This window comes from Ammospiza caudacuta, chromosome 13 (assembly GCF_027887145.1).
Source record: "Ammospiza caudacuta isolate bAmmCau1 chromosome 13, bAmmCau1.pri, whole genome shotgun sequence".
Lineage (NCBI taxonomy): Eukaryota > Metazoa > Chordata > Aves > Passeriformes > Passerellidae > Ammospiza > Ammospiza caudacuta.
This window is the reverse complement of record NC_080605.1, coordinates 1,115,644-1,186,758: the sequence shown is the minus strand read 5'-3', so window position 1 is coordinate 1,186,758 and position 71,115 is coordinate 1,115,644. Positions and strand designations below refer to the sequence as shown.

Genomic DNA, 71,115 nt, shown 5'->3' with positions numbered 1-71,115 from the left:
AGGGCCCTTGCAGAGCCCCAGCCATGCTGTTTGCCCCCAGCCTGCCCACGGCCAGCCTGGGGCTGCTCACAGGTGTTTCTGTGCTGGGCATTGGCCTGGGTCTGTTAATGACAGAGCCTGGGCAAGGAGCCTGGAGCCCCCAGGGCCTGGCCTGAGGCGTCAGTGCTGCCCCAGCAGTGCCCATGGCCTGTGCCTGCTGCAGCCCCAGCACTGCCACCCCCAGGGCTGTGCCCGGCCCCGAGAGCACTCAGGCCCTGCAGCAACACCAGGGCCACCAGGGCAGCGGGGCAGGGCCACGGCAGCAGCACTGGCAACACCAAGTGCGGATGCTGCTGGGCACAGCTGCTGAGCCAGCACTGCTCTGCCCCCAGCTCTGCACACAAACATTGCTGCTGCAGCTCCAGAGAAGGCAACTAAAGGGCATCTCTGCAGAAAACTTTTCTGGGAGATCCTCTATTTCCTTTAAAGCCACGAAAATCACGGCCCTTCATTGACACAGTCTCTAGCCACAGGGAAAATGGAGAGAAACAAAATGAGAAATTGCACAATCAATGACATTTATTTGTGGAATATATTAAAAAAGTAAAACAAAAGAAACAAACTTCCAAAATGAAACTAACAAGAAGTATTAAGAATTACTTTTATTACAAGTGATTTGCAGCAATTGGCCAACAGTTTAGTGTTCCTGAAAGCATCCAGTCATCAGTCTTCACACTGCAGCTTGAGCCCTGGTTTCTCAGGCTGTGGATGAGGGGGTTCAGGGCTGGAGGCACCACTGAGTACAGAACTGACAAGGCCACATCCAGGGAAGATGTGGAGAAGAGATGGAGGGTGGCTTCAAGTCAGAAAATATGGCAGTGCTGAGGGACAGAGAGACCACGACCAGGTGAGGGAGGCAGGTGGAAAAGGCTTTGTGCCGTCCCTGTTCAGAGGGGATCCTCAGGACAGCCCTGAAGATCTGCACATAGGAGAAAACAATGAACACAAAACAATTGAATCCTAAACAGGCACTAACAGCAGTGAGCCCAAGTTCCCTGAGGTAGGATTTGGAGCAGGAGAGCTTGAGGATCTGTGGGATTTCACAGAAGAACTGGCCCAGGGCATTTCCACGGCACAGGGGCAGGAAAAATGTATTGGCCATATGCATGAGAGCATTGAGAAAGGCATTGGCCCAGGCAGCTGCTGCCATGTGGGCACAAGCTCTGCTACTCAGCAGGGTCCCATAGTGCAGGGATTTGCAGATGGACATGTAGCGGTCGTAGCACGTGACAGTCAGGAGGGAAACCTCTGCTGAGAAGAAAAACAAAAACAGAAACAGCTGTGCAGCACATCCTTTGTAGGAGATGTTCCTGGTGTCCCAGAGGGAATTGTGCATGGCTTTGAGGACAGTGGTGCAGATCATGCCCAGGTCACTGAGGGCCAGGTTGAGCAGGAAGAAGAACATGGGCGTGTGCAGGTGGTGGCCACAGGCTACGGCACTGATGATGAGGCCGTTGCCCAGGAGGGCAGCCAGGGAGATGCCCAGCAAGAGGCAGAAGTGCAGGAGCTGCAGCTGCCGCGTGTCTGCCAATGCCAGCAGGAGGAAGTGCCTGATGGAGCTGCTGTTGGACATTTGCTGTGTCTTGACCTTGGGTACTTCCCTGGAGAAAAGGACAATTAAGAGTTACTGATTTCTGTAACCAAAATCATAGCCATTTCTCATATGCCCAACTCTATAACACACGCGCACATTATTTCTGTGTTTAAGAGTTCTGAGGTTTTCTTTTTAGGCTCCCCTGTATCTGTCCTGATGTTCTTGGATATTAGAAACTCTCAGCATTTCTCCTGCCCTCAGGGAGAGCAGAGGGGCTCATGTTGCCTTCCCTGAGGCAGCATGAACAGTGGAGCCTGGGAGGAGGTGTTCTGTCCCATCATTCTGTTTGGAGTTTATCTGGGCTCTCACTCTTCTTAAGTGGAGGGTGTTCACATGTCCAGATTTTCCTTAAAGACCAACAGATATTCCTGAGGGCAGATAGATGCACCACAGCTAAGCCCCATGTTTTTAGCCAAGGACTCACGTTGTTCATTTCACCAACCCAGCAGCATTTTCCTGTCAGAACACGTCTGCCTTTCCCCATCAATCTTATAACTCAGAGATGCTTTAGGACAGGTTTGCACCCTGGATTGAAGCTCCCAGCTTGAACTGAAATCTCAGGGAGACTTCCAAGTGTCCTTCTGATGCTGTGATAAATAGGTATGATTCGTGCTGATAAAAATTGAAACAGTAATCAATATTGATACAGTAATTAATATTTGGGAATAGTAAATTAGTTAATAGTTAAAAAGTTGTATTGCCAAAGAAGAGAGGGAGAGGAGGGGCTCCACCCCCCCTTCCCAGAAGATGTTCTCAAGGACCACAGGAAAGAAGTTGAAGATACAGTTGCTTAAAACGGAGCAAGAACCTGGTTCGGTCCCAACAAATGCTAATTATAAGGGATTTATTGCCTTGATATATAGATACAGTGATATGTTAGTCTTGGCTTACATTGTACTGGCTTGGTGCGCATGTGTAACCCAAAGGTGAATTAAAGGACAAAGAGGAAGAGGAGAGGTCTTCATCCAAAACAACCCCCAAAGACTTGTGCAACCACCAAACCGAGTGGTGGTGCATGCATGATAAGGGTGGTAATGAAGGTGGAGATGGAGAGATGACGAACCAAAAATGGGAGGAGATGGTATTGACACATGGCATATAAGGGGTGACTTTCACTTGGCAAGCTTGTATGTGAAGGGGCAAGGGTCAAGAACCCTGCACTCCGTAGCCCGCGGTATCTTTTGCTTATGCGCTATTATTGGAACCAAATTATCCCTTATTTTAATCAAATTATATTGTATCCAGTTTTATATTTTTTTATTTTAATTATTCAATTAAAATTGTTACTACTTTTAATATTGTTTGGTTTTTTTATGATGGGATAATTGGGCAAACATAACCATGGCATTGGATTGAGGGAGATGCATCTCCTTCCCTGGCTGCACTGACAGCATTGCCCAGAGCCGGGCACTGGGGACAGCCTCACCCTGAGCCAGCTGTGCCCCCTGCCAGAGGCCCCAGGGCCGGGCACCTGCTCCCAGCCCTGTGCTCTGCAGAGGGAACTGGGCCCAGGGCTGCAGAGCTGCCCCACGGCTCTGCTGCAGCTCTGCCTGCACTGGAGGGGCTGCATGTTTTGGAGCCCCGGCCCTGAGGGCAGAGGCTTGGCTGGGGCACAGGAGGGAGGGGGCTTGTTCAGAGGGAGGGGCTGCACTGGAGGGGATCCTGTGGGCATCTCTAAACTCTTCCTACCACAGCATTGCTGGATTTTGTTTTCTCTTATTGCCTGATCTTCTCTCTGGTTCCTGGAGATTTTCCTCCTGCAGGTGTTTCCCTGTGCCTGCTCTCTCCCTGCCAGCACTCACAGACCCCAAATCTCTGTGCCCTCTCCTTGGCCCTACAGAACCCTGCCTGCTTGCAGGGCACTGGCTGGGAGCAGGTTCTGTTTGCAACTTGGAGAAAGGACAGCTCAGACTGAGCCTGATGGCTCCAGCAAATGTGATACTGGTGCTGTCTCTGGGCAGAGGAGGGGCAGAAAGCTCATTAGGGATCTCCTGTGAACATATTGATCACTAAATTTACCAGGTCATATATTACAGGCAATTTTCAGAATTTATAATCATCCTTTAATATTTACCTCCCATCCCTGCCATTCTCCAATAGTAGGAAACTGAGTGCAAAGTCTAAGAAATTTCTTATATTTCATGAAAATCCTTGACTTGGAAATATTCTATGACTGATCAGAACCCCTTGCCATGTAAGAGCTTCATGAGCATTTCACCTCCCCTGCACCAGAAATACTCAGAATTGCACTCACAGAGTCTGTAGGCATTGGGATGTTCCAGCTTTAGGAGATGGCTCCAGGAGCTGCAGCTGCATTGTCCTGCAGCCAGAGGTTCCTGTGCCAAGGGCTGACAGTGATTCTTCCCCAGGCATCTCTCAGCCCCTTCCCAGCCCTGATTGACTGAAGCTCTCTGTGCCTCTGTGCTGTGCCCAGAGTGGCTGCAGGCAGTGCCACAGCCCTGCTGGGCTGGCAGAAGGGCTGCTCATCAAGAGAAATATGCTTTTGAAGCTCTTCTTGGTTACCAGGATCTTCCTCTGTGCCAGGAGCCCACTCCAGCTCAGCAGCACAAACACAGCACAGAGACTTTAATGAGCCTCTGGGGCTTTGTGCTCAGGCCCTGAATTTCAGTCTCTGAGAGGGAGCTGAAGAAACCTCTCCAGAACTCCAAGTCCAAAGTTTCTTGGACTTTTAATGGGTCCCACTGAGGGACATGACTGACAAAGTGTCCCCAGGCTCCAGGCAGAGCAGAGAACTGGAGGCAGTGATGACAGGTGGTGCAAAGGGAAGCCAAGTCTTGGTGCCCTGGGGCACAGCAGTAGGTTCTGTGCCACTGAGGGCTGTGAGGAGACACCTTGTCCTGAGGCCCTGGGGCCTCCTGGCACAGCCCCAGCCAGGCTGGGCACTGTCAGCCCCTTGTGCTGCCCTCAGCATCCCTCCCTAGCCCACATCCCAGTGGCCTCAAGGATCTGCTGGAAGGAGTCCCTGGGGAGCCTTGCTCAGGAATGGCCCTGGGGACTCCTGAATGCTCCCAGGGACTGCAGGTTTTTCAAAGGACTTTGGATTTGGCTTTTGCCTTGGACTTTCTTAGAGGTTTATGCAATCATGGTCTCCAATTATCTGCTGTAGTTAGTGTCTGGAGAGGCTTTGTCAGTAGCAACATTCAGTGGGACTCCTTAATGTTTCAGGGTACTCAGTTATTTTAAGGTACTTGCTGTTTCCCTTTTGATAAAGACCCTGTGAGAGATTTGTGCAATCACAGCCCCAATTATCTATTTTAATGAGTCCCTTGAGAGCTTTGTACTGACACTCAGTGGGGCTCATTAATACTTTGAGATATTAAAGTTTTTTAAGGTACATTGGATTTTTCTTTCCAGACTCAGTGTCCGAGCAGCTTTTTGTGCCATCCTGGCCTCCAGTTCTCTCTTCCAAGGAGTCCATGAGGAGCCTTTGTTGGGGATGGACCTCAGTGGGACCCATTCATTCCTCGAGACACTTTGGGATTTTCTTCTGACTTTGACTCCTGGAAAGGTTTGTGCAATCTCCTCTCAGGCCCTGAGGTTTCAGGGCTCAGCTCCAAAGGCACCACAGGGCTCATTAGGATCAAGCAAGTCCTGACAAACCATGGCTCTGAATTGATTTCCCTCTTGTCGAGTCCAGTTCAGCAGGAAGATTTCCTTATACAGTTATGGAGAAATATTTCAAAGAGCTTCTAAGAAATATGAATTCCTATTCTAAAGACTGTATTTTATTACTGTTCTCTTTAGAGAAGATATGATTGCAGCATTCTGTTCTTGATATTGATGTAGGGCCGGTCCTAAGGTGTTCTGGCCGGGTCAGAGAAGTTATACCTTGAGAGCTGATCCACTGTTGACAACCTTGCCCCACATTCCCCAGCGCCATGTGAGAAACTATTTTACTTTCAAAAATTTAAATGCCTTATTAAGACCTTATCATAATACAACAGAAGACTGAATAAATAAAAGGATACAATGCCAGGAGCAAAAATTCATTCACTGCGTGCTCATCTACAACATTAATATTCTGTCTTTTACACCTCTAGCCCCTCCCAAAGTCTTGTCAATCGACTTCTTCTTCACTATCCAGTGGTGGAGATCACTGTCTTAAACCTTTATCGGAGGTCAGGTGCTGCCATAGTAACAAGCCAACCCTCCCAAATGCCCCAACTACTGAGGCCATCCTGTGAGAACAATGCAAGGGGGAGGGGAAGGATAACTATACATCTACAAAACTTCTCTTAACATTTATTCAATATTCACCCCTTAATTGTGAGAGTCAACCATAGGATTGCTCATCTATAACAAACTCCTCTTTTTTTTTTTTATAAGTTATTTTGTTCAAACAATTCAGTCAAACATTTTCTCTCTCTTTTGAATGAGTCATACCAGCATCTGTTGATGTGGGCAAGGACAATGGGAACAGGAGAAAAAAATCTCAGGTTTTCCTTGGACACAGTTTTTTGGAATGGACAAAAGGACATCCCAGAGGTCCAGTATGGCTTTGACTCCCATCTACCGTGCCTATGTGGCTGCTACCCATAGTCAGTGTATCTTAGGGGTCAGTACAGAGGCCAACTCGGTCCTGCCCTCCAGTCCCTGTTGAATTAAAAGACAACTGAGGAATTATAGAGGTCTGGTATGGCCTTTTGTCCCTACCTTACCATGCCTATGATGTTGCTACCCACAGCAGGGCTAAGGAGCCTTCTTGGTAGCAAACAAATAGGCTAACCTGGTCTTTCCCTCTTTCCTTTGTCTTTTTTTCTGGAAGAAGCTGTCCCATTATCTTTTACTTTTACCACCCCTTGTGTACTTCCCCTCAACAGATGCTGGTAATTCTCACCCATTAAAACAGGAAGACAGTTCTCGAGCTGGATGTTTGACTCTACTTTTTGGACATCTTGGTGTATTTCTGGTTGCCTTTCAGTCTCTGCTTGAGAGTCACCAAGCAGAGCTTGTTTCACCCAGCCTGGATGTTATAGTCCACTCTTTGGGTTCTTCAACTGGGCCTTTGACTTTGTTGGCATGAGTCCATCCCCGCTCTGCAACTTGCACAGCCAATTCAGTGGTGAGCAGAACCTGAAAGGGACCTTCCCACTGAGGAGTTAGAGGCTGATCTCTCCATGACTTAATCATCACCCCAGGATTAATAATATGGACTCTGAAATCCAGGGTGGTCGTTTGAGGAATTGCCCCTTTATGTCTTAGCCCTTCTAAGGTTTGTGCTATAGACATAAGTTATTTCTTGGCTTTGGCTTCCCCTTCCTCATTGGTGGCAACCTTCTGGCATGAGGTCAGGAAGGGTAACCCAAACATCATTTCATGGGGTGAGACCCCCAGATCTGACTGGGGTTGGGTTCTAATTCTTAGTAAGGCCAAAGGGAGACATTTTATCCATGACATTTGGGTTTCAATCATTAGCTTCACTAGAGCTCTTTTTAGAGTTTAATTCATTCTTTCCACCCAACTGAAATTCTGTGGATGCCATGGAGTGTAATTCCCATTTTACTCCCAGAGCCTGAACAACTTTCTGCAATATCTTTGATGTGAAATGAGTTCTCTAGTTTGAATCAATCTTGTTTACCATCCCATATTGGGGAATGATTGATTCTAGAAGTGTTTTACTCACAACATTGGCATTGGCTTTCACAGTGGGTACCACCTCTACCCAATGAGTCATGTGATCTACTATCACTGGCAAAAATTTCCACTGTTGTACATGGGGAAGCTCCGTAAAGTCTACTTGGATGTTTTGGAAGGGCCCTAAGGCTAGTTCTTGCCCTCCTCTGTGTGTTTTCATCATGATTTTCTTAATAACTTTTTGACATATCACACACCCTTCAGTTACTTGCTTATCTATTCCAGAAATTCCTATGCAGGCCCATTCCCTTGGAAATTGATCACTTAGCACTTCTGTACCCCAATGTGTTGTTCCATGTATGCCTTCTAGCATTTTCTTGGCAAGGGGTTTATTCAACATTTGCTTCCCATCTGCCAATCTCCACTTTCCTTCGTTGTTTTTCTTGGCTCCTATTTTGAGGAGTTCTTCCTCTTTCCTACAGAATCCAGTGATTTTTTCCATTTCTCTCATGGGTGTTGGTATTATTATTAGTTTTTCTGTCTCTGATTCAGTTGCATTTTTAAATTCTAAATTTTCTAAATTGTTCTGTCGCCCCTTTTTATGTCCTTTAACATATATCACCCCTACTTCCTCTGGTAATTGCAATGTTTCTAGCACTTCTAAAATAAGTTTTTTGTGAATTAGTCCCTTTCCCTTTGAATTTAATAGCCCCCTCTCTTCCCAAATATTTCCAAATTTATGCACTACTCCAAAAGCATATTTTCAGTCTGTATATATTGTTCCCCTTTTCTCTGCTAATGTTTCCAGAGCTCGTTTTAGGGCATACAGCTCACATGCTTGGGCTGACCAGCTGGAAGGTAACTTTCCCTTTTCTATGGCTACCAACCCTTCATGCACTATAGTGTACCCTGACACCTTATGCCCCTTTATTACCTGTGAAGATCCATTGATGTACAATCATTTTCCAACTTCGAGTGGTTTATCTGTTAGGTCCTCTCTTACTTTTGTTTGATAGTTTATAACCTCTAGGCAATTATGTAATAATTCCTCATCTGGTTCTCCATACAAGAACTGGGCGGGTTGAGTTGGTTACTCACGATTAGCTCTAAACCATTTTCTATTAAGATCCCTTCATAAGTTAACATACAGGGATCTTTGAGCCATTTCTCAGCCTTTTCACCTAGAATACTTCTAACTGAGTGTGGGGTACATATTTTCAATTTTCCCCTAAAGGTTATTGTCTTGGTTTGAAAAGACAGGTGTCCACTATGGAATGCAGGAGTCTCCCTTGAAGTGGAAAATGTAAGCCCCTCTCCTCCGAATTGTTATAATTTTGGAATTAAGGGGGCTTTCAGGCAAAGATATGGGAGCAGGAATAACAGTTCTTTATTAGGGAAGAAAATTAAATAAATAAACAATGCAGTAATACAAAACAGCACTGACAGAGTCAGAATATGACCTGACACCCTGTTGGTCAGGGTGTTGGTAGCAGTCCAATTGAAATGGTGACTGCAATCCTCCTAAAGTGGCAGGTGTGGTTCTGTTGAAGCAGTGATGCTGTAGAACGGTGTAGTCTTCCTCTGAAGATCCAGTGGTGGTGTAGATAGGCCTGGTCTTCTCTAGGAATCCAGTGGAAAAGGCTGCTGCTCCTCTGGGAATCCAGTGGAAAACTTGTTCTGGTGTCCCAAAATCTCAGATTATATCCAGTTAGGAATACTTGGCTCCTCCCTCTGGGTGGAGCATCTCACAATGGGATGATGTAATTTTGATTAGTCATGCAGTGACACTCAATGGCCCATTAACAGCAGATGTCTTCCCAGAGGGAGGATTGGTTTGTGGAAGAGATATAAAAACTGTCCAATTAACTGATGATAACTGCCACACCTCTAACAGATAGCAAATAGAATACACATATTTCCTTGCAATCTATTTCCATCTGCACCCCAATAAAACCTTACACACAGTTCTCACTTATGACTAGGTTTCCCTATGGTACACATTGGCTTTCTCCATCTTTCTGCATTACCCACCAAATGTAACGAGGTCCTTGAAGAAAAACAATTCCACCGATGGTTTTGTCTTTGCCTGAGGTGGGATTAATCCAAACAGTCTTTCCTAAAATACCTCTCATATGAACCACAGGGAGTTTATCTCCATCCACTGTATGCAAGGGTTCAGACTGGGCAGGACCAGCTCGATGGATGGACCCTTGGGTGATGACCATCCAGGTGGCTTTTGCTAAGTTCATTTCCCAATTTCTAAAAGATCCCCCACTAAGTGCCTTCAGGGTAATCTTAAGTAGACTGTTGCACCGTTCAACTATCCTGGCAGCTGATGCATGGTAAGGGATATGATAAATCCATTCAATACCATGTTCTCTGGACCAGGTGTTGATAAGGCTGTTCTTGAAATGAGTCCGGTTGTCTGACTCAGTTCTCTCAGGGGTGCCATGTCTCCACAGAACTTGCTTTTCCAAGCCCAGGATGGTGTTCCAGGCCATAGCATGAGACACAGGGTTGGTTTCCAACCATCCAGTGGTGGCTTCCACCATGGTCAGCACATAGCGCTTGCCTTGGCGTGTCTGGGGCAGTGTGATGGAGTCAATCTGCCAGGCCTCCCCATACTTGTACTTGGACCACCGCCCACCGTACCACAGGGGCTTCACTCGCTTGGCCTGCTTGATGGCAGCACACGTCTCGCAGTCATGGATAACCTGTGAGATGCTATCCATAGTAAGGTCCACTCCTCGGTCATGGGCCTATCAGTATGTTGGATCTCTCGCCTGATGACCAGAGGCATCATGGGCCCAATGAGCTAGGAATGATTCTCCCTTGTCCTGCCAGTCTAGATCCACCTGTGATCCTTTCACCTTGGCAGCTCGGTCCACCTTCTCGTTGTTGTGATGCTCTTCATTAGCCCAATTCTTGGGTATGTGCACATCCACATGTTGAATCTTTACAGTCAGCCTCTCTATTTGGGTGGCAATGTCTTGCCAAGTCTTGGTGGTACAGATGGGTTTCTCTCTGTGCTGCCAGTTGGTCTTTTTCCAACTATTCAGCCATCCCCACAGACCATTAGCTACCATCCATGAGTCGGTGTAGAGATAGAGCCTCGGCCACTTCTCTCGTTCGGCAATATCCAAAGCCAGCTGGACAGCTTTAAGCTTTGCAACCTGACTCGATACACCCTGTCCCTCAGTAGCTTGTGCAACTTGTCATGTGGGGCTCCACACTGCAGCTTTCCATTTCCAGTTAGTGCCAAAAATTCGACAGGAACCATCAGTGAAGAGGGCATACTGTCTTTTAGTCTCCAATAGCTCATTATATGATGGGGCTTCCTCAGCACGTGCCACTTGCTCCTCCTTTTCTTCAGAAGATATTCCAAAAGTCTCCACTTCAGGCTAGCTTGTTATAATTTCCAGAATCACAGGATGATTTGGATTCCCAATACGGGTGCACTGGGTGATGAGGGCAATCCATTTGCTCCAAGTGGTGTCGGTGGCATGATGTGTGGAAGGAACCTTTCCTCTAAACATCCACCCCAGTACTGGTAGCCAGGGTGTCAGAAGCAGCTGCATTTTGGTGCCAATTACTTCTGAGGCAGCTTGGACTCCTTCATAGGCAGCCAAGATTTCCTTCTCTGTGGGAGTGTAGTTTGCTTCAGAGCTTCTGCAGCTCCGGCTCCAAAATCCTAGTGGTTGGCCTCAAGTCTCACCTGGCACCTTCTGCCAAAGGTTCCAGGACAAACCATGGTTCCTGGCTGCAGAGTAGAGCACATTCTTCACTCTGGTCCTGTTCTGATCAGGCCAAGGGCTAGTGCATGAATGATCTCCTGCTTAATCTAGACAAAGGCTTGTTGCTGTTCAGGGCCCCAATGGAAATCATTCTTCTTGCGGGTGTCCAGGTAGAGAGGGCTCACGATCTGACTGTACTTGGGAATGTGCATTCTCCAAAAGCCTATGGCACCTGGGAAAGCTGGTGTTTCCTCCTTGCTGATAGGTGGAGACATAGCTGTGATCTTGTTGATTACCTCTGTCAGTATCTGACAATGTCCATGTTGACACTTGACTCCTTGAAACTGAATTTCTTGAGCTGGTCCCTTAACATTGCTTAGTGCTGTGGAGGAATGGCTACATGACAGAGGTCACGTAGACATTCGCTTGTTAGCCGACCAAAGGCTGGGAAAGTACTGAACTCAGCTAGTCTGAGTCCAGCACCTGCAAGATATCGTGTCCTTGGGCATAGCTGGGTATGATAACAAGTAGACAGAGAGACGTGGGAAAAGGGAATGTGGGCCCGAAAGAATGAGGAAGAATAGATGGTATGGCATAACCAACAGGTTGCTTGGCTTGCAGAATATTCATGAGCTTATTACTTGTTGTGTATAAAAATTTGATGCTCTTTGCAATAAATGAAGCCTGCTGATCTCATATTGAGCATCCAAGTTTTCCCTCACCGCGACACAGTGCAATGGCAAAACCAGCTTTCAGCAGAATCTGGATAATCTTCTCTCCTTTTTCAAAGATTCCCCTGCTGTGCTCCTTCATACAATGATGTCATCAATATACTGTGGATGTTTGAGGGGCTTGCCTTTTTTCCAGTGCAGTCTGGATCAGTCCATGGCAGATGGTGGGGCTGTGCTTCCACCCCTGGGGCAGTCAGTTTCCAGGTATACTGCATTCCCCTCTGGGTGAAGGCAAACGGAGGCCTGCAATCTGCTGCCAAAGGAATGGAGAAGAAGGCATTGGCAATATTGGTGGTGGTGTACCACTTTGCTGTCTTGGACTCCAGCTCATACTGAAGCTCCAACATGTCTGGCATGGCAGCACTCAGTGGTGGTGTGACCTCATTCAGTCCACAGTAATCTACCGTCAGTCTCCATTCTCCACTGGATTTACGCACTGGCCATATAGGGCTGTTGAAAGGTGAACGAGCCTTGCTGACCACCCCTTGGGTCTCCAGTTTACAAATCATCTCATGCATGGGAATCATAGAGTCTCTGTTGATTCAATATTGCCGATGGTGTACTGTTGCTGTTGGTACCTGTTGTTTTTCAACTGTTTGCAGTCCCACAGTAGAGGGGTTGTCTGAGAGACCAGGCAAGGTATTCAGTTTTCTGATGTCTCCTGTCTCTGCAGCAGCTATCCTGAAAGCCCAATGACGTCCTTTTGGATTTTTGAAATAAGCATTTCTGAGATAGTCTATGCCAAGGATGCATGGGGCCTCTGGGCCAGGCACAATGGGATCTTTCTGCCACCCATTCCCAGTTAAACTCCCTTCAACCTCCAATACAGTCAGCTGCTGGGATCTTCCTGTTACCCCAGAAATAGAATTGGATTCTGCTCCAATGTACCTTGATGGCATCAGGGTACATTGGGCACCAGTGTCAACCAAAGCCGTAAATTTTTGTGGGTCAGATGTGCCAGGCCATCGGATTCACAGTCCAATAGATCCGACTGTCCCTGTCCTCTACCTGGCTAAAGGCAGGGCCTCTGTCTTCCTGGTAGTGGTACATGTTGCTCTCTTCCTGTCAGTAGGTTCCTGAACTTCCTTCAAGAGGATCAGTCATATCACCATTCCTAGATTGTCTGGAATTCTGTGTGCAAGAGACTGGAGCAGCATTGACACCAGATGAGCTTCTTGTGATAGGTGTTCCTCTTTTCAGCTCATGTACTCAGGCTGCTAAGGAGGAGGGGGGTTTTCCACCCCACTTTCTCATGTCTTCTCCATGCTCCTGAAGGAAAAAACCAGACGTTACCCTGTGGAGTGTAACCTCTCTCCTTGGCTGGGGGATGCTGGCTCCTAATGGCAGAGACTTTTGTTGGTTCTGGCGAGATATGGTAGACTTCTTCCTTAAGTTCCTTTTTTAGTTTCTGATGGCTCTCTTCAACCACGCTCTGGACTTGCCCAGTCAGCCTTGTTTACACAGGCGAGACATGGGTATGAAATAGGGTGGTGAGTGTCCTCGTAAATTCTTAGCTTATTGGCCAAGGCACCCAACCTGTCCTTGCCTTCCCTCCATTGTAGTGGTGCCAGGTAGCAGTACATCTCTGGTCCAAGCCGCGCAAATCTCAATCACATTTGCCATGTGTACTGGACACAATCTGGGCTTTTATGAAATCTCTCGTCTCCTGAGAAAATTATCTCCAGCACAGCCAATTCCCTCAGGCATCAGATACCTTGTTCCATTTTTCATGGTCCACCTAGAAATCTTCTTTACAAAGGCATCTGTCCCTCACACTCACCGGCAGTCGCTGCCAGAGGCTGAGTGTTTCTTGGGTTCTCCCTATGTCTTGGTCAATGACCACATCCCAGGACAGCAATCCCAGTTGCCTGGCCTCACTTCCATCCAGAATGGTGTTGTTGGCTGCAGCATCCCAGATGTGGAGCAGCCAGGTCAGGATAGACTCATTCATCTGGCGGGTGAATTCCCTCCGCAGGTCACACAGCTCACCCAGGGATAGAGAGCGAGTGATAGCTTCTGGCTCTGTCTCTTCTGCTGGGTGCGAGGATCCTGCCACATCCTCCTCAGTCACTATGTGGACTGATTTGCTGTTCGATTTCTTCTTCTGAATGGGGGCAACTGCTACTGGTTCAGGCTGTTCTGGTTTGGTGATGGTGTGTGTGGTGATGCTGACGGCACTTTTGGTTTCTTCCTCCTCTGCTAGAGTCTGTGTAGACACAGACACTGTTGCTATGCTTTTGGTTTCTTCCTCTTCTGTGACAGTTTATATAGACACAGATGCAGTTTTGCTTTTGGTTTCTTCCTCCTCTGTGGCATTCTGTGCACACACAGATGCTATTGCTTTGCTTCTCTTTTCCCCTTCCTCAAGAAAATGCTGCACCACACCACGTAGTGGGTTTTTTTCTAAGCATGTTGCAGGCTTAGAAAAGACAAAGCAGAACTAACAACACTATGCTGTCCTTGTCATCCAGAGAGAACTTAGCATTTCCAAAACTGCTGTGTCAAGCCTGAGAGGCTGGAAAAAGTACTTCTTTACCCCTTCCCCCAGGAGCTGGATGTGATTGGTGAGGCCCCAGACATAGCAGCCTAGATTAGGACAAGAAAACAAAATTGAGTACTGTCATGGTTTGACACTGGCACAATGCCAGTGCCCACATGAGGATACCCTCTCCCTGGTGTCTGCTGTGAGATGTGACCAGGAAAAAGCAAAGCGGGCTCCTACTTAGAAATAAAGAAAACTTTATTAACTAAACTACAAGAAAATAGCTAAAATACAAGGAAAGAAAAAGAACACACAAGAAAAATTAAAACCTTACTAAAAGCATTTTCCTCCTCCTCCCACCAAATTTCCCAATACAATACATTCCCCCAAATCACCAACTCTCAGTCCAGCACCACCCTTTAGAATACTCAATCTTCAGTACATCAAGAGTGAGGAGTCTCTGCTTTCCTGAATCTGTGCTCCCACTTTTCCCTGGCTCAGCTTGGTGACAATGTGTTGTGGTGTGCTGTAATGTCCCATTTTGGACTTCCAGGTCACTTCCCCACGTGTGCCTATACCTCTCTCCCTTCCCCCTTGCCCCCATGCTGAGTGAGTCCTGTCAATCAGGCTTAAATTCCAGCAAGGCGTTGTGTGGTTTGTCAAGTTCAAAGGATGCCCCTCAGGCCCAGGGGTCATTGGCCTGTCTGGGTGTCATCTTCCCCTGAGACCCTGCCCCTCTCACTTGGTTGGTGGCTCACCTGTACCTCCCCTCCCCCTGTCCCTGAGCTTAAAAGGTGAATCAGACCATGCAGTCGGGATTCTGTTGGAGCAGTTGCTCACGTTCAGACCTCTGTAACCATGGAATAAACCTCTGGATATAACCCTCCAGCAAAATCCATCTCCTTTTTCTCTTCACCATCGCCTGAAGCCATTCCTCCTGAGGTAAACGGAGTTCCTAACAAGCCTGGACTTGTTCAGTGCCCAGCTGCAATCTCTAGCAAGCCAAGGTATCTCTGGGGTGATACACCGCAATTGCTGCCTTTGGCCCAGCAGCGAGGGTCAGACTGGCCCAGGCACAATCTAACTGGTAATATTGGGATTCGTATTCCAATATTTGGCGTCCCTGGGTGGGCAAAGTGACTCTGCAGCCCGAGAATGGACTCTCACTACCTCGGAGAAGCTTCTGGCAGCCGTGCACCCAGCTGGAAGGGCTTTAGTTGCAATGCCCTCAGCTAGAGACTTTGGGAATATTCCCAGAAGAAGTTTCGTGGACTGTTCGGTGCCTCTGGAAAGCCCAGCTCCTTTGTGGTGAGCAGATTTTCCAGAGGGAGGACAGGGTAGCCTCTCTTGCCCATAAAGAGGTCCTGTTCCGGTGAGGAGACCTGCCTAAGACCCTAGCCAGCTAAAGCTTCCATTTTGGGTGAGTATCTCTGCTCTCGGTGGAGCAGAAGCTCAAAAAACAGACTCTGCCGTGAGTTCTGTTCCTTTTTTGCCTTTGCATTTTTGGCTGTGCAGCCCCACAGTCGGGAATTCATTGTGTTCTAGCTTTTAGCTTTCTGCCCCGTGTTTCGCTGTCTTTTGGAATTCACGCCAGAGCGGGAGTGCTCTCTGCCCTTCCCCCCGGTTCTGCAGCGCAGGGTGGTCGGCTCTCTCCACGTGGTCAAGGGATATCTCTCTCTCTCTCTCTGTGCGGGGGAGGGGGGTTCTCTGCACACGCGGCGCGGGGGGGAGGGCCCGGTTTCAGCTTGCCACATGGCATGGCTGCTCTCTCTGCTCCGCAGGGGGGCTGCATTCCACAGCGGGGGAGGCTTTGTTTCTGCCTCAGCTCGGCAGGGTGTGCCCTGCTGCTGCTGCCCGGGAATTTTAAAAGCAGTATATACAGCTGCATTGTAAAGCTTTTGTCTGTTCGTTATTGCTTTTCTATCTGTGGTTTTTTTAGAAATTGGTAGCTGATTTTAGCTTTGTTTTTGGTCAGCCATGATTTAGTACTTTGCTTTTTTACATCTAACATGGGTTCAAACCTCAGCATTGTACAAAAAGGGATGTATTATAATATTTTTAGCATTTTAGACAGTGGTAATGTTAAGTTCTCAAAGGGAAAATTGAAACAGTTTATAAGATGGCTTTTCCTCCACTTCCCAAAAATCTCCCCTGAAGAAATCCACAATATTCAATCCTGGGATAAAATTGGGAATGAATTGATAACCTTAGGATAATCTGGCAATGCACCCTCAGCTAAATTTGTGTTTGGGAGTTTACAAATTCGAACAGCATTGCTCAAACAAAAGGAAATGGAGAAAAAGCCAGATGTAAAGCCATGTACCTCTGCTCTCCCTGTTTCTCCCTCTCCTAGCTCTAAAACCCCTAAACCTCTTACCCCAAAACTTGGTATTTTAAAGAGAGCACACTCATTGGGAAGTCAACTCCCAGAGTCTCTTGAAATGCCTGAGTTGCCCTGTCCACAAGGCCCTGGCCAGGCTGCGTGGAACCTTCCCCAATCCCTTGTGCCCCCTCCTCTGAAACCCACAGCACGTGTTAGCTTTCCAGAGAGCAGTGATGCCCAAAATGGCCCCCAGTCCCTAGGGGGTCCACAGGATGGTGGATGCCACGTGGCATCTTCCCAAACCTGTTCTTCTTCTTCCCAAAATCCTCTTAAGCATCCCAAAACTCCAGCCCCATCCCCCTCTCCTCCTGTTCCTCATGATACCTTCCCCCCTCCCCCTCCCTTTCCCGCAATAGCCTCAGCTCCACCCCTCTACTCCTCCCAGGGGGCGTCTGCTGACGTGATGTCACCAGGTGTCCCCGCCCCCTGCCTGCCCCTTGACCCCGCCCCTGTTCCCACAGTTTCCCCGCCCCTTGCTGGCCCCCTGTCCCCGCCCCCTCCCTGGGTTTCCACGGTGGGGACACACCCACTGCCTTTCCCCAAACCTGTGTCTGTGATCTCAATGCTTCCAATTCAAGGGATACAGAGCAGGGAACAGCAAATTCAATGCATAGTCCCATGTTGTCACTGGCTCCTGTTACCTTTCAGCCTGGTGCTCAGGGGGAAGCAGCTCCAACTGCTAATTGGAGTTCTTTTGGATGACAATTGTTTTGCGGAGAAAAGAAGAAACTTCGCAACTTTATAAAAGTTGTAAAGCTCGGTATGTTTATTTACGACACGCGCCGGACGCAAGTCCCCCAATAAGGCATGCGTGCCTCTGAAGAGCTCGGGTCTTCTTTTATCTCCCTTCCAAATGCATATGCATACAGTTTCACAGTAAGTTCATACATATTCATTCTGTGTGACATTTAGCACCAGTTCTTCTTTATCAAAGGAATTTCTACGTCGGGGGCAAATTGACCTTGTGGTCTTTTCTGTTTTTCTTTCTCTGTCTCCTTGCTGTCTCGGCATGCAAGTTCTTCTTTCAGCTTTGGCCTACAGACTTTTCACCTCTCTTAGACACTTCACTTAATTCAGAATGGATCTTTACTCTGTCTCATTCTCTTCTTTCTTAGGAAATAAGTAAATTCTTTTACTTAATGAAAATTTTCACAACAGTAAGTGTCTTTTAGTGCTTCACTATGTGCTTTTGACAAAGATGTTAGTACACTTATTCGTTGTAGCATACAGCAGCACAAGCAGTTTTCAAGCATACTCTCTTTTCTAGTATATATGAGCACAGTTTTTTGGTCAGTGACTGGATGAATTTTAAAGTGACAAATACTCTGCTCAGTGTCTAAACACACATCTTGAGTATTAATAGTATTGCTTTCACAAATGAATCTCATCTGTTCTCTAGCAGTGCAGGATTCTAAGCTTACTGTTTGCCACTTCTCATTCATCTTTCGTGCTTACACTCTATGTTTTGAAGGATAGAGTATTGTTTTTTCATGGTTTGATCTTAGAGCAATGATGGGATGGATAACATAAACAGTGGCATTATGTATGGTAAGCACAAAGGCAGTTGCCACATTAGAAACAGGATCATAGGTGAAATTCACTATAGTCTGCCAGGATTGAAACTTCTTTTCAATATCAATTGCATTATCTCACACAATTTTTTGAATTTTAGCTGGAAAATTACTTTCACTCCTTTCTCATATGATCAGAGCTGCTGTTGCTTGTATCTATAATTGTGCTTGTATACAACTGAAAGCTAAAGACACATTATTTTGTATTATACTAAATGTTTCTATTATCAACTTGTGGTCTTGGTCCCTGGCCTTTTCATACTTCTTTACTTTGGCAGTAGATATGTTTAAATCTTTTATCTCAGAAGGTTTTCTTAAGGATTCAGTATACTGATTAAATGCCAGGGACCAAGGCCATTTAGCATTACTTTGAACAGAGGTACTCTCAAGTTTTGAAACTTCAGTTATGATTACACATAATACAATTCTACAACTTAAAATATGAGCTACTCTTGACTGCAATATATTCATTTTGCTCGAGTAAGTTTTAATCTCAGTTCATTGTCTCTTGGTGTCACTCCTTAAGGGGTTTCTGGGCTTTCTTCACTTGAGAGTGATGGATCTAGGCATTCTGCTCTTTGATTTTGATTGCAGTGAAGGTGGTGAGAAGTACTCGCAGTCTCACTGTGGTTCTGAAGTCTTCTCTGTAAGAGACTTAACATATACATCATCTTCAGGCTATCTAACTCTCTGCTCTGAGTTCTAGCTACATGTTTCTCAATTACTCTGAGCTGTTTGCTTAATGCTACTATGTAGGTGGACATTCTGGACATTCTCTTTGTATTCTATATGGTCTTCTATAAGGCATTCTAAAAGGACTCAGCATTCTTTTAGCTCAAGGTTTAGTTTGGATTTGCAATAGTGCTAGTGGAAGAGATTGGGCTAGGGTAGATTAACCTTTTGCCCCAGTCTTATGATTTGCTGCTTCATCAAATGATTCATTCTCTCCACTTGGCTGCTTGATTGGGGGTGGTATGGGGTGTGAAGTTCTTAATCTGTGCCTAGATGGCTACTAATCTGTTGCACTATTTTGGAAATGAAATGTGATTTTTTATCTGAGGATATTGTGGCTGGAACTCTGAAGCGTGGTATTATTCTTCATAAAAATAATCTGGTCACTTCTTGAGCTTTGACAGTTCTGGTGGGGAATGTTTCTGGCTACTCTGAAAATGTATCTATCAATACTAGTAAATACTGATACTCTCTTTTCTTTGGGATTCTGAAAAGTTAATTTGCTACTGCTGTACAGGCTCATGGCCTCTCTCAGTCTGACTGAGTTTTGGCCGGGGGGTATTTTGGGGTTAGTCTGGAGGCAAGGATCTTATTGTCGTCTTACTTGAGTGATAGTGGCATATAAATCTTTGACAACGATACAACGATTGTTTCAATCAGATGTGTGTTCTAGAAAGCTTGTGGAAATTACTGCTTTAAAGTCAACACTTCATTTCAATGCACTCTGTATCACTCGCAGCTTTGGTCATTTTGAGAAAGGAGCCACACTCTATAAAAGGTTTTTAAGTAGTTAGGCTTTGGTGTGTTTTCTAGTGCTTTTGTTTCACTAGTAACTACGAAAATGGGAAGGGATTACTAGCTCTCTTTTAATAGGAGCCCACCCCTTGCAGTTGTACATCTCTTTTGGTTAGTATTATTGTATTATGGCTTACTTTCGAGGAAAATCTGTACTTCACTTTTTGCTGCTTTTTTTGCCTCTCTATCTACTAGCTCATTTCTTTCTTCTAATTTTAAGCTCACTCTTTAGTGTGCCTTAATATGCTTTTTCAGGTAGCTGAACTGCTTCTAGCAGCTGGATTGTCTCTTCTTTCTCTGTGAGGTCAGCAGTCCCCTCTCTTTCCAGATGGCTCCATGTGCATGTGTGACTCTAAATGCATTCTTTGCGTGTCTTTGCAAATTGACCTTGTGGTCTTTTCTGTTTTTCTTTCTCTGTCTCCTTGCTGTCTCGGCATGCAAGTTCTTCTTTCAACTTTGGCCTACAGACTTTTCACCTCTCTTAGACACTTCACTTAATTCAGAATAAATCTTTACTCTGTCTCACAATTGATTAAACATATCTGTAAATCTCATAAAGAATATGATCCACACGGTCCATATTTCCGTGGCCTTTTAAATTCTGAACTGAGTAGGACTGTGGTGATTCCACATGATTTAAAACAGCTTTTTTCCTGTCTCATGACCTCCATGGAATTTAAATTATGGGAAATAGCATGGAAACAAATGCTGAATGATACTCTCGCAGGCTTGCATGCTGATCCGAACACAGCCAAAGACAACAGTGGTAACCCTATCACCATTGAGCATCTCTGTGGTGAGGGCCAGCAGTCTTCTCCCTCAATCCAAGCTACTGCAATTCCTGCAGAAACACTCGAGAAAGTAAAAGAAGCAGCTTAAAAAGCGTTCTTTTCCCTACAACCTGAGGGGCCTTTTGAGCCCTATAGTAAAATAAACAGCTACCATCAGAGACTTTTTTGAAATTTGTAGAAAGGCTAACTAGAGCCATTGAAGTACAAGTTAAAAAAGAGAATGCTAGAGAAGCGATTTTAGAGGAAATGGCATTTACAAATGAAAATAAACAGTGTCAAGCGGCAATCAAGAGCCTTCCTATAGAACCTACCCCTACGTTAAAAGATATGCTTCTAGTCTGTAACAGGAAAGTGCCTCTGATGAGTGGGGCTGAAGACACCAGACCAAGGCTGCTGCCAAGACCACCTCAGCGTGTCGCCGTTGCCAGCCCTGCACCTTTTCCCTCAGCACATCAGCACCCTGGGCAGCAGCGGAGAACAGCAATGGCTGAGCCCACAAAACCATGCCTGCTTTGTAACAACCTAGGGCACTGGAGTAACCAGTGCCCCCTGAAAAGGGAATTTGATGAATTTAGAAATGGCAGGGGAGGAGAACTACAAGCCTTCCCTGGGGGTCAACAACAACAAAAAAACTGAAAAGGGAGCGCCGGCCTGCCAGGCATGCAGACACAAAAAGAGCAGGCCAAGGGAATAAGGGTAGAAAAACAAACCAAGCGCGCGATAATATTAATATTTGTGTAAGTGAAGCAGGTGCTTCAAAGACTGTGTATGATTTAGGTGATCCTGTGTTAACCACATCTTCTGTCAATGAGCCTTACAGGTTGCAGCTGACAGAGTCACTCCACCTGAAGGACACTGACTTGCATTTTGTCTCTGTCAACCCTGAACAGAAGGGTACTTGGAACTGAATTCGTTGTAAGTACATCGTCATTGGGGACACCAAACACACACCACAAGAGATCAAAATTGCTCCAGGAATGACAACATCAGATCCTGAGCAATTCGTTCTCGGCCTGCATTGTTTCCACCCACCCCTGTTTCTTCCCAAGGGACAAATTGTTGCACAAGCTATCCCTGTGCCGCCTTTACCTGAAAATATCGAAAAACAAGGGCCCACAGTCGCCTGAGTAAAAGTTATTGGGAAAGACAAACCCAAATTATGGTGTAATGTCAGTGGGGGTGGGGAGTCAAAATGCATTGAGATGCTTGTAGACACCGGTGCAGACTGCACAGTGATTCCAGTACAAGACTGGCCAGCACATTGGCCTTTGCAAGATGTTGCAGGTCATCTTCAAGGTGTAGGAGGTCTACAATTGGCAAGACAATCCAAAAGCATTATTCAATTTGAGGGACCAAACGGACAATTGGCAAATATCCGTCCATTTGTGTTAGATTATTCGGAACCTTTGTTAGGCAGAGATTTAATGGCCCAGTGGGGTGTCACAATTGATATTCCAGACACTCCACAGCATTTTTGTGCAGCAGTCATTGAACAACAGCGCCCCACCCAAAAACTGAAATGGAAAACAGACAAACCAGTTGATGTAAAACAGTGGCCGCTCAGTAAACAAAAAATAAAGGTGCTTGAAGAACTAGTGGAAGAGCAACTAAAAAAGGGCCACATTGTGGAGACCATGTCCCCATGGAACTCTCCAGTGTTTGTCATCCAAAAACCTGACAAAAAGAGATGGCGACTTCTTCACGACCTCTGACAAATTAATAATGTAATTGAAGATATGGGTTCTCCCCAACCTGGTATGCCATCCCCAACAATGCTTCCCCAAGATTGGAAATTAGCTGTTATTGATATTAAAGATTGTTTTCTCCAAATCCCCTTGCACCCTGACGATGCACCGCATTTTGCATTCTCTGTACCTTCCATTAATTTAGAAGAGCCTATGAAAAGGTACCATTGGACTGTTCTTCCTCAGGGATTAAAGGTATCTCCAGCTATCTGCCAGTCGTATGTCTCTTCCCTGCTTTCCCCAGTACGTGCAGCCGCAGAGAAGGCCATCATCTATCATTATATAGATGATATCCTTGTGTGTGCCCCCAATGATGATTTACTCACACATGCACTTAACCTAACGATCGATGCATTGATTGTTGCAGGGTTTGAGCTCCAAGAAAAGAAAATTCAAAAGATGCCACCTTGGAAGTATTTGGGCTTAGAAATTGGAAATAGGACCATTGTTCCTCAAAAACTAGAAATCAATCCGAGGATCAAGACCCTTGCGGATGTCCAACGTTGTGTGGGTCCTTGAATTGGGTAAGACCATGGCTCAGTCTGACTAACGAAGACCTTGCCCCTCTTTTCAATTTATTGAAAGGGGGAGAGGACCCAGGTGCTCCTAGGTCTATTACCCCAGAGGCACGGAAAGCTCTAGAAAAGGTTCAGATTGCAATGTCCACAAGACAGGCCAACCGATGCCGGCCTGACCTGCCATTCAAATTTATCATCCTAGGTAAGTTGCCACACCTCCATGGAATTATTTTCCAGTGGGAGGAAAAACAAACACCTAAGGCAAAGGACACACCAAAAAAGGATTGGGACCAGAGGGACCCTCTCTTGATCATAGAATGGGTTTTCCTCAGTCACAAAAGGTCCAAGAGACTGACAAAGCCTCAGGAGCTGGTAGCGGAACTGATCCGGAAAGCAAGGACCCGGATCAGGGAGTTAACAGGATGTGATTTTAAGTGCATTCACATTCCAGTTGAGTTAAAATCAGGTCAAAATACTATGAAAATACTGGAACAATTGTTTCAAGAAAATGAAGTGTTGCAGTTTGCTCTGGATTCCTACTCAGGACAAATTTCGGTAGCACAGCCCGCTCACAAATTGTTCAAACAAGATGTTCAATTTACCTTAAAATTGAGAAGTGCTCTAAGTAGGAGATCTTTAAAAAAGGGCTCTAACTGTCTTCACAGATGCATCCGGGAGGTCCCACAAGTCCGTTATGACTTGGAAGGATCCTCAAACCCAGCAGTGGGAGACGGACGTTGCTGAGGTGGAAGGTTCACCTCAGGTTGCTGAATTGGCTGCGGCTGTTAGAGCCTTTGAAAGGTTATCAGAACTATTTAATCTGATTACAGACTCTGCATATGTGGCAGGAATAGTATCCAGGGCAGATCAAGCAATACTGCAAAATGTGTCTAACATTGCACTTTTCAAATTGCTCTCAAAACTGGTAAAGTTAGTCACTCACCGAGAGCAACCTTTTTATGTGATGCATGCCAGGTCACACACTGACTTGCCAGGGTTTATTGCTGAAGGCAACAGAAGGGCAGATGCTCTTGCTGCACCTGCAGTGATGGCCACTCTCCCAAATGTTTTTGAACAGGCAAAAATCAGCCACCAGCTTTTCCACCAAAATGCACCTGGCCTGGTTCGTCAGTTTAACATCACTTGAGAACAGGCCAAAGCGATTGTGGCCACATGCCCAAATTGCCAACAACATGCACTCCCTACAGTGAGTACGGGAGCAAACCCAAGGGGACTGAACAGTTGTGAACTGTGGCAAACAGATGTAACACACATACAGTCTTTTGGACGGCAGAAATATGGTCATGTTAGTGTAGATACCTTTTCTGGGGCGGTCTATGCTTCTGCCCACACAGGAGAATCATCTATCGATGCTATTAAGCACCTCTTACAGGCTTTTTCTTTCATGGGCATCCTCAAGGAGCTGAAAACTGATAATGGGCCTGCTTATAAATCCAAGGAATTCGGGAGCTTCCTGCAGCAATGGGGAGTAGAGCACAAAACTGGCATCCCCTACTCCCCTACTCAAGCCATTGTAGAAAGAACTCACCGTGATATTAAAAGGGTCCTGGACCAGCAACAACAGGTTCTGAAGGTGGAACCTCCCCACATCCGGTTATCCAGGGCGCTATTCACAATCAATTTTCTGAATTGTTCTTTTGACAGCCTGAACCCACCCACCCTACGCCACTTTGGGGGGAGCAATCATAGCTTAATGAAAGAAAAACCTCCAGTTTTAGTAAAGGACCCTGAGACTTGGAAAATGGTGGGACCCTACAAATTGGTTACTTGGGGACGTGGATACGCCTGTGTGTCCACCCCCTCTGGTTTAAGGTGGGTTCCTTCCAAATGGGTAAAGCCCTATGTTCCCAAGGTCTCAGAGAAATCTACAGAAGCACCCCAGGTTGCTCATGCTGCCTGGAGAAGAAAACGCTGGAGGAAATTCCATTTAAGCCTCCTATCTGGAATAGTTTATAATATATGTTTGTTTCAAGTTTTTGTACCAGTTTAGATCCCACTGTTCGTCTGTAGCCTCGAGATGCCATGAGACCGAGCCTGCTTCTCGTCCTACTCGTGATCATTCCACCTGCGATCTCCTGCATAGTGCCGCAGCCCAAGCCACATATGGACTACCTTGACAAAGGCTCTCGGACATCAACAGAGAAACTGACAACTGGTTGAATGGACTGTTCAAAGGCTGGGGACTCTCGGGCTGGTTGGGATCTATTCTGAAAACTGTGTTTTTGGTGCTGTTTATTTTAGTTATAGTTATTGTAGTTTTTAGCATTGTTTTTGGACTAATCAAATGCATGGTGCTCAAGTTAATTTCAAGCTCATCTCCCCCTCCTGAAGTCTACCATTTAGAAGCCCTCAGTGCTCCAATGGATGACCTGGAAACCTCAGTGGAAAACACTGACCCTCCTGTAGAGGAAGAACTGATTTACCAACCATGGTTTGGCAATTATTCTGCACCACAAACAAAGTCCTCTTCTTTTTAAACAAAACTAGGGGGAGATGTTGTGGTGTGCTGTAATGTCCCATTTTGGACTTCCAGGTCACTTCCCCACGTGTGCCTATACCTCTCTCCCTTCCCCCTTGCCCCCATGCTGAGTGAGTCCTGTCAATCAGGCTTAACATTCCAGCAAGGCGTTGTGTGGTTTGTCAAGTTCAAAGGATGCCCCTATGCCCAGAGGTCATTGGCCTATCTGGGTGTCATCTTCCCCTGAGACCCTGCCCCTCTCACCTGGTTGGTGGCTCACCTGTACCTCCCCTCCCCCTGTCCCTGAGCTTAAAAGGTGAATGAGACCATGCGGTCGGCATTCTGTTGGAGCAGTTGCTCACGTTCAGACCTCTGTAACCATGGAATAAACCTCTGGGCATTAAACCCTCCTGCAGAATCCATCCTTTTTCTCTTCACCATCACCTGAAGCTATTCCTCCTGAGGTAAACGGGGTTCCTAACAAGCCTGGACTTGTTCAGTGCCCAGCTGCAACCACCAGCAAGCCAAGGTATCTCTGGGGTGATACACCGCAGTTGCTGCCTTTGGCCCAGCAGCGAGGGTCAGACTGGCCCAGGCACAATCTAACTGGTAATATTGGGAACCTTATTCCAATACTCAAGAAAGACTATTTTGATTGGGTGATGCAACAATCGAAAGACTTGTTAATTGCGTTGTTATCTTTTCCAGGAACTTGCACAATCCATTTTCCACAGCATAGAGTACTGCGATCACAAATATGTTACAGAGTGAAACCAAGAATAAGTGAAGAACCTTTGGACAGGATCACAGTGTTCAGTGATGGCTCAGGGAAGACACACAAGACGGTGATCACATGGAGAAACTCAACGACAGGGGATTGGGATTCAGATGTAAAGACGGTTCAGGGCTTTCCACAAATCATGGAGTTGGTGGCTGTTGTCCGAGCATTTCAGTTGTTCGAACAACCTCTCAATCTGGTCACAGACTCCGCATATGTTGCGGGTGTGGTCAAACGATTGGAAGGTTCGCTCTTGAAAGAAGTCAGTAATGAGGTTTTATATCTGGTGAGCTTGAAAACGTTGCTAGAGAGCAGGGAAAGAGAATATTTTATCACGCACATTAGAGCGCACACAACACTTCCGGGGTTTTTAGCGGAAGCGAATGCTCGTGCAGACAGGTTGACAATGCCTATTTCGCAAACACTTTTGGACATTTTTGAGCAGGCAAGATTGAGTCATGCGTTCATCAGAATGCACAAGCACTGATGGAATCCTTTCGCCTCACAAAGAGTCAGACAAGGGAGATCATTAGTGCTTGTCCAGACTGTCAGCTTGTGCAGCCACCTTCTTCTACAGGAGCAGTCAATCCACGGGGACTGCAAAGTCTTCAGGTTTGGCAAGCTGATGTCACAAAGTATCCATCATTTGGGAGGCTCAAAAATGTTCATGTTTCAGTAGATACATTCTCAGGTGCAGTCTTTGCTTCAGCACAAGCAGGGGAAACAGCAGACCATGCTTGTAGACATTTTCTGCAAGCATTTGCATCATTAGGTGTGCCTCAGGAAATAAAAACAGACAATGGTGCAACATATACAGGCAGGGTGCTTGACAAATTCCTGAAAAGATGGGGTGTCAAACATACATTTGGTATTCCACATTCACCCACAGGTCAAGCAATCATTGAAGGAACACATCACAGCCTGAAATCCCTTCTGGACAGACAGAGAAGGTGTGAGCCAGAGGCAACACCTCACATGAAATTAAATAAGGCATTGTATGTGTTGAATTTCTTTAATAGTTCATCCTCAGAAACTAATCCACCAATCGTGAGGCATTTTTTAAACAGCACACAGGCAAAGCTAAGGGAAAATCCTTTAGTTTTGATCAGAAACCCAGAGACGGGACAAATAGACGGCCCTTTCAAACTAATCACTTGGGGCAAGGGTTTCGCTTGTGTTTCTACAGATCGAGGTCTGAAGTGGGTTTCAGCGCAACATGTGAAGCCGTTTCGAACACGAGAGCAGGAGAACGCTGATCTGAGAAACAAAGAGTTGAGTACTCAGACAGAAATCGAGGCTCAGGCTGCATAAGACGACTCAGAAGAGAAATAAAAAGAACTAAAGACTTTGGGGATTTTTCCTTTGGGATCTTGAGTGAAAATATGACAGTGATTTCGCACGAGAGTGAAGTCATGATCTTCACAATGCTCATGTGCATCATTCTTTCATTCATTGCAATGAGCAATGGGGCAAGTTTACCCATTGATCAACCAAAACAAAATGTGTGGGAGGCTTTAGCTCTAGCAGCGAATTTGGATAGTATTTGTCTGACACATTCGAGGCCAGGGAGACCATTTTCAGCATGCATGGTTGGATTGCCAGTGGACAAATGGCAGATTCCAGCGCACCCTGCAGTTAACATCTTGCAGGTCATTAAAGATCCTGTGAAAGACTGGTGTGCTTGGACACATCTTCTTCCTGTGGCTTCTACAGAACCTCAGGAATTGGAGATTTTTGGGTCCATGACAATGGAACTCTGCATGCAGTTTGAAACTCCGAATGTCACAAAGACAAACAAAACTATTGATGTAACTCCCAATCATGAATTCTATAAAAACACATCAGCTTGGTGTAAATATACAGAAAAAAACTGCCAAAGGATCGATCCCAAGTCCCAGTGCAATTGCCACAGGATTTGTTTTTAATTTGTGGGGACAGAATTTGGCACGGCGTTCCTGCTAATGCCAGGGGAGGTCCATGCAGTATTGGGAAAATTTCAATGTTGTCACTAGATTTGAAATTGCCAAGGGAGAAAAAACACAAAGAAAAAAGATCATTACAACATTATGCGGCAGATTGCAATGACAAAATATATACTTGGGACAAGGCAAGGAGAATTGCTACAGCAATCTTCTCACCCCAAACAGCATCAGGGGTGGCCTTGACTCAACTCGACCGCATGGGTTGTTGGTTGAGCAAACATGCTCAATCCGTGTCTGTCGCATTGAGTGACATGTTAAAAAACATCAGTAGCGTAAGACAGGCGACTCTTCAAAACAGAGCGGCGATCGATTATCTATTGCTCACTCATGGACATGGGTGTGAAGAATTCGAGGGGATGTGCTGCATGAATCTCTCAGACCATTCAAGGTCAATTCATGAAAGTATTCAAAAAATAAAAGCATAAATAAACTTGGCAAGATCACAGGGTCTTGGATTGATGATCTGGCAGGATTTTTTGATCTCTCTCCTGTATGGAGAGGAATTTTAAAGATAGCATTCTATGTCTTAATAATTCTCTTAGTCCTCATGCTTGTTATGCCGTGCGTCTTTTTATGTATAAGGCATGTTATGAATCAGGTAGCGAAAGAAGTGCTTTTAGTGCAAACAAAAGGGGGAGATGTGGGAACTCCACACATCATTCCTGATGTCCAGAGTTGCTGAGACAACCCTTGGGGGGCTCGGAAGTCCTGGAACGTTGCCAGAAGTGCTTAGTGGCTAGACTTTGATCCTGCGCGGGATGCGGCACCTGTATGAGGATGAGAGGATCACATGGGGATAAATGGTGAAGGGATAGATTAATTATAGAGTGAAAACAGGTTTTAGAATCTCAGTACACGGGGGTTCTAGGAGACAAGATGGAGGAATTAGGGCGTGTCCTGTCCTCCTTCTTCTTCTTGTCATCCATATTTTTTGGTGATGGTGGTACTTTGAGATTGGTTCTTACTGAACTTGCACTTGTCAATAAGAGTGAAAGGTATTGGGAGGAAAAGGTAAATATCTTACACGTAGTTTTTGGTATAAAAATAAGCGTCCGCCCCGAGGGAGGTCAGTGTGCCCATGGCTGACTTGCTGTGCGGACCTCTTTCGGGCCAGGAGACAACACTGTAGATAAGAATTATTAAACAACACTGAAGAACTGAAAAACCTGAAGACTCCTTTCGTCCTTTCGAGCGCAGATTGCCTCAAGGCCATCCAGAGCCTTACCAGGCCATTTTAACAGCCAAGACAGGTCACCCTCCTGCACACAGAGATTCTCTACACTCCCCTCCAAACCCCCTCTTTCCCCTTCCGTGTCCCCAACCACTCCTAGGTCCCCAATTCTTCCTGTGTCCCCCTGCAGGGGTCCCGCTCTCGGGCATGTCCCTGTCAGTGCAGCCCCCTGGGGGACAGGTGACACTCAGCGACTGCCTGGTGCTGAATATCACGGTGGAAACGTGGACAGGTCCCCTGGCCTTCTCCTGGCACTGGGAGGACTCAGGGGCACTGCTGGGCACTGCCCCCCCCTGGAGCTGCCCCACATTCGGGCCAATGACAGCGGCCATCACTGGCACTGAGTCAGCAATGGGGACAGCGTGGCCAAGAATGACCCCCTGAATGTCACCATCCTGGGTGAGTGGGACCCTCGGGCTGGGGGCGACCCCACCCTCGGCACCCCCATCCCACCTTGCCCGGCACCACCCCTGTCTCTGTCCCCGCAGTGCCCGTGGCCAATGCCACCATCACCCCCGGTCCCCTGTCACACCAGGTGCATGCAGGTGACCCCTGTCCTGGGGTGAGGTTATGATGCTTGCATCCCAATTCATCTGTTCTATGCCTTTAAGACTGTCTCTGAGGGAATGAGGTTTTTCAGACTCTGCTTTCCTCCTTCTCCTATGAATCAGTTGCATCACGAGTGAAGGATGTTCAGTTTCCCCTCAATGTTAAAGAAGCCGTCTTTCTGGTATTTAATCTGGTAACCTTCCTCTATACAGCCTGCTGCTTCTCTAGAATGAGGGCTGAGATTTCTAGACGGGCTGATGAGACCCCTGACTCAGGAGTAAACACCCGTGTGGAAAATCCTAAGTGGTGTGAGAAAAGGGAGGATATGGGCCAAATCCTGAAGGAATTCTCTGACCCTATAGTCTGAGATTTTCCCCATGAACAAATTCAAAACCCACCTGAGGTGGGGAACTATTGGAAAGAGAAGTACCAGGATGAGCCTAAGGAGAGGAAGGTCATTGCAGTGAGCTGGGCCCTGGCATACGCTTATCGCACACTGCTGGATACTGTCAGACAGCAGACAGAGGCAGGGGGGCAGGGAGATAAATCAACAATATCCTGGTGACTCAGGCTGCAGCCAACAGCCCAGGACAACCCCGTAACCCTGCACTGCTGGGTGCGGGTGGGCTCAGCCCCTGTCACCTTCACCTGGCTGCACAATGGGCAAGAGGTGGCCCGGGGTCCCCTGCTGGATCTTGGGGCTGTTGATGTGGGACATTCGGGCACCTATCAGTGCGTGGCCACCAACCAGCTGGGACAGGACGGACACCACGTGTTCCGGGCACTGAGCCCTGAGCTGGCCCTGGAGGTGACACCTGGCTCACCCTCGGTCACAGGTGGGGTCACATGGGGTCGCCAGATAGTGCTGGTCCCATGGGCTAATGGGTGATCCTGATGTGTCCCCCTCTGTTTCTTGCAGTGGATGCAGGGGTCAGTGGGGCCATTTTTTTCCTGCTCCTGTTCGTGGGTGTCATTTTGGCCTGGTAAAAGTGTCACACTCAGGGAAGGTGGCAATGAGGGGATGGAGGTCCCAGTGCGCTGTAGAGGCCCCCAAAGTTAGGGAGCGATAGGGCAGCACCCCCAGCCCCAGAATTGTGACCTTGTGTGGGGGTCCTGTAGGGTTTGGGGTGGTGCTGGAGGGACATGCAGGGGTATTGGGGATTCTTTCAGGGGTGCTGGGGGTGTCTGGGAGTCAACAGCAACAACAACAAGGTTCAGTGTCCCAATAGTCACACAAAGAGAGATTTCCAGGGAAAGACAACAAAAAGGAACAAACCATAAACACACCTCCAAGCACATTTCGTCCACAAGAGGAACCTGGCAGGGCCCTGGACCTTCCTTGCTCTGATGGCCACAGCAGCCTTCAGGAGGCTCTGGATCCTCTTGTCCCCTGTCCCAAACCCCTCCTCTGCCCTGTTCCTCACAAGATGATGTCACAAAGGCCCTGAGGATTTTCCAGAGCCTCCCCCTTTTGCCAGGGCAGTTGGGTTCAAGTCATGGTACATGGTGGGGTGTCCGAGACAGGAAAAAGTTTCATGTCTGAAGACATTTTGAAACACCTGTGTGTGGCAGGGGTGGGTCAGGCCTTGCTTTTGGTGAGACAGGGCTCCATCTGTCCTTCAGTCTGTCAGCTGTGGCACACTGCGGACAGCTTGATGCTCTGCCAAAGCCAGCTCCAGAGTGGTCGGGTGACCAGAAGTGCCAGCTGGGGAGAGGGCCCTTGGTGGCCCAACTGGCTTAAAAGGCAGAGCATGAGGTGGCCAAGTCCCTGATCCTGTCTCTTCTTGGGGTGTCTGTCGCATCCACGCTGAAACCCAGGAAGTGGCAACTCATTTAAATGAGAAACATGTGCCAAGGAAATTAGGAACCTTCCTGGAATAAGAAGACCCATCTCTAAACCTCTTTTTTAATTTCAAAATATGGGGATACCAGGCAAAAGTGTAGGAAAAGGAATACCAGCTCTTCACAGGGAAATGTATAAACGAGAACAGAACAAACAACACAAACCCAGAACTTTCCCTCCTGCTCAGGGCTGTTGGTTTTTGCGGCAGTTATAACCGCAGCCAGCAGGGAGCACTGCAGGGAGCAGTCCCGGCCAGCAGGGGGCGCCCCGGTCCAGCTCCATCCCCTCAGGGGCCATGGCGGCCTCGGAAAGGAGGGAGGGGGGGAAATCGCTCCTTTTGCGAACTCACGGGCACCAACTGGTGCCGGCACCACCACCAGCAGCGGGCAGAAGCCGCCAAGGCAGCAGATTGGATCCCAGTGCCCACTGGCAGTGTAGCAGTGTCCTGGGGCCAGGCACACGCCCTGCACAACAGCCATGGCCGCTCTCCATGATTCTGAATGGAAGGAAGGCAGCGCCTGATCTCAGGCTCATCTCGGGTCCACAGCATCACCTCTGGTGGCTTTACACCACAATTCCTGCAATCCCTCAGCCTTTCACTAAGGTGAGGAGGGCAGGGATTGAGCAGCTTTGGGAAAGCCTGGAATCCAGAAAGGGTCACTCCCCACAGCCCCACCACAGCTGCAGCCGGAGACACAGCTCCATATTTTCACACTTTTCCCTCTTTTCTGGCAGCCACGGCCAAAAGCCAAACATTCTTCCCAGGCCATTCTAAAGGGCTGCAGGTTTGAAAGAGGATGGAGAGGGGACCCGGTCAGGTTGTTGTGCAGATTGTTGCAGAATATGCAAGGTTTTTGGGGCTATCTCAGACCCTTGATGCAAGGGACAAAATGATCAATTGCTGCATTTCCTGACTGGTTCTCACACAGCTGCCCCTGCAGGTGGTGATTTCCAGCCAGCTCTGCTCTGAAAACCATCAAAGGCCCTCACAGAGACACTGCTTGGGCTCCCTTTGGGTTTGAGGCTTCTTGCAGTGCTGAGCAAACCAAAGCAAGGCCTTTTTCCACCCACAGAATTCTCACCTCTGCAGCAGCTCTAAAGCTACCAGAATTAAAGCCAAGGGGGCAGGGGGGACCCTCAGGTGCTGGCTGCCACCTGGGGCTGGGCAGAGCAGGGCTGGGCAATGGCCATCCCTGTGCAGTGGGGCTGGGCCATGGCTGGGCCCCACCCTTGGATGGCCACCACAACAACATCAGCCACTCCACAATACTTTTCACTATCTGAACAACATCCCAATATTTAATCAACAGTATAATCAATAATGTAATATCTATTCATATAATATCCAGTAAAAGTCAACTTCCATTAACCTTTATCTGTCAATATATACCAGTAAAGAACTGTTATTCCTGTTCCCACATCTTTACCTAAAAGCCCTGTAATTGCAAAATTATAATCGTTCAGAGAGAAAGGGGTCGTATTTTCCATTCCAAGGGAGGTTCCCACCTTGTTCAGCTCCCTTGACAAAGCTGAACAAAGAAACACCATTTCTTCCAGTTTAACCAAAGAGCTGCATTTTTGTCACAGGAGCAGGGAACCAGGTCCTGTGCCCCCTTGGAACTGGGACGGGCACCAGTAAGCCACTTTAGTGGGAGCACTGGGAGGGGGATTGCAGAGCCACTAAGCACATGAGGGTTAAGAGGAACAAATCTGATTTGGATTTATGTCTCAACATATGCTACACATGACGTGAAAAATGACTCTGTGGGCTGTACATGTGCTGGGAACCCTGTCCCTCGCAAGGCTTCACACAACAGAGAATCAGGGGAGAGAAAGCTTCAGTGATCGCGCTGTGAGTGATCCCCACTGGCTGGTGGGACAGATGCCCGAGGCAAAATATCTATGAAAAAATGCCCGGGAAATCAGGCTGTGGGAGGAGACTCTGCAAATAAAAGCAGATAAGTATGACAAAACAGGAGTGTTTTGCTTTGGGTTTCTTGGAGGGATCAGGGTCTTGTTCGGCAGGTCAGCTTGGCCCTCCTCTCCTGTGGGATTCGCATTCTCTTAACCTGGGAGAAGCAGTGAGAGAAGCAAAGAATGATCCAAAAAATTGTTATCTCATTTTCTGCTCCTGTTTTTTTCAGAAGTGGAATGCATTTTGGATCATTGTTTACCTGAAGGGAATTGGGAATTGGATTCTGGTATGAGTGTTTTGATTCACTGACCAGTTGAATCCAGGTGTGTGTGTGTGTGTGGGGACTGTTGGCTGACAGTCATGAGATTGTGTGCTGTGGAGTGCAGTTGAGTGCTTGGCAGATTCAGTTTAGATGTAATGTAATATATTATGGAATAATATAGTATAATAAAGTAATTAATTAGCCTTCTGATAGGATGGAGTCAGATGCATCATTCCTCCCAGATGTCAGGAAAACTATCACTGGTACTCGCCCCCCTCACATTTTCCTCCAGGTGGTCCTTCTTCCCTGTCTGCGTCTGTTCTTCCCCTCTTCGCTACTTCTCCAAGGCAGCTCATTCCTGCTCATCCTGGACATTCCTTCATTGCTCCCCAATGGAGCGGATGCTGCCTGCACCCACCCGCCGCCTCTGCCGTGTTTCCCGTGCTGCCCACAGCACCGAGCCTGCTGCACCTGCCCACCGCAGCCCCGGCCCACGGCAGCCAGCCCAGAGCCACCAGTGCTGCAGCACCAGCCCGCAGCCAGCCCGCAGCAGCCAGCCTGCAGCCATCGCTCGCCCATGCCAGAGACACGCAGGTGCCGTCCTTGGAAATCACGCCCAGCCACTCACAAAAGCCATGTGGGCTCGCCCTGGCTTGCAGCACACACACTCCATCTGCCCAGCTGATGCTCACATTGCGCCCGGGCTCCTTGTGGTAATGCTGTCCCTGTCTTCTGTTTCTCTCTCTATCCTTTTCCCTTTCTACTCCCTTCTATCCCCCTTTGGTACGAACGCTTATCCTCCTTTATCAGTAAACAGTTCTCAGATATAATATTGCCAATTGTGAGCTTCATTTTCATCTGAGAAACCTTTTGGCAAGAATCCTCCCCGACTCCCCCTTTTACAGCGGGATGGGACAGGGGTACTGGGAGGGGGAATGGGGAGCACAGGGTGCCCTGTGTAGCCTTCCCCTGGCCCATAAGCACCTCCCTTGGAAGGATGGGCAATCACAGGAGCCATGGAGGGAGCACCCCCAGAGTCACCCAGTGCCTCCCGCTTCCCAGAGCATCACAACTTTTGGTGTAGATTGTCATAGATGTCACTGGGTTCCCATGGTTGCCTTTGCAGCTCCATGTACATCGCCTGAGGATCCTCCACTGGGGGTGCCAGGGGGTCTGGGGGGGGCCCTGTGGGAATAAGGGGCTGTGTAGAAGGGGATGGGAGGTGCTGGGCATTTGGGTAAAAGGTGTATCATGGCTGGAGGCTGCACTCACCCTTCCTGGTGCTTCCTGGCATCTGCAAAGGAAAACTGGAGGGGTGACTTTGGAGACCCAGGGGCCCCCATCCACCCTTGGCAGTGCTGAACCACCACCAGGCACACAATTCTCCCCAGGCTCCCTGCAGTATCCCTGATGCCCCGCCAGTATCCCTGACCCACCCCACTTGCACCAACACCCTGAGCCCCTAGAGCCCCGAGCCTGGCATGGAGGGGGACCCCTGATAGAACCCAAAACATCCCTGCAGGACCCTCCAACAGCTCCCAGGGCTCTGAGCAATGGTCACTGGGGGCTGAGCCCTGCCCAAGGGGCAGGGTGCTGTGGGTGCTGCCCTATGGCCCCCCCATCTCTGGGGTCCTTCCAACCTCTCTCCATGACCCCTGTCCCCCCATTGTCACCCACCCACACAGTGCCACCTGTGCCAGGCCACAATGACAGCCATGGGCAGGAGCAGGAACAAAAGGGCCCCACTGACCATTGCAGCCACTGCAACAAACAGAGTGGGGCACATCAGGATCACCCATCACTCCAAGGGTCCTGCACTCCCTGGTGACCACATATTATCTCACCTGTGACACAGGGTATGCGTGCTGTCACCTCCAGGGCCAGCTCTCGGCTGAGTGCCTGGAACACGCTGTGTCCATCCAGCTGATTGGTGACCATGCACTGGTAGGGGCCTGAATCTCTCACATCGACAGCCCTGAGCTCCAGAAGGGTACCCTGGGCCACCTCCTGCCCATTGTGCAGCCATGTGAAGGTGACAGGGGCTGAGCCCACGTGCATCGAGCAGTGCAGGGTCACAGGGTCACCAGCACGCACTTGATATGACAGGGGACTGAGGGTGATGGTGGCATTTGCCACGGGCACTGTGGGTACACAGACAGGGCTGGCGCCTTGGCGAGGTGGATGGGGGTGCATGGGTGGGCTCACTCCCAGTCTAAGGGTCCTGCTCACAAAAGACACTGACATTCAGGGGGACACTCTCAGCCGTGCTGTCCCCACACTGGCAGTGGCTGCTGCCATTGTCCCCTGTGTGGTGCAGCTCCAGGCGGGGCCAGTGCCAAGCTGTGCGCCCGAGCCCTCCCGGGTACCAGGAAATGGACAGGTGACCTCTCCCTGTGGCCACCGTGCAGCTCAGCACAAGGCTGCACTGACAGAGACACCCTCAAGGGCAGAACCCCTGAGGGAGGGGGTGACACCAGGGGACATTGAGGGACTTGGGGGAAGGTCAGGGAGGGGCAGGGAGATCCCGGTGAGGGAGACGAGAAGAGGTGCAGAGCTGCGGGGGGGGGGGGGGGGGGGGGGGCTTGGATAGGTACCCCAAGGAAGGATGGGGGGTGTAGTGAAGGGACTCATAGAGATGGAGATGGGAGGACCCCAGTGCAGGTATGGAGACCCAGAGAGGGTATGGTGGGACTTGGGGACTGTGGGGAAACAGCAGGAAGGGGTGGGGTTGACTCAGAGATGGGTGAAGGGACCCAGTGAGGGATGGGGGGACGGGGGCAGTAATGGAGGTACCCAGGCAGGGCACCCGAGCATGCTGTGAGGGCTCCCCGTGCCCATCCCCACACTCACTGCGCACCGTGACGCGGAGCCAGGCGCTGCTCTTCCACACGGTCCCCCCCTCAGAGTGCACCTGGCAGCTGTAATTCCCTAAGTGGGAGACCCCCACGGTGGGCACCAGCAGCTGCGGGGACCCCTGCAGGCCCCCCAGCACCTGCCTGTCCCGGAAGAACAGGTGCAGGAGGGGGCTCGGGGCCACAGGAGGCTGGGAGTGCTGAGGCAGCTGAGAGTCAGGGGGGCCCCATTGGTGGTCAAAGAGTGAACTTCCAGCACCGGCGCCGTAAAAAGCTCTGTAAAGGAGAGGGGAGGGAGATTTGTGAGCCTGAGTCACTAGGGAGGGGCTGTGGGAGGGTTGGAGTGACAGCTGTGGAGTGCTCACCATGCACTGTCACTGTCACTGATTCCAACTTCTCCCATCCCCGTGATACCGTGGATTTCACCCAGCCCCTGCAGCTGTAGCGGCCACTGTGTTGCAGCTGCAGAGGGGACAGGGACAGCTCAGTCCCATCGCGGAGCTCCTGCAGTTTCTTCTCCTCATGGTAGAAGGACACTGAGCTGACCGGGTTGTCCTGCGAGCGCCGGCAGTGCAGTGTCACCGTGTCCCCCTCCAGCAGCGCCTGTGCCGGCACCTGCAGCACCAATGGGGCTGCGGGACACGGGGGTCCTGTAACACCTGGCGAGTCCCCATAGTAGGGGACAGGCTCTGGTCACACAGGAGGTGACTCATGGAGCGGAGCCCACCCAGAACCCCAGGTCACTGCTTCCTTCCCCTTCATCCCCTTCCCCTTCATCGTCTCTCTCCTGCAGCAGAAGGAAGAGGCCGTTTGTGCTGAGTGTCACATGGGAGGAGGGCTCTGCCCTGGGGGGAGGCAAATACAGGGGGCTCCTGTCCTGGAGGGATCCTGTCCCAGGGGGGACACATGCTGGACAAGGGGCTTCTGTCCTGGGGGATGGCAGCTCTTGGTGTTTCCAGACTTCTCCATTCTTGCTCCTCCCCTGCTGGATCTGAGCCAGCGAGAGCAGCTGGGGAATGGAGCCCTGGTCAGGAAGGAGCTCCCAAACTCCTGCTCCTTGAAGCCAGTGGCCATCCAAGGGTGGGGCCCAGCCATGGCCCAGCCCCACTGCACAGGGATGGCCATTGCCCAGCCCTGCTCTGGCCAGCCCCAAGGGGCAGCCAGCACCTGAGGGTCCCTCCCTGCCCCCTTGGCTTTGATTCTGGCAGCTTTAGAGCTGCTGCAGAGGTGAGAATTCTGTGGGGAAAAAGGCCTGGCTGTGGTTAGCCCAGCTCTGCAAAAAGCACAAAGCCCAAAGGGAGCCTAAGCAGTGGCTCTGTGTGGGTCTTTGATGGTTTTCAGAGCAGGGCTGACTGGAAACCCCCCTGCAGAGGCATTGAGGGGGAGCCAGTCCAGAAATGCAGCAATTGATCACTTTGTCCCTCTCACCAAATATTGTAAATACCTATATTACTGGAATTTTACAAATGTTAAAATGGAATTTATATATGTAATGTTAAAGTAACTTTGTTACAAAGATGTAGTTTTTATGTCTGTTGTTAATTAAGCTTTGTGAAATAGCTGATATAAGGATGCTTGTGTTAAAATGCCTGCTTGGATGGGATAACATCCGATGAACACAGGATGGGAACACAGGATGCTACAGATATGCCAACTATCAGCACTCACCGCCTGAAGACAGTGTGGACCAAGGCCCAGAAATGAAGATGATTATAAGAATGGCTAAAAGCAGAACCAAGTAATAATGCTCTAAAAAGACAGATCCAAGTAGGAGCCCAGCTAAACAATTCTTGGAATGTAAATTAGCTTGGGGAAAAAGTTTTCTATGCATAAGTGTCTATGAATATGCAACAGGCTGATGTAAGGGAAAAGGTATCTAAGAGGTATCCCCGAAGAGAACAGTGTGCTCTTGGCTGAGTGCCAAGATGCACGCACCCATAACAACCTTTGCTCTATAACAACCTTGTCTCCTATTGTCCTTTATTAAACTTCTAAAATTTCCACAGGAGAGAGAACGTGATTTTCGCATGCTGCAAAGATGAGAATTCAGTGGGGGAAAAAGGCCTGCCTGTGGTTTGCTCAGCCCTGCAAGAAGCACAAAACGCAAAAGGAGCCCAAGCAGTGTCACTGAGAGGGCCTTTGATGGTTTCCAGAGCAGGGCTGGCTGGAAACTGCCCCTAAAAAGGCAGCTGTGGGGGAACCAGTCCAGAAATGCAGCAACTGATCACTTTATCTTTCTAGGCAAGGGACTGGGAGAGACCCGAAAATCCTGCAAAGACAACAATCATCTGCTCAACAATCTGACCAGGACCCTCCTTCTCCTTCCTGTCTCAAACCTGCAGCCCTTTAGAACATCCCAGAAAGTATTTTTGGGTTCTGGCTCAGTTGTGAGACAAGAGAGAGAAGGATGGAAATGTTGAGCAGGGGATTTACCCTGTGGCCATGGTGGGCAGGGACCCTGTCTCGATTCCAGGTGGCCCCAGTGCTGCTCCATCCCTGCCCTCCTCACCTGCACAGGGAATAGACAGGGCTCTGCCCCACATCTGCTGCACACCTTCCAGGGTACCCCTCCACTTCCCGGAGCTGTGGGGGCCTTACCCTGGCAACGCTCAGTCCTGACACATCGCGACAGTGGCTTTGGGCACGCTGCCACAGTCAGTTTGGACACTCCGTGACCGTCCTGGCACTCGCAGTGCGATGGCAGCTGGGCCCCTTCCTGGTGCTCCGGGACCACCATTGCGGTCCCTCCTTTCCTCAGACCCCACTGCAGGGTCTCTGCTCCCCCCTGTCCCGGGGTCTCCCCTCCGCTGTTTAGCTCCCTCCGTGCTCGGGGCTCCCCAGTGGGGTCCCAGTCCCTCCATCCCGGCCCCTCCCACCCGCTGTCCCCCTGCCCCTCCGGCCACGCCCCCCGACAGCCCCGGGGCCGGCACCGGCAGAGGCTGCCGAGCTCCTGCAGGATGAGACGTTCCTGGGGCAGCGCTGGCTGAGCGGGGCCCGGCTCCCTCACGCCGTCCTTGCCCACAGCACTCGGGCTCCAGCAGTCCCAGGCTGCTCCTTCAGGACATGCGGACCGCTCCTGGAGCGCTGCCCTTTGTCGGGAATGAGCCCAGGAGCACCCAAATCACCACGGGACCTCGTTTGAGGCTGTGCCCAAGCCCTGAGGGGTTTGGGAGCCCGATGGATGTCACTGCTCTCTCTCAAAATCTGGGGGGAGCAAGAATGGCAAGTGGTGTCCCACCATGGCTCGGCCCCCGTGGGCCTCACCTGAGCACCCTGCAGAATTCCTGGAACTCCCGCTCCACCTGCACGGCCAGGTGCTGCTCCTGTGGACCACCTCATCCAGCCGCTCCCGCCTCAGCCACAAAATCCCAAAATCCCTGGGAGAGGCAGCAGAGCCGTGTGTTTGTGCACAGGGATGCTTTAGGAACACAGCGGACCTTCAGGAATCCCAACAATAATTACAACACCTCCTGAAGGGTCTGCAGCGTCTGGAGCAGAACAGGGGCATTGGCCCAAACAGCTCCAATTTAGCCCCGTTTTGCCCTCCCAAGGCACAGCTCCCAGCCCTGGCTATCTCTGTGCTCCAGCTGCAGCTGCAGAGCCCTCAGGGCTGTGCCTCTGCTCTCCTCCTCCTCCCCTGCAGCAGTTGTGTCAGAACCAGCAGTGGCCCGGGAAGAGCAGGAAATCCAAATGTGCTCTGCAGCCACCTGAGGAGCTCTGGTGGAGTCAGCACCGAGCACAAGCTTTCCTCAGCATCCCAGGGAAATTCAACATTCCCAGAGCTGCTGTGCCCAGGCTAAAGGAGGAAAAGGGAATGGAAGGCTGTAAAGCGACCACAAGTGATGTTTCGGATCCGAGACATGTCAGGTGCTGCCTTCCTTCCCTCCGGGATCATAGACAGTGGTTGCGGTTTTTGTGCAGGGCGTGTGTCTGGCCCCAGGACACTGCTACGCTGCAGCGGGCACTGGGATCCAACCTGCTGCCTTGGCGGCTTCTGCCCGCTGCCGGTGGTGGTGCTGGGAGCGATTGGTGGCCGTGAGTTTGCCGTCCGAGGCTGCCATGGCCCCTGAGGGGATGGAGCTGGACCGGGGCGCCCCCTGCTGGCCGGGACTGCTCCCTGCAGCGCCCCCTGCTGGTAGTGGTTATAAATGCCACAAAAACCAACAGCACTGAGCGGGACGGAAAGTTCTGGGTTTGTGTTGTTTGTTCCATTCTGATTTATAAATTTCTCAGTAAAGAGATGTTATTCCTTTTCCTACACTTTTGCCTGGAAGCCCCACCATTTCTCAAATTTAAAAAATTTTAGAGATGGGTGTTCTTTCTATTCCAGGAACTTTCCCTCTTTCCTTGGAAGATATTTCTCATTTAAATGAGTTGTCAAATCCTGGGTTCCAGTGTGAAGGGGGCAGACACCCCAAGAGCAGACACAGAAAGGAACTTGGTCGCCTTATGCTCCCTCTTTTAAGCCAGTTGGGCCACCAAGGGCCCTGTCCCCAGATGGCACTTCTAGTCACCTTGATAGTGGAACCCTGGAAAAATTAAAGATAGAATCTAAAAATGTTAGGCTTTTTGCTTTCCCAGATCAACTGCACCTGCGTAAGCAGTATGATAAATTATATAATTGTTAGATGTGATGATTGTTTAGTAATTAAATGTAATTATTATATAACCATAAGAAGAATAGTGAGAAACTATGTTGGAAATTCAGAGAGAAGCTAAATTTATGTATACAATAGAACAATATAATTTAAATAATTAACATGAAAGTTATGTAACGATAGAGTATAAAACATGATCATTTCAGATGTATAGTCAGAGTCATATTTGGGTTGAATATACCCCGATTCCCAGAGCTCTTAATAAAAAGCACCACATATAATCCCCTGTGATGATGTGTTTTTGAACGCTAACATTTTGGCAACCCAGATGGGTCCCTAGTGAGTGCTGCTGAGCAAGTTCGCGACTTGATCACGCACCAGCCGGCCCCGAGGGATTCTCGGGGAGCCCATCGGCCGCAACCGCTTCTGCCGCTCACAAACGTCCTCAGGAGAAAGGTAAGGTGCTTTTTACTTTGGTTTTGGGTGCCTGCCAATAAGATGCAGCGAAAGCTACGCTTGGTTAGGCTAAAGGAATTCCTGTTGGTGTAAGCCTAGGCGCCATTCCGTAAGACAATCGTGAAAGTGTTGTGGGTTTGACATTTGTGATATTTTTGAAATGGAGAAACCTAAAGAAATTTTGGGCAGTAACACCCCTATCCTGCATAATTCTCCTTTGGGGTCCTTAGTAGCACATTGGAAACAAGGTAACTTTAGAGAAGAATTAGTAAAACTAAGTTGATTGATTATTGTAATTCATGGTGGCCAGAATATGCCTTAGAGAACGGTGAAAAATGGTCAAAATACGGTACTCTGCAATATAACACTATTTCGCAGGTAATGTCGTTTTGTAAACAAGAAAGAAAATGAGATGAAGTCCCATATGTTGATCTGTTTTTCTACTTATGGAGAAAGCCAGAATGGCAAGATGAATGTAGATTATTGGTAGTTAAAACATCTGCAAAGTGTGGGGTTTGTGAAGAACGTTGTTTAGAACACTTGGCGTTAAAAGAAATCTTGAGTAGAGAAAATTATACAGATATTGATTTACAAGTAGCTCTAATAGGAACAAGAGAACCTAACCCTATCCCACCTGTTTCATCTGTCCCTATCCCACTACCTGCTCCTCACCCACCTACCCCTGAACCTGTCTCGTCTAGTACACCTTTCCCTCTTTATCCTCCTCTCCCATCATCACCCGATCCCCCTTCCTCGGAAGATGAGAAAAACCTAACTGTGATAGAAAAGAGAAAGAGATATGCGAGTGAAAAAGATAGCAATGGTAATGATCAGTGACCCCAATAGCCCATAGAACCCGGGGTCGGGCAAAGCTTGCTCCAGTTGTGCATAGAGATGGCATAAAGAAACAAAAACAGACTGTGATTGCCCCCTTGCGACAAGGTGTTGGAGTAGAAAGGCCAGTATTTTTAAAAGTGCCTTTTTTTCCCGGCAGACTCAGTAATTTGGAAACAGTCAGACGGAACTTATAGAGAAAATCCTGATAAAGTGGCACGCGTAGTAAAAATAGTTATGAAAACTCAAAATCCTTACTGAGATGACATACAAGTAATATTAGATACTCTGATAGATTCTGCTGAAAAAGAAATGGTACTTAAGGCAGCCAAAGAGAGGGCAAGAGAAGATATTAGAAATGGGCTGGTAACAGAGAATTTAGATGTGAATTTCCCAATTGAGGATCCAAATTGGGACCCTAATTTATTGTGCGATATGAGGAGATCCAAATAAGAGTTCAGAATGCTGTGCCCAAAACGATAAATTAGTCCAAACTATATGAGGTTCAACAAGAAAAGAAAGAATCTCCCACTGCGTTTTTGGAGAGGCTTAAGGAAGTAGCAAAGAAATATACATACCTCCAAATGGATACAGAGCAAGCAAAGGTTCGGCTCGCTCTCATATTCTTGGGCCAATCACAAGATGACATTCGTAGAAAATTGCAAAAATTAGAAAGAGAAGAATTAAAGAATTTAGATAAGTTACTCGAGGTTGCTTGGAAAATATATAACAATTGGGAAAAAGAAGCTAGTAAAAGGCAGCAGCAGAATCTTTTGGCAGTAATACAGGGGAGAGGGAACCCAAATTTCAGGGACTGTAACAAGAATGGTAGGGGTAAGAGACAAGTTACCCAAGAGTTAATCCTGAATCAATGTGCGTACTGTAAGCAGGAGGGGCATTGGAAGTGAAATTGTCCGAGCTTGAATAACCAGTTTGACCAAGGCAATCAGTTCCAGCAGGCTACTAAGGAGATGGTCCTGGGAGACTATACCAGTTGACTAGACGTAGAACCGGGAGAACAAGTTAAGGAACCTGTTATAAATATACAGTTAGGGCATGAAGAGGTCAGATTTCTAATAGATACGAGAGCTACTTTTTCTGTATTGAATGATTTGCAAGGACAAATTGAGGACAAGGAAATGACAATAGTTGGCGCTACAGAGAAAGAAGAAAAACGGCCTTTCCTGCAACCCCTAGATTTGTGGTATGGAAACAAGATTATAACACACGAATTTTTATATGTACCTGAGTGCCCAATTCCGCTTTTAGAGAGAGATTTGCTAGCGAAACTTGATGCGGTAATTATTATATAACCATAAGAAGAATAGTGAGAAACTATGTTGGAAATTCAGAGAGAAGCTAAATTTATGTATACAATAGAACAATATAAGTTTAATAATTAACATGAAAGTTATGTAACAATAGAGTATAAAACATGATCATTTCGGATGTATAGTCAGAGTCAGATTTAGGTTGAATATACCCCAATTCCCAGAGCTCTTAATAAAAAGCACTGCATATAATCCCCCGTGATTATGTGTTTTTGAACACTAACAACCTAGCCACACTGGACCTGGTGCATCATACTGTGCCTAGTGTCCCATGGCTGACAGACTGATGGACAGACGGGGCCGTGTCTCACAAAAAGAGAGGTCTAACTCTCCCCTGCCACACACACAGGTGTTTCAAAATGCCTCCAGACATCAAACTTTTCCTGTCTCTGACACCAACCCTATGCCATGGCCGGATCCCGACTGCCAGGGCAAAGGGGGAGGCTCTGGAACCCCCACAGGGCCCTTGTGACATCCTGGTGTTGGGAACACAGCAGAGGAAGGGTTTGGGACAGGGGAAAGCAGAGTCCAGAGCCTCCTGAAGGCCATCAGAGCACGGCAGGTCCAGGGCCCTGCCAGGTCCTCTGGTGGTGGAAATGTGTTGGGCACCACTTCTGGGGTTGGTTTCTTTTTGGTGGTTTTCCCTTAAAATCATTCATTCTTTGACATTTTTGACTCTGAACCTGATTGCTGTTGTTGGTTTTATTTCCTCTTGTGGCTGTTTTAGGAAATTGTTCTTCTCTCAGCCCTTTGGGATCTTTCTCCCTCCACAGGGAGGGAGAGGGGCAGTTTTCAGTGGCAGCACACACACAAGTGGGAGCCCATGGGCAGGGACACCCAGTTCCCCCCAGTGTCACAGCACATTCCCGTTGATGTCACTGGGTTCCCGTGGTCACCCCTGGGGTTCCCGCAGCTCCGCGTAGGTCACCTGGGGATCCTGGAGGGTGGTGGCACGGGGGGACACTTCGAGAGACGGGCTGTGGGATCTGGGTGGGGTGACACTCGTGGGTGACGTGTCCCTCTGTGTGTGTCCCCCCCATAATCACTCCCTGCCCTCTTGGTGACCACGATGTAGGTGTATAGCACCTCCCCCACCTCTGGGGGAGCCAGGTGATCCGGGGGGGCCCTGAGGGAATAAAGGGGATATGTGGGAGGGAATGGGAGGACTTGGGGGTTGGGGTAAAACAGGAGAGTGTGGTTTGAGCCCCCCACCTACCTTTCCTCGTTCTTCCTGGCAGCTTCAATGGAAGCAGGGGAGGAGTGACTGTGGGGTCCCAGGGCCCTGACCCCTCTCGAAGTTCCTGAACTGCCTCAGGACCGCCAAGAATCTCTGAAGGCCCTAGAATCCATGAACCTCCCCAGTGTCCCTAAACAATTCACACTCAAGAACCCAAATCCCAGAAGGGACACAGACCCACCCAAACACCCCAGGGCCTTGGAAAGAATCCCCAGCATCCCTGCAGGACCCTACAGCACCTCCTGAAACCCTACAGGACCCCCAGCCACAGTTACAATTGTGACGCTGTGGGTAATTCCCTATGGTTTCTCCAATTCTGTGGGCCTCTACAGCTATCTGGGACCCCCGTTCCCCCATTGTCACCCACCCACACAGTGCCACCAGTGCCAGGTCACAATGACACCCAGGAGCAGGAGCAGGAACAGGAACAAAAGGGCCCCACCAACCACTGCGGCCACTGCAAGAAACAGAGGGGGACACATCAGGGTCACCCATCACCCCAGGGGTCCTGCACTCCCTGGTGACCCCACCTGTGTCACCCCACCTGTGACCCAGGGTGAGCCAGGTGTCACCTCCAGGGCCAGCTCAGGGCTGAGTGCCCAGAACACGCAGTGCCCGTCCTGTCCCAGCTGGTGGGTGGCCACGCACTGGTAGGTGCCCGAATGTCCCACATCGATGTCCCTGAGCTCCAGGAGGGGACCCTGGGCCACCTCCTGCCCGTTGTGCAGCCAGGTGAAGGTGACAGGGGCTGAGCCCACCCACACCGAGCAGCTCAGAGTCACATTGTCACCTGCACGCACCTGGTGTGACAGGGGACCGGGGATGATGGTGGCATTGGCCACAGGCACTGTGGGGACAGAGACAGGGGTGGCACTGGGCAAGGTGGGATGGGGGTACCGTGGGTGGGGTCATCCCCAGCCCGAGGGTCCCGCTCACCCAGGACGGTGACATTCAGGGGGTCACTCTTGACCTCACTGTCCCCGTCACTGACCCGGCACCGGTACTGGCTGCTGTCATTGTCCCCAACGTAGCGCAGCTCCAGGCAAGGGCCCGTGCCCAGCAGTGCTGCTGAGCCCTCCCGATGCCTGGAGAAGGACAGGGGACCTGTTCCTGTGGCCACTGCACAGCTCAGCACCAGGCGGTCCCCGAGTGCCACCTGTCCCCCGGGGGTCTGCACCAACAGGGCCACCCCCGAGGGCGGGACCCCTGCAGGAGTGTGGGAAATCTGGGGACAGTGAGGGACAGGGGGGGATGTCAGGGAGGGGCAGGGCAACTCCAGTGAGGGAGAGGGAGTGCAGAGATTGGGGAAGGGGGACTTAGAAAGGAACCCCAAGAGATGATAAAAGGCTCAGGGAGGGAACACCTGGAGAGGCAGGTGGGCAACACCAGGAAGGGTACGGGGACCACGGGAGGGGATGGTGAGACTTAGGGAATGTGCGGAGACCTCAGAGAGGGGTGAAGGGACCCAGGAGGGGTACGGGGACATGATGAAGGATGGAGGGAAACACAAGCCAGGAATGGGGGGACCTTAGGAGTGACCCGGGGCAGCAATGGCAGGACACAGAAAATGCACCAGGGAAGGATGGGGGTACCCATGTAGGGACTGGGGGTCCCAGGGAGAGACATGAGAAAGGATGGGGATAGCCAGAGAGGGATCTGGAAAAGGTTGGGTACCCCAGAGCAGGCATCAGGGAGGTCTGGGGGGTGCCAGGCAGTGTGGGGGACCCGAGGCATCTGTGGGGGCTCCCCGTGCCCATCCCCACACTCACGGTGCACTGTGATGTGGAGCTGGGCGCTGCTCTTCCGCACGGTCCCCTCCTCAGAGTGCACCTCACAGTCATAATTCCCCGAGTGGGAGACCCCTACGGCGGGCACCAGCAGCTGCGGGCACCCCTGCAGGCCCCCCACCACCTGCCTGTCTCGATAGAACACGTGCAGGAGGGGGCTCGGGGCCGCAGGGGGCTGGGGGTGCTGAGGCAGCTGAGATTCAGGGGGGACCCCCCAGTGAGCTTGCGGGGACACCCCAGCACCGGCACCGAGAAGAGTTCTGGGAAGGAGAGGAGAGGTGAGGACTGTGACTCTGAGTGCACTGGGAAGTGGCTTTGGGTTTGTCAAGATATTGGAGTTCCAGCCATGTGGGTGCTCACCGTGCACTGTCACTGTTACTGCTGCTGACCATGACTGCCAGGATCCCACCAAGCCCTCACATTGGTAGCCGCCACTGTGGGGCAGCAGCAAAGGTGAAAGGGACAGCTTATTCCTCTTTAGGAACATCCCGAGATCCTTGTCCTCCCGGTAAAATCGCACCCTGGTGAGATGGTTGTCCTGCCAGCAGCAGCAACATAGTGTCAAGTGTCGGCAGTGCCTGTGCTGGCACCTGCAGCACCAGCTGGTCTGTGGGAGAGGAAGGTCACATCTCATTGATGAGACTGGTCTGAAGTGGGTGCCCATAACACCGGGGACATGTGGGTGCATTGGGGTGCTCTGGGGTGCACTGGGATGTCCCTGTATGCAGGGCACTGGCTCTTGTCACACAACAGGTGTGAGGCCACCTTCAGAGTGGAGCCCACCCTGACCTCTCAGAGGCCGCCCTCATCATTTAAGATCTCCCCTCACCATCTAAGACTGTCACGGGAGGGCTGTGCCTGGTGCTGGGTCTGTCACGTGTAGTCACCTCTCTTGGTGACACTGAGGTGGTGGCGTCCCTGTTGCCACCAGCGCTGGCTGTCCTTGTACCAGGTGGTGGCACTGGCAGTCCCCAAGCCCTGGCAGGTCAGTGTCACCTGGTCCCACAGCACCACCAGCCTCCAGGGGGGCTCCACCAGGAGCTGGGTGGTCTGGGCACCTGCAGGTGACAGGGGACACCAGTCTGCCAGGGCCAGTGTGGGGCTGGGGACAGCGGGGTGGGGCCATGACATCCCCCAGGCACTCACCAGCGAGGCCAAGGGTCTGGGCTGGAAGGGAGAAGAGACAGGGCTCAGTGGGGGGGGCACCATGGGGACAGAGGCACATGGGGTACAGGGTGTGGGGGCTGTCCCCAAACTGTCCCTGTGGGGACAGAAGTTCTTGTGGGAAAGTGTGTGGGTGGTCCCCAAAAGTTTTGTAGAGGCAGGGGGACATGTCTGTGTCACAGCCACTGATGCACAACATCCCTGTGGCACAGACAGCTTGGGAACAGGGACGCCGAGGCCACGCTGGGCTGAGGCAGAACATGGGGACACTGTGGCCATCTGGGCAAGTGGTCACCACGGACACAGCCCATGCTGGCCCAGGTCACCCCCACCAGCTCATGATCCCATCCCCATGATCCCATCCCCATGGCCACATCCTCACCGTTCTTGTCCCTGCATCCCAGTTCCCTTGTCCCTATCCCCAGAGCTACCTGAGCCCAAAGGTGCCAGTCCCCACATTCCTGTCCCCACATCCCTATCCCCAAATACTTGCCCCCTCTTCCTGTCCCCAAAGCCACTCTACATCCCCAGTCCCACCCAGGTCCTCTGTGGGTAACATGGACTGACTCTGTTGGCATTGGGAACCTCAGGGGATCCCACAGCCCCCCTGTGCCTCCTCCCCTCCCCATCCCCAGGGTGTCAGGCCCGTGCCCGGGGCACTCACCCCACAGGAGCAGCAACACCTTCCCGGCCATCCTGGTGTCCCCAGCCATGTGCACTGGCTGTCACTCCCTGCTGTGGCCACCGCTCCCCTGGCTGGCGGCTCTTCGGATGAAGGGGAAGGAAGCGAGGTCACATCTTGACCTCACGCGTAGGTGGCCCTTGGTGGGGGCAGGGTGGGGGCAGGCAGGGGACATGAGTGGGTGGGACACAGTGGAACATGAGGTTCCCAGGATTGGGTGACTTGGTGGGATTGGGGAGGCAGGAATGGGGTCACTGGGAAATGGGGGTGGTGAGGAGGGGGAATTTCCAGCGAGGGGGATGTCATGGGAATGGGCGTCCCTATAGCTGGACAGACTGAGGGATTTGAGTTCATGGGATGGGGGAATGGTGGTTTTCAGGGGATGGAATGAATTGGAGGTCTTCCTTGGGAATGGGGTTGATGCCGAATTTTGCCCCAAAAGGCGAGAATAACTGCTTAAGAGACTCAGCCTAAGTCAGATAAGCAGGAGGTATTTTATTACGACGCGTCGGAAAAATCACGAAGTGGATTTCTGAGTTCACATAGCAAAAGCAAGCCTTATATACAATTTTGGGTATAGGATTTCATCAGATCAGATACATCATCATGCATATTCATATGGGGCGTGGTATAGGCGGAGCGTGGGCGGAGCGTAGGTGGAGACATCTCTTTTGGGGAATTTTCAGGTGGTCGTTCCTGTTGCCTTCATCATAGATGGGGTCTTTCCGATGAGTCTTCCTCTTTAAACTTTTGAACCTCTTCCCTAATTTGGTTAATTCCCGGTGTACTTGGCTTGGTCTCCATAGCTTGGCAGAGTTCTTAGGGTCAGTTTGACATTGTTGGCTCTGAACATGCTTAGCCCATCAGTTCCCCCTATCCCTATCTCCTTCCTGTCCTTGTGTTCCATGCTTTAGCTGATTAATTGCTCTATGTGTTTCCTAATATTATGCCTTCTTCAAATGCCTCACATTCTATGTTTTAACTCATTATTTCTTGGAGGCTATCTGCTTTGGGGCTTCATTCCCCCCTTTTCTTATAGCTTACGAATTCTTTCGTCAAGTTCTGGTCTCACAGGACACTGATAGGCTCGTGCCATTGCCCAAATCATTTGGGTCCTCTTCATTATGCCCCTTAGTCTCCACCACAAGCAAATGTTTGTAAGAGTTAGTAATAACAAGGCCATAATTACTACTAGCATTGGGTGCACCAGGTAATGGAAGACCTGTGTAGCTGTTGGGGAGTATCCTGTAAAGATGTCCCACCAGTGATGCTGGCCTACTTGTTCTATTTCGGTCAGGACGTTCTTTATTCTTTCTGAATTGTGTTCTATCTGCCATACCATTCGTTTAGTTGTTTGATTCACCTTTTGCACCAATTTCTTTACTTCAGGGTGTGCAAGCATTGCTTTGAGAATTTTGACGTCCATCCCTATTTGTAATTTCGGTATCTCTTGATATAGGTTGAAATTTGCGTTAATTAGCTGTTGGGTAGTTATTGGGACAGTGTAATGAAAATCACAACCTATGATCTTGGTAAAGTTGCATGCACAAAAGTTAGTATTGTTAGTCTCTGCTAGGCAATTATCTATAGTGACGTTGTCACAAGCTGTCCTTACGCAAGCACACCCATTTCCTATATAATAAACTTGTGATTGTGTTTTATCATGCGGAAGCATTTCTAAGGTGCATACACTATTTTCAGCATCTAAGCATAAATCTTCGGCTTCTACCACAGCATTTTCGCAAACATAGCCTAGTTGTCCTCTAGGGATGCATGCTTCTGTGCTAACCGATTGCCACTTATTTTTGGTGTAATCATAACTGGCCCAGACGTTATGGTTTATTGGCCTGACAATGACATCTTGATGTATTGTCCCTAAAGTGAGGATGGGAAAGATACCTCTTTCCTCTGCCGCACTAATGGTGAGGACATAAGCTTCAACGTGTTCTTGTTGAGGTTCATAAGTGAAATTTACTAATTGCCACCAAGCTTGATGGTCCCTTTCAAATCGTGTAGTATGATTGTCCTTTAATATTGTTTCCCTTATTTCTTGAGGTAATATACCTGCCGTTCCTTCTCTCATTATTCCTGCCGCTACCGACTGTACCCATTGTTGCGTCTGAGAGCATTGGATAGCGAGTGCAATGTCCTTGCCAAGTTCCCCTGTGTAGTTAGCGAGCTTCACAAAATCCTCTGCAGTGTGGTTCGCTACCATGGTTAGTAATTTCACCACCAGCGATTGTGTTTCAGCTAATGTAAGCATGGATGTACTGAGAGGCACCTTAAGCTTTCCTAAGCTCGATGTGACGGTACTTAATTTGTTTACTAATACCTCTTGATCTATTGTGTTTACTATACCAAATCCGGTGCCAATCCACCCACTTAGATCTCTTTTTGTTTTTCTGTGATGAGACCTTGTCGCTAGCCATGCATTCCATCCCTTAAGGCTTTGCTGTATAAATGGTCGGCAATCCTTTTGCAAATAAGTAATATCGGTGCGAATGTTCATTTGCACCTTTTTTAGGGAATAAGTGGGGTCTAACAATAATTTTAGTTCGTTAGATTTTCTTATCACCTGAGGCCCTATAAAGGTTAGGTTGTGTACTGCTTTACACTCCACTGGTAGGGTGGTTTCTTGAGGCAAGTCTAGATCTGGATACAATGGGATCACGTCTTCTGGTAATTGTATCCTATAATCAACAGCACACCCGAGAGCACGCCCGAGGGAGCTAATATCCTGTCCCAGTGTTTTCAACTCCCTTTCACATGTGAATGTCATTGACTGATCCAATCTAAATGCCATCTCACACAGTGCTTTTCCTCCCTCAGGACCACTAGATATTACAATTTCTCCCGGAGAATGAAGAAGGGGGTGAGGGTCATAGGTTATGTTTTGAGGGCGTAGCTCCCCAAGTGAATCTTCTCTATAAATCACCCCCTTTATCGGTTGTTGTGATCCAGGTGGATCCTCCCTGAAGTCGCTCCACTGACATGAAATTGGGCCTTTTTGCTGGATCCAGACTGTGGGCCTGCCCATTTTTACTGGACTAAAGGTAATTAGGTTATGTTTAAAGGCTGGCATCAAGGGTTTAATTGTTAATACTAGCCGCCTTGTTTTCCCTTCCTCTGGGTCAAGTTCTCGACACCCAATTTGGACTTGGTCTCCCTTGTATGCTACCATGGAGGGCTGATCCCACACTTTACTTGCATATGGCTGATTGTTACGTAAGGCATAAACCTCGAAATAGGGCCCTCTCGTTCCCAACTCTGGGTGGATACACTGGTGTGCATGAGACCATGGGTCTATTGGGGCAGAGCCTTGGGGAAGCACTATTATTAGTCCAATGATCAGAGTTGTAAAGGTTTGGGGTGGAGTCGGGGTCATAATGTCCGGCTGTCAATTTTGTTTCTTTTGGTGTTCTCGTTGCTTGGTGTGAATTTGTTTTACTCGTAAAATAATCTTTTCTAGTTCAGTGTCTAAATCTCTTTGTTTTTTAAAGGGTCCAATTTGGTCACTTGTTAGTGGATGTCGTGGGACAGAAGAATAGCAACGGGTCGATAAAACCTTAGAACGACTAAGTTTCAAACAATATTGTAACCAGCGGTGTACTTTCCAATGGCACCACCCTAATACAATTTGTTCGGGAGCTTCAAACAATTCCCTAGCCTCTAAAATGGGTCTGTTGGCGAATTTTTCTAAGGCCAAATAATCGTCATTTTCTCTTGCTTCTTTGCAGCTACACTCATAACATTGGAGGTCCAGTAAACAACTTTGTACGTTCCAAAATTTTCTATCACAACCTCCACAAAGAAATCCAATTAGTCCCACACAATTTCTTTCCCCACACCCAAAACACGGCTGATCGTGAATAGGGTCCTGTGGGTCAGGTCCTTGTTGACTGTATGTTTCAACCCACCCTGTCCACTGTATTGGCGTGCTACGCAATGCAGCTCTAGCTTCGGCATTAAATTCTGCTATGAGGGATAAAGGTTTTGGCAAAGTCAATGTTAGTTTATGTTGAATTCTCACGTGATCCTGCGGAGACAGCTGACTCAGAAGTCTGTACATCTAGGGCAGGTTTGATCTCCTCTTGTTTGTTTTCCGGAGCTCTCTTGACCCGTGAATAGTGGATCCACGTAGGTCGCTCCTTGATCCGAACCGCGGTGAAGGTAGTCAGCAGCACTTGGAAAGGTCCCTCCCACTTCTCTTGTAGGGGTTTTCCTAAAAGATTCTTATGGTCTATATCGGAACAGACTGTTACCGGGTTTGGTCACGCGAGGTCACCTACAGACCGTGAGACACCAGTTTGCCAGATTCGTGCAATCGCAACCGTAGACAGTGTAACAATTGCAGGAGGTCACAATTTTCTTCCGGATATCTATCAACTTATTCTCTTCTAAAAATTATAGAGAGAGCAGCAAGATATTTTCTGTAAGATTTTGCAACAAACACATAGAACAGACACAAAAGATCACCGGCTGACAGACCTCTTCAGATAGCAGTTTCAGTTCTTAACCCTTAATTCACAGTATTACAACATCAAACACAATGTTAAAACAGTTTCCCATACAGACCAAAAAATACCAAGATAAACAAACACTTCTTTCAGCAGGACTTTTGTCCTTTTCTCTACAAAAACAATGCCGGGAATCTCCTGGCAAACCAATGCTAGCAACAACCCTGGCAAACCAATGCTAGCAACCCAATGGGATTCGTTACCGGGGCGTCCCCCAGCTTTCCCTTCGGGCGGTCACGTCTGACCCCCGTTTCCCTACCAATAAAACCAATAAACAATTAAAATACCTCTTAATTGAAGCAGGAGATGCAGGGAACCCTCCGTCCACCAAGGCGCCAGTCCAGGGGGGTCTCTTCTGACAAAAAAATTCGTCAGGGGCGCCCAGAGAATCCCGACCCCGGACCCGGCCCGGGAGGACCTCAGGGCCCGGATCTCCTGTCTGGTCCCATCTGGGTCGCCAGAAATGATGCCGAATTTTGCCCCAAAAGGCGAGAATAACTGCTTAAGAGACTCAGCCTAAGTCAGATAAGCAGGAGGTATTTTATTACGACGCGTCGGAGAAATCACGAAGTGGATTTCTGAGTTCACATAGCAAAAGCAAGCCTTATATACAATTTTGGGTATAGGATTTCATCAGATCAGATACATCATCATGCATATTCATATGGGGCGTGGTATAGGCGGAGCGTGGGCGGAGCGTAGGTGGAGACATCTCTTTTGGGGAATTTTCAGGTGGTCGTTCCTGTTGCCTTCATCATAGATGGGGTCTTTCCGATGAGTCTTCCTCTTTAAACTTTTGAACCTCTTCCCTAATTTGGTTAATTCCCGGTGTACTTGGCTTGGTCTCCATAGCTTGGCAGAGTTCTTAGGGTCAGTTTGACATTGTTGGCTCTGAACATGCTTAGCCCATCAGTTCCCCCTATCCCTATCTCCTTCCTGTCCTTGTGTTCCATGCTTTAGCTGATTAATTGCTCTATGTGTTTCCTAATATTATGCCTTCTTCAAATGCCTCACATTCTATGTTTTAACTCATTATTTCTTGGAGGCTATCTGCTTTGGGGCTTCAGGGTCATGAGCAATGGAGATCCTGGGGAATGTCAGTACTGGTATGGGGATTGCAAACAGGGTGAGATATAAGGAGCGAAGGCCCCATGGTCAGGTTCCCAGGGGAATGGGGGTACCAGGGATGGGCAGTGATGTGGGGAGCCTGTGGGTCAAAGCTCCTCCCCTGGATGCCTCAGATTTTGGAGTGACCCAAAGCCAGCACAGCCCCCACAAGGTGCCAGTGGCCTGGACGTCAACCCAGAGAGATTCTGAGCTGCTCTGGGTCTGTGCCCCCCAGCCTCCAGTGATTTTTCCCTCTCTTAATTCCATTTCCATGTGGCTGGAGTGGCCGGCTGGCTCCTGAAAATCCACGACACGCAGGATGGTTCCCAGACCCTTAGTGGCCAAAGTGCTAAGTCGGGCTGGTTTTTATACTACCATGTGGCTCCTCCAAACTGCCATACAGAAGCGGGGCGGGTGACTTTTGTTTGCCAGGGAAATGGACCGAGGTTTGTTTCTGGGGACCTATGGCCTGGAGAGGCCGGCTGGCTCCTGAAAATCCACGATACACAGGATGGTTCCCAGACCCAAGGTGGCACCAGTGCCTGGTCAGGCTTGTTTGATAGTACCAAGTGGCTCCTGCAATCTGCCATCCAGAAGCGGGGCAGGTGACTTTTGTTTGCCAGGGAAAGGGCCGTGGTTTGTGTTTGTGGGCCTGTGGCTCGGAGTGGCCGGCTGGCTCCTGAAAATCCACAATACGCAGGATGGTTCCCAGACCTAATGTGGCACCAGTGCCATGTCAGGCTGCTTTGATAGTACCAAGTGTCTCCTGCAATCTGCCATACACAAGCGGGACAGGTGACTTTTGTTTGCCAGTGAAATGGACCGAGGTTTTTGTCTGGGGGCCTATGGCCTGGAGAGGCCGGCTGGCTCCTGAAAATCCACGATACGCAGGATGGTTCCCAGACCCATAGTTGCAAAAGTGCTAAGTCGGGGTGTTTTTATAGTGCCAAGTGTCTCCTCCAATCTGCCATACAGAAGCGGGGCAGATGAGTTTTGTTTGCCAGGGAAAAAGGCCGTGGTTTGTATTTGTGGGCCTGTGGCTCTCAGTGGCGGACTGGCTCTTGAAAATCCACGATACGCATGGCTCATGAAAATCCACAATGGTTCCCAGACCCAAGGTGGCACCAGTTCCAAGTCGGGCTGGTTTGATACTACCAAGTGTCTCCTTCAATCTGCCATACAGAAGCGGGGCAGGTGAGTTTTGTTTGCCAGGGAAAAGGGCCGTGGTTTGCTTTTAGGGGCCCGTGGCTGGGAGTGGCCGGCTGCCTCCTAAAACTCCATGATACAAGGGAGAGTTCCGAGATCCAAGGTGGCACCAGTGACTAGTCAGGCCGGTTTGATAGTAACAGCTGCCTCCTGCAATCTGCCATCCAGAAGCGGGGCAGATGAGTTTTGTTTGCCAGGGAAAAGTGCCATGGTTTGTATCGGGGGCCTAGGGCCTGGACTGGCCGGCTGGCTCCTGAAAATCCGCGATACGCAGGATGGTTGCCAGACCCAAGGTGGCACCAGTGCCAAATCAGGCTGGTTTGATAGTACCAAGTGGCTCCTGCAATCTGCCATCCAGAAGCGGGTCAGGTGAGTTTTGTTTGCCAGGGAAAGGGCCGTGGTTTGTGTTTGTGGGCCTGTGGCTCAGAGTGGCCGGCTGGCTCCTGAAAATCCACGATACGCAGGATGTTTCCCAGACCCAAGGTAGCACCAGTGCCAAGTCGGGCTGGTTCGATAGTACCAAGTGGCTCCTGCAATCTGCCATACAGAAGCGGATCAGGTGACTTTTGTTTGCCAGGGAAATGGGCCGAGGTTTGTGTATGGGGGCCTATGGTCTGGTGGTTTGTGTTTGGGGGCCTGTGGCTGGGAGTGCCGGGCTGACTCCTGAAAATCCACGATACGCAGGATGGTTTCCAGACCCAAGGTGGCATCAGTGACAAGTCGGGCTGGTTTGATAGTAAACAATGGCTCCTGCAATCTGCCATCCAGAGGCAGGACAAGTGAATTTTGTTTGCCAGGGAAACGGGTCGAGGTTTTTGTCTGGGGGCCTGTGGCTGTGAGTGGCCGGCTGGCTCCTGAAAATCCACAATACGCAGGATGGTTGCCAGACCCAAGGTGGCACCAGTGCCAAATCAGGCTGGTTTGATAGTACCAAGTGGCTCCTGCAATCTGCCATCCAGAAGCGGGGCAGATGAGTTTTGTTTGCCAGGGAAAAGGGCCGAGGTTTGTGTTGTGGGCCTGTCGTTGGGAGTGGCCGTCTTGCTCCAGAAAATCCGCGATACGCAGGATAGTTCCCAGACCCATAGTGGCAATATTGCTAAGTCGGGCTGGTTTTATATTTCCATGTGGCTCCTCCAATCTGCCATCCAGAAGTGGGGCAGGTGAGTTTTGTTTGCCAGGCAAAAGGGCCGTGGTTTGTGTTTTGGGGGCCTGTGACTGTGAGTGGCCGGCTGGCTCCTAAAAATCCACGATACGCAGGATGGTTCCCAGACCCAAGGTGGCAAAAGTGCTAAGTCGGGCTGGTTTGATAGTACCATGTGGCTCCTCCAATATGCCATCCAGAAGCGGGGCAGATGAGTTTTGTTTGCCAGAGAAAGGGCCGTGGTTTGTGTTTGTGGGCCTGTGGCTCAGAGTGGCCGGTTGGCTCCTGAAAATCCACGATACGCAGGATGGTTCCCAGACCCATAGTTGCAAAAGTGCTAAGTCGGGGTGTTTTTATAGTGCCAAGTGTCTCCTCCAATCTGCCATACAGAAGCGGGGCAGATGAGTTTTGTTTGCCAGGGAAAAAGGCCGTGGTTTGTATTTGTGGGCCTGTGGCTCTCAGTGGCGGGCTGGCTCTTGAAAATCCACAATACGCATGGCTCATGAAAATCCACAATGGTTCCCAGACCCATGGTGGCACCAGTTCCAAGTCGGGCTGGTTTGATAGTACCAAGTGTCTCCTGCAATCTGCCATACAGAAGCGGGGCAGGTGAGTTTTGTTTACCAGGGAAAAGGGCCGTGGTTTGCTTTTAGGGGCCCGTGGCTGGGAGTGGCCGGCTGCCTCCTAAAACTCCATGATACAAGGGAGAGTTCCGAGATCCAAGGTGGTACCAGTGCCTAGTCAGGCCGGTTTGATAGTAACAGCTGCCTCCTGCAATCTGCCATCCAGAAGCGGGGCAGATGAGTTTTGTTTACCAGGGAAAAGTGCCGTGGTTTGTATCGGGGGCCTAGGGCCTGGACTGGCCGGCTGGCTTCTGAAAATCCGCGATACGCAGGATGGTTCCCAGACCCAAGGTGGCACGTGTGCCAAGTCAGGCTGGTTTGATAGTATCCAGTGGCTCCTGCATTCTGCCAAGCAGAAGCGAGGCAGATGAATTTATTTTGCCAGGGAAATTTGCTGACGCTTCTTTCTGAGGGCCTATGGCAGGGAGGGTCCAGCTGGTTCCTGAAAATCTATGATAGGCAGGATGGTTCCCAGACCCAAGGTAGCACCAGTGCCAAGTCAGGCTGGTTCGATAGTATCAAGTGGCTCCTGCAATCTGCCATCCAGAAGTGGGGCAGGTGAGTTTTGTTTGGTAGGGAAACGGGCCGAGGTGTTAGTCAGGGGGCATATGGCTTGGAGTGGCGGGCTGCCTCCTGAAAATCCACGATACGCAGGATGGTTGCCAGACCCAAGGTGGCACCAGTGCCAAATCAGGCTGGTTTGATAGTACCAAGTGGCTCCTGCAATCTGCCATCCAGAAGCGGGGCAGGTGAGTTTTGTTTCCCAGGGAAAAGGGCCGTGGTTTGTGTTTGTGGGCCTGTGGCTCGGAGTGGCCGGCTGGCTCCTGAAAAACCACAATACGCAGGATGTTTCCCAGACCCAAGGTAGCACCAGTGCCAAGTCAGGCTGGTTTGATAGTACCAAGTGTCTCCTGCAATCTGCCATCCAGAAGCGGGGCAGATGAGTTTTGTTTGCCAAGGAAACGGGTCGAGGTTTTTGTCTGGGGGCCTGTGGCTGTGTGTGGCCGTCTGGCTCCTGAAAATCCACGATACGCAGGATGGTTCCCAGACCCAAGGTGGCACCAGTGCCAAATCAGGCTGCTTTGATAGTACCTAGTGGCTCCTGCAATCTGCCATCCAGAAGCGGGGCAGATGAGTTTTGTTTGCCAGGGAAAAGGGCCGTGGTTTGTGTTTGTGGGCCTGTGGCTCGGAGTGGCCGGCTGGCTCCTGAAAATCCACAATACGCAGGATGTTTCCCAGACCCAAGGTAGCACCAGTGCCAAGTCGGGCTGGTTCGATAGTACCAAGTGGCTCCTGCAATCTGCCATACAGAAGCGGGTCAGGTGACTTTTGTTTGCCAGGGAAATGGGCCGAGGTTTGTGTATGGGGGCCTATGGTGTGGTGGCTTGTGTTTTGGGGGCCTGTGACTGTTAGTGGCCGGCTGGCTCCTGAAAATCCACAATACGCAGGATGGTTCCCAGACCCAAGGTGGCAAAAGTGCTAAGTCGGGCTGGTTTGATAGTACCATGTGGCTCCTCCAATATGCCATCCAGAAGCGGGGCAGATGAGTTTTGTTTGCCAGAGAAAGGGCCGTGGTTTGTGTTTGTGGGCCTGTGGCTCAGAGTGGCCGGTTGGCTCCTGAAAATCCACGATACGCAGGATGGTTCCCAGACCCATAGTTGCAAAAGTGCTAAGTCGGGGTGTTTTTATAGTGCCAAGTGGCTCCTGCAATCTGCCATCCAGAAGCGGGGCAGATGAGTTTTGTTTGCCAGGGAAAAAGGCCGTGGTTTGTATTTGTGGGCCTGTGGCTCTCAGTGGCGGGCTGGCTCTTGAAAATCCACGATACGCATGGCTCATGAAAATCCACAATGGTTCCCAGACCCAAGGTGGCACCAGTTCCAAGTCGGGCTGGTTTGATAGTACCAAGTGTCTCCTGCAATCTGCCATACAGAAGCGGGGCAGGTGAGTTTTGTTTACCAGGGAAAAGGGCCGTGGTTTGCTTTTAGGGGCCCGTGGATGGGAGTGGCCGGCTGCCTCCTAAAACTCCATGATACAAGGGAGAGTTCCGAGATCCAAGGTGGTACCAGTGCCTAGTCAGGCCGGTTTGATAGTAACAGCTGCCTCCTGCAATCTGCCATCCAGAAGCGGGGCAGAAGAGTTTTGTTTACCAGGGAAAAGTGCCGTGGTTTGTATCGGGGGGCCTAGGGCCTGGACTGGCCGGCTGGCTCCTGAAAATCCGCGATACGCAGGATGGTTCCCAGACCCAAGGTGGCACGTGTGCCAAGTCAGGCTGGTTTGATAGTACCCAGTGGCTCCTGCAATCTGCCAAGCAGAAGCGAGGCAGATGAATTTATTTTGCCAGGGAAATTGGCTGATGCTTCTTTCTGAGGGCCTATGGCAGGGAGGGTCCAGCTGGTTCCTGAAAATCTATGATAGGCAGGGTGGTTCCAAGCCCCAGGGTGGCACCAGTGCCAAGTCAGGCTGGTTTTATAGTACCAAGTGGCTCCTGAAATCTGCCATCCAGAAGTGGGGCAGGTGAGTTTTGTTTGCTAGGCAAAAGGGCCGTGGTTTGTGTTTGTGGGCCTGTGGCTGGGAGTGGCCGGCTGGCTCCCCTGAAAATCCATGATACGTAGGATGGTTCCCTGACCAAAGGTGGCACCAGAGCCAAGTTGGGGTGGTTTGATAGGAACAACTGTCTCCTGCAATCTGCTATCCAGTAGTGGGGAAGGTGAGTTTTTTTGCCAGTGAAAAGGGCCGTGGTTTGTGTTTGTGGGCCTGTGGCTGGGAGTGGCCGGCTGGCTCCTGAAAATCCACAATACGCAGGATGGTTCCCAGACCTAATGTGGCACCAGTGCCATGTCAGGCTGCTTTGATAGTACCAAGTGTCTCCTGCAATCTGCCATACACAAGCGGGACAGGTGACTTTTGTTTGCCAGTGAAATGGACCGAGGTTTTTGTCTGGGGGCCTATGGCCTGGAGAGGCCGGCTGGCTCCTGAAAATCCACGATTCGCAGGATGGTTCCCAGACCCAAGGTAGCACCAGTGCCAAGTCAGGCTGGTTCAATAGTATCAAGTGGCTCCTGCAATCTGCCATCCAGAAGTGGGGCAGGTGAGTTTTGTTTGGTAGGGAAACGGGCCGAGGTGTTAGTCAGGGGGCATATGGCTTGGAGTGGCGGGCTGCCTCCTGAAAATCCACGATACGCAGGATGGTTGCCAGACCCAAGGTGGCACCAGTGCCAAATCAGGCTGGTTTGATAGTACCAAGTGGCTCCTGCAATCTGCCATCCAGAAGCGGGGCAGGTGAGTTTTGTTTGCCAGGGAAAGGGCCGTGGTTTGTGTTTGTGGGCCTGTGGCTCGGAGTGGCCGGCTGGCTCCTGAAAATCCACAATACGCAGGATGTTTCCCAGACCCAAGGTAGCACCAGTGCCAAGTCAGGCTGGTTTGATAGTACCAAGTGGCTCCTGCAATCTGCCATCCAGTAGCGGGGCAGATGAGTTTTGTTTCCCAGGGAAACGGGTCGAGGTTTTTGTATCGGGGGCCTGTGGCTGTGAGTGGCCGGCTGGCTCCTGAAAATCCACGATACGCAGGATGGTTGCCAGACCCAAGGTGGCACCAGTGCCAAATCAGGCTGGTTTGATAGTACCAAGTGGCTCCTGCAATCTGCCATCCAGAAGCGGGGCAGGTGACTTTTGTTTGCCAGGGAAAGGGCCGTGGTTTGTGTTTGTGGGCCTGTGGCTCGGAGTGTCCGGCTGGCTCCTGAAAATCCACGATATGCAGGATGTTTCCCAGACCCAAGGTAGCACCAGTGCCAAGTCGGGCTTGTTCGATAGTACCAAGTGGCTCCTGCAATCTGCCATACAGAAGCGGGTCAGGTGACTTTTGTTTGCCAGGGAAATGGGCCGAGGTTTGTGTATGGGGGCCTATGGTCTGGTAGTTTGTGTTTGGGGGCCTGTGGCTGGGAGTGCCGGGCTGACTCCTGAAAATCCACGATACGCAGGATGGTTTCCAGACCCAAGGTGGCATCAGTGACAAGTCGGGCTGGTTTGATAGTAAACAATGGCTCCTGCAATCTGCCATCCAGAGGCAGGACAAGTGAATTTTGTTTGCCAGGGAAACGGGTCGAGGTTTTTGTCTGGGGGCCTGTGGCTGTGAGTGGCCGGCTGGCTCCTGAAAATCCACAATACGCAGGATGGTTGCCAGACCCAAGGTGGCACCAGTGCCAAATCAGGCTGGTTTGATAGTACCAAGTGGCTCCTGCAATCTGCCATCCAGAAGCGGGGCTGATGAGTTTTGTTTGCCAGGGAAAAGGGCCGTGGTTTGTGTTGTGGGCCTGTCGTTGGGAGTGGCCGTCTTGCTCCAGAAAATCCGCGATACGCAGGATAGTTCCCAGACACATAGTGGCAATATTGCTAAGTCGGGCTGGTTTTATATTTCCATGTGGCTCCTCCAATCTGCCATCCAGAAGTGGGGCAGGTGAGTTTTGTTTGCCAGGCAAAAGGGCCGTGGTTTGTGTTTTGGGGGCCTGTGACTGTGAGTGGCCGGCTGCCTCCTGAAAATCCACGATACGCAGGATGGTTGCCAGACCCAAGGTGGCAAAAGTGCTAAGTCGGGCTGGTTTGATAGTACCATGTGGCTCCTCCAATATGCCATCCAGAAGCGGGGCGGATGAGTTTTGTTTGCCAGAGAAAGGGCCGTGGTTTGTGTTTGTGGGCCTGTGGCTCAGAGTGGCCGGTTGGCTCCTGAAAATCCACGATACGCAGGATGGTTCCCAGACCCATAGTTGCAAAAGTGCTAAGTCGGGGTGTTTTTATAGTGCCAAGTGTCTCCTCCAATCTGCCATACAGAAGCGGGGCAGATGAGTTTTGTTTGCCAGGGAAAAAGGCCGTGGTTTGTATTTGTGGGCCTGTGGCTCTCAGTGGCGGGCTGGCTCTTGAAAATCCACGATACGCATGGCTCATGAAAATCCACAATGGTTCCCAGACCCAAGGTGGCACCAGTTCCAAGTCGGGCTGGTTTGATAGTACCAAGTGTCTCCTGCAATCTGCCATACAGAAGCGGGGCAGGTGAGTTTTGTTTACCAGGGAAAAGGGCCGTGGTTTGCTTTTAGGGGCCCGTGGCTGGGAGTGGCCGGCTGCCTCCTAAAACTCCATGATACAAGGGAGAGTTCCGAGATCCAAGGTGGTACTAGTGCCTAGTCAGGCCGGTTTGATAGTAACAGCTGCCTCCTGCAATCTGCCATCCAGAAGTGGGGCAGATGAGTTTTGTTTGCCAGGGAAAAGAGCCGTGGTTTGTATCGGGGGCCTAGGGCCTGGACTGGCCGGCTGGCTCCTGAAAATCCGCGATACGCAGGATGGTTGCCAGACCCAAGGTGGCACCAGTGCCAAATCAGGCTGGTTTGATAGTACCAAGTGGCTCCTGCAATCTGCCATCCAGAAGTGGGGCAGATGAGTTTTGTTTACCAGGGAAAAGTGCCGTGGTTTGTATCGGGGGGCCTAGGGCCTGGACTGGCCGGCTGGCTCCTGAAAATCCGCGATACGCAGGATGGTTCCCAGACCCAAGGTGGCACGTGTGCCAAGTCAGGCTGGTTTGATAGTACCCAGTGGCTCCTGCAATCTGCCAAGCAGAAGCGAGGCAGATGAATTTATTTTGCCAGGGAAATTGGCTGACGCTTCTTTCTGAGGGCCTATGGCAGGGAGGGTCCAGCTGGTTCCTGAAAATCTATGATAGGCAGGATGGTTCCCAGCCCCAGGGTGGCACCAGTGCCAAGTCAGGCTGGTTTTATAGTACCAAGTGGCTCCTGCAATCTGCCATCCAGAAGTGGGGCAGGTGAGTTTTGTTTGCCAGGAAAAAGGGCCGTGGTTTGTGTTTGTGGGCCTGTGGCTGGGAGTGGCCGGCTGGCTCCCCTGAAAATCCATGATACGTAGGATGGTTCCCTGACCAAAGGTGGCACCAGTTCCAAGTCGGGCTGGTTTGATAGTACCAAGTGTCTCCTGCAATCTGCCATACAGAAGCGGGGCAGGTGAGTTTTGTTTACCAGGGAAAAGGGCCGTAGTTTGCTTTTAGGGGCCCGTGGATGGGAGTGGCCGGCTGCCTCCTAAAACTCCATGATACAAGGGAGAGTTCCGAGATCCAAGGTGGTACCAGTGCCTAGTCAGGCCGGTTTGATAGTAACAGCTGCCTCCTGCAATCTGCCATCCAGAAGTGGGGCAGATGAGTTTTGTTTGCCAGGGAAAAGTGCCGTGGTTTGTATCGGGGGCCTAGGGCCTGGACTGGCCGGCTGGCACCTGAAAATCCGCGATACGCAGGATGGTTGCCAGACCCAAGGTGGCACCAGTGCCAAATCAGGCTGGTTTGATAGTACCAAGTGGCTCCTGCAATCTGCCATCCAGAAGCGGGACAGGTGACTTTTGTTTGCCAGGGAAAGGGCCGTGGTTTGTTTTTGTGGGCCTGTGGCTCGGAGTGGCCGGCTGGCTCCTGAAAATCCACGATACGCAGGATGTTTCCCAGACCCAAGGTAGCACCAGTGCCAAGTCGGGCTGGTTCGATAGTACCAAGTGGCTCCTGCAATCTGCCATACAGAAGCGGATCAGGTGACTTTTGTTTGCCAGGGAAATGGGCCGAGGTTTGTGTATGGGGGCCTATGGTCTGGTGGTTTGTGTTTGGGGGCCTGTGGCTGGGAGTGCCGGGCTGACTCCTGAAAATCCACGATACGCAGGATGGTTTCCAGACCCAAGGTGGCATCAGTGACAAGTCGGGCTGGTTTGATAGTAAACAATGGCTCCTGCAATCTGCCATCCAGAGGCAGGACAAGTGAATTTTGCTTGCCAGGGAAACGGGTCGAGGTTTTTGTCTGGGGGCCTGTGGCTGTGAGTGGCCGGCTGGCTCCTGAAAATCCACGATACGCAGGATGGTTGCCAGACCCAAGGTGGCACCAGTGCCAAATCAGGCTTGTTTGATTGTACCAAGTGGCTCCTGCAATCTGCCATCCAGAAGTGGGGCAGATGAGTTTTGTTTGCCAGGGAAAAGGGCCGTGGTTTGTGTTGTGGGCCTGTCGTTGGGAGTGGCCGTCTTGCTCCAGAAAATCCGCGATACGCAGGATAGTTCCCAGACCCATAGTGGCAATATTGCTAAGTCGGGCTGGTTTTATATTTCCATGTGGCTCCTCCAATCTGCCATCCAGAAGTGGGGCAGGTGAGTTTTGTTTGCCAGGCAAAAGGGCCGTGGTTTGTGTTTTGGGGGCCTGTGACTGTGAGTGGCCGGCTGGCTCCTGAAAATCCACAATACGCAGGATGGTTCCCAGACCCAAGGTGGCAAAAGTGCTAAGTCGGGCTGGTTTGATAGTACCATGTGGCTCCTCCAATATGCCATCCAGAAGCGGGGCAGATGAGTTTTGTTTGCCAGAGAAAGGGCCGTGGTTTGTGTTTGTGGGCCTGTGGCTCAGAGTGGCCGGTTGGCTCCTGAAAATCCACGATACGCAGGATGGTTCCCAGACCCATAGTTGCAAAAGTGCTAAGTCGGGGTGTTTTTATAGTGCCAAGTGTCTCCTCCAATCTGCCATACAGAAGCGGGGCAGATGAGTTTTGTTTGCCAGGGAAAAAGGCCGTGGTTTGTATTTGTGGGCCTGTGGCTCTCAGTGGCGGGCTGGCTCTTGAAAATCCACGATACGCATGGCTCATGAAAATCCACAATGGTTCCCAGACCCAAGGTGGCACCAGTTCCAAGTCGGGCTGGTTTGATAGTGCCAAGTGTCTCCTGCAATCTGCCATACAGAAGCGGGGCAGGTGAGTTTTGTTTACCAGGGAAAAGGGCCGTGGTTTGCTTTTAGGGGCCCGTGGCTGGGAGTGGCCGGCTGCCTCCTAAAACTCCATGATACAAGGGAGAGTTCCGAGATCCAAGGTGGTACCAGTGCCTAGTCAGGCCGGTTTGATAGTAACAGCTGCCTCCTGCAATCTGCCATCCAGAAGCGGGGCAGATGAGTTTTGTTTACCAGGGAAAAGTGCCGTGGTTTGTATCGGGGGGCCTAGGGCCTGGACTGGCCGGCTGGCTCCTGAAAATCCGCGATACGCAGGATGGTTCCCAGACCCAAGGTGGCACGTGTGCCAAGTCAGGCTGGTTTGATAGTACCCAGTGGCTCCTGCAATCTGCCAAGCAGAAGCGAGGCAGATGAATTTATTTTGCCAGGGAAATTGGCTGATGCTTCTTTCTGAGGGCCTATGGCAGGGAGGGTCCAGCTGGTTCCTGAAAATCTATGATAGGCAGGATGGTTCCCAGCCCCAGGGTGGCACCAGTGCCAAGTCAGGCTGGTTTTATAGTACCAAGTGGCTCCTGCAATCTGCCATCCAGAAGTGGGGCAGGTGAGTTTTGTTGGCCAGGAAAAAGGGCCGTGGTTTGTGTTTGTGGGCCTGTGGCTGGGAGTGGCCGGCTGGCTCCCCTGAAAATCCATGATACGTAGGATGGTTCCCTGACCAAAGGTGGCACCAGAGCCAAGTTGGGGAGGTTTGATAGGAACAACTGTCTCCTGCAATCTGCTATCCAGTAGTGGGGAAGGTGAGTTTTTTTGCCAGTGAAAAGGGCCGTGGTTTGTGTTTGTGGGCCTGTGGCTGGGAGTGGCCGGCTGGCTCCTGAAAATCCACAATACGCAGGATGGTTCCCAGACCTAATGTGGCACCAGTGCCATGTCAGGCTGCTTTGATAGTACCAAGTGTCTCCTGCAATCTGCCATACACAAGCGGGACAGGTGACTTTTGTTTGCCAGTGAAATGGACCGAGGTTTTTGTCTGGGGGCCTATGGCCTGGAGAGGCCGGCTGGCTCCTGAAAATCCACAATACGCAGGATGGTTCCCAGACCCAAGGTAGCACCAGTGCCAAGTCAGGCTGGTTCAATAGTATCAAGTGGCTCCTGCAATCTGCCATCCAGAAGTGGGGCAGGTGAGTTTTGTTTGGTAGGGAAACGGGCCGAGGTGTTTGTCAGGGGGCATATGGTTTGGAGTGGCGGGCTGCCTCCTGAAAATCCACGATACGCAGGATGGTTGCCAGACCCAAGGTGGCACCAGTGCCAAATCAGGCTGGTTTGATAGTACCAAGTGGCTCCTGCAATCTGCCATCCAGAAGCGGGGCAGGTGAGTTTTGTTTCCCAGGGAAAAGGGCCGTGGTTTGTGTTTGTGGGCCTGTGGCTCGGAGTGGCCGGCTGGCTCCTGAAAATCCACAATACGCAGGATGTTTCCCAGACCCAAGGTAGCACCAGTGCCAAGTCAGGCTGGTTTGATAGTACCAAGTGGCTCCTGCAATCTGCCATCCAGAAGCGGGGCTGATGAGTTTTGTTTGCCAGGGAAAAGGGCCGTGGTTTGTGTTGTGGGCCTGTCGTTGGGAGTGGCCGTCTTGCTCCAGAAAATCCGCGATACGCAGGATAGTTCCCAGACCCATAGTGGCAATATTGCTAAGTCGGGCTGGTTTTATATTTCCATGTGGCTCCTCCAATCTGCCATCCAGAAGCGGGGCAGATGAGTTTTGTTTGCCAGAGAAAGGGCCGTGGTTTGTGTTTGTGGGCCTATGGCTCAGAGTGGCCGGTTGGCTCCTGAAAATCCACGATACGCAGGATGGTTCCCAGACCCATAGTTGCAAAAGGGCTAAGTCGGGGTGTTTTTATAGTGCCAAGTGTCTCCTCCAATCTGCCATACAGAATCGGGGCAGATGAGTTTTGTTTGCCAGGGAAAAAGGCCGTGGTTTGTATTTGTGGGCCTGTGGCTCTCAGTGGCGGGCTGGCTCTTGAAAATCCACGATACGCATGGCTCATGAAAATCCACGATGGTTCCCAGACCCAAGGTGGCACCAGTTCCAAGTCGGGCTGGTTTGATAGTACCAAGTGTCTCCTGCAATCTGCCATACAGAAGCGGGGCAGGTGAGTTTTGTTTACCAGGGAAAAGGGCCGTGGTTTGTATTTGTGGGCCTGTGGCTCTCAGTGGCGGGCTGGCTCTTGAAAATCCACGATACGCATGGCTCATGAAAATCCACAATGGTTCCCAGACCCAAGGTGGCACCAGTTCCAAGTCGGGCTGGTTTGATAGTACCAAGTGTCTCCTGCAATCTGCCATACAGAAGCGGGGCAGGTGAGTTTTGTTTACCAGGGAAAAGGGCCGTGGTTTGCTTTTAGGGGCCCGTGGCTGGGAGTGGCCGGCTGCCTCCTAAAACTCCATGATACAAGGGAGAGTTCTGAGATCCAAGGTGGTACCAGTGCCTAGTCAGGCCGGTTTGATAGTAACAGCTGCCTCCTGCAATCTGCCATCCAGAAGCGGGGCAGAAGAGTTTTGTTTACCAGGGAAAAGTGCCGTGGTTTGTATCGGGGGGCCTAGGGCCTGGACTGGCCGGCTGGCTCCTGAAAATCCGCGATACGCAGGATGGTTCCCAGACCCAAGGTGGCACGTGTGCCAAGTCAGGCTGGTTTGATAGTACCCAGTGGCTCCTGCAATCTGCCAAGCAGAAGCGAGGCAGATGAATTTATTTTGCCAGGGAAATTGGCTGATGCTTCTTTCTGAGGGCCTATGGCAGGGAGGGTCCAGCTGGTTCCTGAAAATCTATGATATGCAGGATGGTTCCCAGCCCCAGGGTGGCACCAGTGCCAAGTCAGGCTGGTTTTATAGTACCAAGTGGCTCCTGCAATCTGCCATCCAGAAGTGGGGCAGGTGAGTTTTGTTTGCCAGGAAAAAGGGCCGTGGTTTGTGTTTGTGGGCCTGTGGCTGGGAGTGGCCGGCTGGCTCCCCTGAAAATCCATGATACGTAGGATGGTTCCCTGACCAAAGGTGGCACCAGAGCCAAGTTGGGGTGGTTTGATAGGAACAACTGTCTCCTGCAATCTGCTATCCAGTAGTGGGGAAGGTGAGTTTTTTTGCCAGTGAAAAGGGCCGTGGTTTGTGTTTGTGGGCCTGTGGCTGGGAGTGGCCGGCTGGCTCCTGAAAATCCACAATACGCAGGATGGTTCCCAGACCTAATGTGGCACCAGTGCCATGTCAGGCTGCTTTGATAGTACCAAGTGTCTCCTGCAATCTGCCATACACAAGCGGGACAGGTGACTTTTGTTTGCCAGTGAAATGGACCGAGGTTTTTGTCTGGGGGCCTATGGCCTGGAGAGGCCGGCTGGCTCCTGAAAATCCACGATTCGCAGGATGGTTCCCAGACCCAAGGTAGCACCAGTGCCAAGTCAGGCTGGTTCAATAGTATCAAGTGGCTCCTGCAATCTGCCATCCAGAAGTGGGGCAGGTGAGTTTTGTTTGGTAGGGAAACGGGCCGAGGTGTTTGTCAGGGGGCATATGGCTTGGAGTGGCGGGCTGCCTCCTGAAAATCCACGATACGCAGGATGGTTGCCAGACCCAAGGTGGCACCAGTGCCAAATCAGGCTGGTTTGATAGTACCAAGTGGCTCCTGCAATCTGCCATCCAGAAGCGGGGCAGGTGAGTTTTGTTTCCCAGGGAAAAGGGCCGTGGTTTGTGTTTGTGGGCCTGTGGCTCGGAGTGGCCGGCTGGCTCCTGAAAATCCACAATACGCAGGATGTTTCCCAGACCCAAGGTAGCACCAGTGCCAAGTCAGGCTGGTTTGATAGTACCAAGTGGCTCCTGCAATCTGCCATCCAGAAGCGGGGCAGATGAGTTCTGTTTGCAAGGGAAACGGGTCGAGGTTTTTGTATCGGGGGCCTGTGGCTGTGAGTGGCCGGCTGGCTCCTGAAAATCCACGATACGCAGGATGCTTGCCAGACCCAAGGTGGCACCAGTGCCAAATCAGGCTGGTTTGATAGTACCAAGTGGCTCCTGCAATCTGCCATCCAGAAGCGGGGCAGGTGACTTTTGTTTGCCAGGGAAAGGGCCGTGGTTTGTGTTTGTGGGCCTGTGGCTCGGAGTGGCCGGCTGGCTCCTGAAAATCCACGATACGCAGGATGTTTCCCAGACCCAAGGTAGCACCAATGCCAAGTCGGGCTGGTTCAATAGTACCAAGTGGCTCCTGCAATCTGCCATACAGAAGCGGGTCAGGTGACTTTTGTTTGCCAGGGAAATGGGCCGAGGTTTGTGTATGGGGGCCTATGGTCTGGTGGTTTGTGTTTGGGGTCCTGTGGCTGGGAGTGCCGGGCTGACTCCTGAAAATCCACGATACGCAGGATGGTTTCCAGACCCAAGGTGGCATCAGTGACAAGTCAGGCTGGTTTGATAGTAAACAATGGCTCCTGCAATCTGCCATCCAGAGGCAGGACAAGTGAATTTTGTTTGCCCGGGAAACGGGTCGAGGTTTTTGTCTGGGGGCCTGTGGCTGTGAGTGGCCGGCTGGCTCCTGAAAATCCACGATACGCAGGATGGTTGCCAGACCCAAGGTGGCACCAGTGCCAAATCAGGCTGATTTGATAGTACCAAGTGGCTCCTGCAATCTGCCATCCAGAAGCGGGGCTGATGAGTTTTGTTTGCCAGGGAAAAGGGCCGTGGTTTGTGTTGTGGGCCTGTCGTTGGGAGTGGCCGTCTTGCTCCAGAAAATCCGCGATACGCAGGATAGTTCCCAGACCCATAGTGGCAATATTGCTAAGTCGGGCTGGTTTTATATTTCCATGTGGCTCCTCCAATCTGCCATCCAGAAGTGGGGCAGGTGAGTTTTGTTTGCCAGGCAAAAGGGCCGTGGTTTGTGTTTTGGGGGCCTGTGACTGTGAGTGGCCGGCTGCCTCCTGAAAATCCACGATACGCAGGATGGTTGCCAGACCCAAGGTGGCACCAGTGCCAAATCAGGCTGGTTTGATAGTACCAAGTGGCTCCTGCAATCTGCCATCCAGAAGCGGGGCAGGTGAGTTTTGTTTCCCAGGGAAAAGGGCCGTGGTTTGTGTTTGTGGGCCTGTGGCTCGGAGTGGCCGGCTGGCTCCTGAAAATCCACAATACGCAGGATGTTTCCCAGACCCAAGGTAGCACCAGTGCCAAGTCAGGCTGGTTTGATAGTACCAAGTGGCTCCTGCAATCTGCCATCCAGAAGCGGGGCAGATGAGTTCTGTTTGCCAGGGAAACGGGTCGAGGTTTTTGTATCGGGGGCCTGTGGCTGTGAGTGGCCGGCTGGCTCCTGAAAATCCACGATACGCAGGATGCTTGCCAGACCCAAGGTGGCACCAGTGCCAAATCAGGCTGGTTTGATAGTACCAAGTGGCTCCTGCAATCTGCCATCCAGAAGCGGGACAGGTGACTTTTGTTTGCCAGGGAAAGGGCCGTGGTTTGTGTTTTTGGGCCTGTGGCTCGGAGTGGCCGGCTGGCTCCTGAAAATCCACGATACGCAGGATGTTTCCCAGACCCAAGGTAGCACCAGTGCCAAGTCGGGCTGGTTCAATAGTACCAAGTGGCTCCTGCAATCTGCCATACAGAAGCGGGTCAGGTGACTTTTGTTTGCCAGGGAAATGGGCCGAGGTTTGTGTATGGGGGCCTATGGTCTGGTGGTTTGTGTTTGGGGTCCTGTGGCTGGGAGTGCCGGGCTGACTCCTGAAAATCCACGATACGCAGGATGGTTTCCAGACCCAAGGTGGAATCAGTGACAAGTCAGGCTGGTTTGATAGTAAACAATGGCTCCTGCAATCTGCCATCCAGAGGCAGGACAAGTGAATTTTGTTTGCCCGGGAAACGGGTCGAGGTTTTTGTCTGGGGGCCTGTGGCTGTGAGTGGCCGGCTGGCTCCTGAAAATCCACGATACGCAGGATGGTTGCCAGACCCAAGGTGGCACCAGTGCCAAATCAGGCTGATTTGATAGTACCAAGTGGCTCCTGCAATCTGCCATCCAGAAGCGGGGCTGATGAGTTTTGTTTGCCAGGGAAAAGGGCCGTGGTTTGTGTTGTGGGCCTGTCGTTGGG

The 71,115-nt window shown here is 50.4% G+C and overlaps 1 protein-coding gene across 1 annotated transcript; it reads right to left on the bottom strand.

Moving 5' to 3' along the window:
- Window positions 1–44,712: 44,712 nt before the first annotated feature.
- LOC131563685 (Fc receptor-like protein 2) lies at window positions 44,713–50,905 on the bottom strand. Its single transcript, XM_058813802.1, is given in 13 exon segments — window positions 44,713–44,757; window positions 44,874–44,946; window positions 45,037–45,058; window positions 45,425–45,514; window positions 45,602–45,738; window positions 45,848–45,857; window positions 45,955–46,263; window positions 46,827–47,000; window positions 47,003–47,104; window positions 47,205–47,382; window positions 47,826–47,873; window positions 47,991–48,011; window positions 50,798–50,905. Coding segments are annotated over 13 exon segments (1,317 nt in total).
- Window positions 50,906–71,115: the final 20,210 nt, after the last annotated feature.